We start from the raw sequence: 59,911 nt of genomic DNA, 5'->3' as shown, positions 1-59,911 counted from the left end.
TTCTTTCTTTCTTTCTTTCTTTCTTTCACTCTTTCTTTCTTTCTTTTGCGCGTTCACTCTTTCTTTTGCTCTTTCACTTTTTCTTTTTCTTTTGCTCTTTTTCTTTTTTCCCTTTCACTCTTATAAGATTCAAGATTCAAATAACTTTATTTCATGGTGAAATAAATATTTACATAATAAGCATTATAACACTAGGCTATACAATGAAAATAAATAAATAAAATAATAATAATGATGAAAAGAAAAATCTTTATAAAGGTGTCTCTAGGCATAGTGAGTGTGGTGGTAGTTCATTCTTTTGCTCTTTCAATTTTTCTTTCGCTCTCTTTAGTTTTTTTCTTTAGCTTTTTCATTCTTTCTTTTGCTCCTTTCTTTTGCTTTCACAATTTTTTCTTTAGCTCTTTTACTCTTTCTGTCGCTCTTTTTTTCCTTTGCTCTTTCACTTTTTCTTTTGCTCTCTTTCACTCTTTTCTTTCAATTTGCACATTTACTAACTCTTTTCAAAACTTTTAGTCCCCCTGTGGTGAAAATCAAGCTTTAAGACAAACCATGTGTAAATTCATAAGTCAACACCATTGCTGAGTATTTTCTCTTTAAAACTGCAGTGAACTTTATAAAGACAGTCTCAAAAATGCGGTTTGAAATCGCTGGTGTTTCTGACGTCACAAACTACCTTGTAACCAATAACGCCAACGTGTGATCATCAACAAGTGGATCTCTGAGCTGGTGTGAGTGAGTGCAGGCAGGGCTAATTTGCATATTCATAGAACCGCGTATACGAAATGAGGCAAGTGCATGTGTAGAGTTACATCCAATCTATTTTAAGGCATGAAGAATTTTTTTTTTTCAAGGAAAACTGTTTAAATATGTCATTTTATGTTTCCCAACCCGTTTTTCCTCTTGTGCCAGTCTGAAGTGTTAAACCAAATCAGAAATGTGTTCCCATCCACTGATCCACATAAATTCTTCTTATCGATCACAAGTTCAGTATGGAGTACCACACGGCTCAGTACTAGGACAGTACTAGGTTCTCTATGTACATGATACCCTTGGGAGATATAATTTGGAAGCAACTTAACAATTCACAAAATTAACGGAATGCATAGCTGATATAAAAAACTGGATGTAGTAATTTCCTACTACATAATTCTGAAAATACAGAGATTCTAATTATTGGACAAGAAACGTACTCATGTAATAACCTAGAGTACTGTCTAACACTTGATGGCTGCTCTGTCAAGTTGTTGGTTAGGAACCTGGGTGTGCTCTTTGATACCAATCTTTCATTTGAAAGCCACGTTTCTAGTATCTGTAAAACCACAATCTTCCATCTTAAAAACATCTCTCAATGACAAATGCGGAACAATTAATTCACATGTTCATGACATAAAGGCTGGATTATTGTAATGCTCTTAATGGTTGTGTCTCTGCATGCTTAATAAACAAACATCAGCGTTTTAACAGGTTTGCATTTTTTAAGTTTTCGCAGAGATAACAAAGTTTTTTCCTCACAAAGAGAAAAAGTTAATAATTAATAATCTCTGCAACGGAAGTGAATCAATCCAAACTAACTTTAGCTGGACAATAACTTTATCCTAGAGCTGCTGTAAAGCCAAAACAATCTCTGTTACTGTAATTTCCTATTATCACTGTAAAGCTGCTTTGAAACAATCTTGTTAAAAGCGTTATATAAATGAAGGTAACCCATTTTTGGTAACACTTTTGCTTAGCATGCATATTACTAGGATATTGGCTGTTTACTAGTCCTTATAAAGCACATAATAATGCTTCATTCTGCATAACCATATTCTACATCCCTTAATCCTTCCCAATATCTAAACTTAACAACCTTACTAACTATTAATAAGCAGAAATTAGGAGTTTATTGAGGCTAAAGTCATATCAAATCATGAGATCATTTACTAAATGTATCACATTAATTTTTATTTTTGCCCTCATATTTGTATTTGAATTCCATCAGTTTTGTTTTATAGGTGTCAGAGCAGTTCAAATCTTTAAAAGTACCGCTTGGAGTCTGCTTAAGGATCCCCTGGGGTTGGGAATCGCTGCTTTAAACCATCCTTTGGACATTACATTTAATGTGGCACATCTTTTTATTTTTTTATTTCACATCCACAAAATCTGGATGGCTATGGAAGTGTCCCTCTCTTTTGCTCGCTTTTCCAGCATGGAGCCTGGTGTCAGACACAATAACATATACTGGAGACAACTTAACCTTTGACCCCTCGCACTCTTTGAAATCAGTAGACAATCACAGCATAGCTGACAGGGCAAGAGTTTCTCCCCTCTCCCCCACGTCATTCTGAGACAGACGGCTGAAAGAGGAGAGAAACGGTGGAAGAAGAAGAAAAAACAACAGGGAAAAAAACATGAAAGACATGAGACTGTTTCTCGCAGTAACAAATGACGTGGAATTTGGTCAGTTGAACCTTTCGGCTCATGCACAAACACGCAGGGCAGAATGTGAGAGCAAATAATTCAGGAGTTCAACAACTTTTTGAATGTTTTTCAATGTCCTGAATCAGTCCTACAGAATTAATCTTTACTGAAATATTTACAGCAGTCGTTCTGAACTGGACCAGAACGGCTTGCATGTCTGTTCCGATTGGTCACGGACAGCTTGGAAAAAGATAATGCTGCTAAATGCTGCTAAGTGATAACATGCAACTAATTATATAATTGTGTATAGTTACAATGGCAAATAATAAGGCTCAGTTACTAAAGAGAGAAAAAACATGTCCAGTCAAACGCTAATGTGTTTATCTGTCACTTGAAAGGGACTACGGCCAAATTAGACAAATGCAATGTATGAGTTGCATCACATTTCATTTTTCATTTTTTCATTTTATTGAAGGATAATCCCTTGAGATGAAGCATCTCATTTTCGAGGGGGTCCTCAAGGTAACACCAAACACTTACATACACACTTACACATACTAAAGATCTCCCTCATCACCAACCATCCCAACCTGTCCCATCTTTGTCCAAAGCGTATTCACATACACAGTATAGTATGATATTAAGATATTACAGAAGAAAACCATATTTGACTAAGCCACCAAAAAACAAACAAATATATAACCTACATATACATAACAATACAAAAATACATCAATATACACATACATACACACAAGTCAAACACCAGGGAAACATTTACATTGGTCACAGTATTGCAAGTAAAAAAATGTTATAGTAACTCTACACACAAACCATTAAATGATTAGCCACATACACGTCAAACTACACACAGACGTGAAAAATGTAAAACTATCTTGTGTCTTTTGCTTGTTCAGTGTGCAACGGAGTGTACAGGAGTTTGTCACATGTATGTGCATAAATGCACACTGTACAGTTGATGCGCTTTACAGTTATTGAACTGAACTGAATCAACACTGCTCTACAACTTCATTTGAATATGTTACTATTGTGAGGCCGCTTTGAAACTATTTGTATTAAATAAAGCGCTTGTAACTAGGCTAACCCTCAACCAAATCCTATCCTAACCCTAAAGTAAGTACATGTTGTGGCTTAATATTACTCAGCACTTGAATATATATTACACTGTAACAACAACAACACCTCAAAATAAAGTGTAACCGTGATCAATTTATGTGTAAGTGTTTTCACACATGATCGCTGTGAAGGTAATCGGGAAATGATTGTGGCATTGGCAATATTTTCTACATGTAACAAGTTGTTAGTTTTGAATGATTGTCTAATGTTAGAGAACTCTGTTTAGAGTTTTGCAAAAGGTTTGTTTTACAAATTCAATGCACCACGACCTGAAGGTGGACATTTATATATATATATATATATATATATATATATATAAAAGTAAATACTATTAATTAGACGACAGAAGGCGTGTTGTAGATTGTGTTCAACAGCTTTATCAGCAAAGATTATACTGTACATATTTGGTAATTATAGTATTGATTTAGAATTGAATTGCATCCAGCTCAGTGTGTAGGCCTAGAAGACCTTTAGCTTGTCAGATAATAAAGGAAATAAATAGTGAAGTTCTGTTGTCAGCTTTAGAAGAGCATGTAGCCTACTGTATGTTCAGTAGAAGTGAAGGTGCAGGGCCTTTATCACAGCATGAATGATAAAGAGTGTTTATCATGGCAGGGAGAGAACAGACAGCATTCCTTTCCATAAGTGTCTCGCTATCGTTTCTCTCTCTCACTCTCTCTCTCTCTCTCTTTGGTCATGGCTATGGTGTTCATGCAATAGACCGAAACCCTCACAATCATCAGAGCAGCTCCAGTGGATGAACTTCAGCAGAATCATATTAAAGTCTCTCTGACATTAGGTTTAAGGAGCAACACAAGCTGCTTTCGATAAGTGAGTGACTCCAGCACGTCCAGGACCGAAGTTGAGTGACAAAAGAAATCAGAAGCCTTTTTAAAATGTCTTACTGAAGAAAAAGAACTTCAATCGCACATTGACATTCTGGAGTAAACGCCTCCATCAGAGCGGCACGGATAATCTATCCCATACTTCTCCAGCAGCTCCATATCTACTCTTTACATCAGTATCAGCAAGTCTTAGTGCAAATATCAGCGATGTTCATGGACAAACAGTGTACGCTCTGAACTATTGTTTTCAACACAGCTCAAGGTGAAGTCTTTTTGACCTTCTAGAGAACTACAAACAGATGATTTCTTGAGATTCAGTGAAGTTACAGCATCTGTTTCCTCTTGAGAGATTGAAACCTTGAATCTTACCGCATCATTAGTATCAATATGCCTCTAGGTGGCGCTACAACGAACCAAACTGTGCTCCTCGCTCTGCTGGACAGGTGCAGACAAGCCATTCTGAAGGAAATCGAGACGAATCTTCAGGTTTCCCAAGATAATGCGAACACAACAGCCCCGACATCCACGGCTCCCGTCACAACAAACAGACGTTCCTATGACAACGCCTACTTCTACATCCTGTTTGTGATGTTCTTCTACTCTTTCCTGGCTCTGACTCTGTTTAAAGGTTTTGTTCAATATGATAAAGGCAAGAAGGATTCCTACGAAGAGTTTATGACCCCCACTGACTCCTCAAAGCAGAAACACAACGCAGGCCCAGTCACTGACAAAATCGATTTTGAGGAGGAGAACAGCATCTGAGTAGCCTATATAGGCCTATATATTTATCATGCATCGACTGAGATTCTAACAAGAACGCTACCGTTCAAAGTTTGGGGTCAGTGAGTTTTTTTTTTTTTTTTTTTTCTGCACAGAAATTTAATTCAGCATGTATTAAATTGATCAAAAGTTACAGTAAAGTCTTTTAAATTGTAAAAAAAAATAAAAAAAATAAAAAACTTTCACATAAATGCGGTTTGAACTTTCTATTCATAAAGAGATCCTGAAAAAAAGGGATCACGGTTTCCATAAAAATATTAAGCAGCACAACCATTTTAACTCATTGAGCATTGTTTCTTGAGCAGCCAATCAGAATATTAGAATGATTTCTGAAGGATCATGTGACTGGAGTTTAAAATGTATAAAAATAGAAAAGAGTTCATTGTAATATTTTACAATATTAGCCTATATATAAGCTTATTATATATTATATAAGTTGAACTGTAACAAAAAAATATCCTAGCTACATTCTATAAACAAGCTTTGCTTGATAATATTGACATTTTAATATGCCAAAAGAAACGCCTATATGGCAATTTCCATCTTGTCTTCACTGCTCTTTAAATCAAATAAAACCAGTCAATGTATGTTTTTTGTGGTTATTTGGCAACACACATTATTTGACAGTGTAAAAAAGTTTATGATTTGAAAAAATACATTTTTAATAGCAAGACCAGCAGTTTCTCTCTCAGTGACCCCTGTGCGCAAACTTACCAGCAATTGCAAGGTGAATTTACAAATTAACAAACGCAGCCCTGTAATTACATTTGTTTTGACAAAATCAGTATTAGGAAGTAAGGTTATACTACGTTTTTTGATGTGGAGAGGTTCGATTTAATCAAGCAGAAGGCAGGAGGCAGGGATGCGGAGCAGGGGACGGTCATGTACGGGATCTGATCCGTGCAGAAAGCGGCGCAGAGAGCGCTCGTCTAATTTCAACCTCCCGCTGACCCCGTGTGATCTTACATCTTCGACCCAGAGCGGCGAGGACGCATGGAACCTTAGACTTTATCGGTTCTGTGAATTAACGTCAATTGCATCTTGCAAGGATGGCGGGGATGCCTTTAATGAGAACATACGCTTTTCATTTTGACGACATTCTCTCGGCCAGATCATGAAAGCCAGATTGAGAGAGAGAGAGAGAGAGAGAGAGAGAGAGAGACCTTTAAAATCTGATTTATTTTACATTAAATTATTCAAAGCTTAAACAAAAAAATGTAAATATATTCCAACACCTTAAAACAATGTTCAAATACATTAAAATACTGAGAAAAGAAAGAGAGAAAAAAAGAAAAGACGAGAAAAAAAAGGAAAGAAAAAAAGAGCAAAAAACAATAATAATAAATTACAACACAACTTCCCTTTTATAACACTCCAAAACTTATCTGATATCCTTGCCCTTCACTGGGCTTACACAACACACCTTCTGTTCGAGAGAGAGAGAGAGAGAGAGAGAGAGAGAGAGAGAGAGATCGCGCGCGCAAGCGGTGTAATCTTCAGTAACGCACCAACAACAACTTGCGCAGTTTTGAGTTTCCTCGATTTTCCAAAAGCAAATCAAGGGCGCATCATGATGGTGGCCGGAGCTGGAGATGTCGGACTCGGAGGGACCTGAGCATCAAACTGAACCTGAAGCAAAGACGGATTGGTGTTATGAGACCCTCTGCCTCTGGTTTGATGTTTTGTCAAAAAAACAAAACAAACAAAAAAACAAAACAGAGAAGGGACCAAGACAGGTTAGGAGGTTTTAAATCTTTTAGATGTCATGGTCCGGACCCCCAAATATGACCATCCTCGTGTGAGGTGTGGTGGAGAAGGGGTGGTGGAGAAGGTGTGGTGGAGAAGGTGTGGTGGAGAAGGGGTGGTGGAGAAGGTGTGGTGGAGAAGGGGTGGTGGAGAAGGGGTGGTGGAGAAGGGGTGGTGGAGAAGGGGTGGTGGAGAAGGGGTGGTGGAGAAGGGGTGGTGGAGAAGGGGTGGTGGAGAAGGTGTGGTGGAGAAGGGGTGGTGGAGAAGGTGTGGTGGAGAAGGGGTGGTGGAGAAGGTGTGGTGGAGAAGGGGTGGTGGAGAAGGTGTGGTGGAGAAGGGGTGGTGGAGAAGGTGTGGTGGAGAAGGGGTGGTGGATAAGGTGTGGTGGAGAACGGGTGGTGGAGAAGGTGTGGTGGAGAACGGGTGGTAGAGAAGGTGTGGTGGAGAAGGTGTGGTGGAGAAGGGGTGGTGGAGAACGGGTGGTGGAGAAGGTGTGGTGGAGAAGGTGTGGTGGAGAAGGGGTGGTGGAGAAGGGGTGGTGGAGAAGGTGTGGTGGAGAACGGGTGGTGGAGAACGGGTGGTGGAGAACGGGTGGTGGAGAAGGTGTGGTGGAGAAGGGGTGGTGGAGAAGGGGTGGTGGAGAAGGGGTGATGGAGAAGGTGTGGTGGAGAAGGTGTGGTGGAGAACGGGTGGTGGAGAACGGGTGGTGGAGAACGGGTGGTGGAGAAGGGGTGGTGGAGAAGGGGTGGTGGAGAAGGGGTGGTGGAGAAGGGGTGATGGAGAAGGTGTGGTGGAGAAGGTGTGGTGGAGAACGGGTGGTGGAGAAGGTGTGGTGGAGAAGGGGTGGTGGAGAAGGGGTGGTGGAGAAGGTGTGGTGGAGAACGGGTGGTGGAGAAGGTGTGGTGGAGAACGGGTGGTGGAGAAGGGGTGGTGGAGAAGGGGTGGTGGAGAAGGTGTGGTGGAGAACGGGTGGTGGAGAAGGTGTGGTGGAGAACGGGTGGTGGAGAAGGTGTGGTGGAGAAGGGGTGGTGGAGAAGGTGTGGTGGAGAAGGGGTGGTGGAGAAGGGGTGGTGGAGAAGGTGTGGTGGAGAACGGGTGGTGGAGAAGGTGTGGTGGAGAAGGGGTGGTGGAGAAGGGGTGGTGGAGAAGGTGTGGTGGAGAACGGGTGGTGGAGAACGGGTGGTGGAGAAGGTGTGGTGGAGAAGGGGTGGTGGAGAAGGGGTGGTGGAGAAGGGGTGATGGAGAAGGTGTGGTGGAGAAGGTGTGGTGGAGAACGGGTGGTGGAGAACGGGTGGTGGAGAACGGGTGGTGGAGAAGGGGTGGTGGAGAAGGGGTGGTGGAGAAGGGGTGGTGGAGAAGGGGTGATGGAGAAGGTGTGGTGGAGAAGGTGTGGTGGAGAACGGGTGGTGGAGAAGGTGTGGTGGAGAAGGGGTGGTGGAGAAGGGGTGGTGGAGAAGGTGTGGTGGAGAACGGGTGGTGGAGAAGGTGTGGTGGAGAACGGGTGGTGGAGAAGGGGTGGTGGAGAAGGGGTGGTGGAGAAGGTGTGGTGGAGAACGGGTGGTGGAGAAGGTGTGGTGGAGAACGGGTGGTGGAGAAGGTGTGGTGGAGAAGGGGTGGTGGAGAAGGTGTGGTGGAGAACGGGTGGTGGAGAAGGTGTGGTGGAGAACGGGTGGTGGAGAAGGTGTGGTGGAGAACGGGTGGTGGAAGGATTCTGCTAAACTATCAATGGATTGAGGTGAGACTGCTGAGTCTATATATACACCTCTTATCATTGATTGCTGAGTGCTCTCCACTTATGGTAATTATCTGAACGTGCTCCTCCCGAACTTTGTTAATAAAACATCATTTTTTTTAATCTGTTTATTTATTTATTATTATTTTATTGTTTTTACAGTTTTTCTCTAGACATTTTCAGAGACTCCCCAGGCCCCAGGTTTAAAACCCTGTAGAAGGTGTTAAGGAGGAATATTTATTTGTATGTATTTTACATTGTGGCTGATGCCACTGGCACACATCCAAGCACTTTGTTTATTTATTTGACATCCTGTTCCCCATGCACATAGGCTACATACTTATTATATTACTATAACTGGGTTGTAACTAGTAACCCTGAACCTACCCTTAAACGTAACCTTAACCAATGTAGTTATCTCATATTAACCACTTTCTTAGCTAAGTATACACTGAAAGTTCACGTAGGTACATGCACTGTGAAATAAACTGCAACCCATTCAAGTGCTGTTTTTTTGGCGATCAAATGTTTATTGAAAAAAATAAAAGGCCAACAACAATACAAACAACTATACAAGGCATCTAATTACAACAAATCAATACACATATATTTAAATACAAAACAAAACAAAAACAAGAGGGAATTACTCAAGTTCAGGAGCTCAAATTAATGAGTAAGAAGCTAGTCTTTCAGTGACTACAAAGTGTTTTCTCATTTGCATCATTAACTCAGCAGTAGATAGCTCTAAAAGAATCACATCAAGAATTGTAAGAATCCAATGTTTAACAGAAAGTGAATGATCAGGGTTTAATAGCCTACAATAATCTTTTTGAGACCCGGTACAAGTGCCTATGCAAATTATTAATATTCAAGCTTGTCAGTTTGGTTAATAACAAGGCGGGCATAGTTACAGGCACCGTTACCGAAACCAAATCAGAGAATCTGGAGACGATACCAGTCCATAACTGAGCAACAGGTGGACACTCCAACATCATGTAAAGGTCCCTCAGAGCACAGGCTGGACCGGTTACTCTTTTCATCAAATAAAGCTTGCGAGGGGTTAAATACGTTCTATGTACAAAATTAAAATGTATTTGTTGGATTATGAGAGGCCTCTTTAATATTTACTCAAACATCTTCCCAAGTAAAGCCTGCATTCAAATTCGGGTAATCCCATCTCCACAGCCTGTCCAATGGCAGTTTATCATAGGAGGCCTCCAGAATAAAATGATATAATATGGACCAAGCCTCTATTATTCCTTTTATTATTTATTATTCCAACGGGTGCACAGGCAAAGGTGGTTGCCAAGGTCACCGTGTGCTTTGAGGGTCGATCTGAGCTGTAAATAGAAGCTGGTAAACTGAAGGAAGTGCTGTTTGTCTGTCTATATCAGTTGCACATCTGCAGTGTGTTGTTTCCAGCTGTTGGGTCACGGTGGGCTTCTCAGTTTGAGGCCTCAAGGCAAAGGCTCATTTGGCCCGGTTCATAATCCATCATAATCCATTCAGCATCTTCATATCAATACGTGTTTGATATGATAAGATGCTGCCTTGAATTTCAGGTAAAAAACAAACAACTCATTATAGTTCTTTGCAACCATATCAAATAATTTTTCAAATGAAATGAAATTGAAACTCTGAAAACTCTGGTTTAAGTTTAATTTAATGATGATTTTTTGTACACTGTTCTTCTTGCCAGCAAAGGTTTTTGCACAGTAACCACAGGAATTCATTCTCTGACGTTTAGAAAATAAACTTGAACCGAGTGTTTTTAGATTGCAAGAAATTTTTATATATATATAATGAATAAATGAATTATTTTTATATATATATATATATATATATATATATATATATATATATATATATATATATATATATATATATATATATAATGAATAAATTAATTATTGAGTGGGTTTAATCACTGATTAGATTTACACACTATGTCTACAAAAAGCAAAAAGTTAACAAATGAAAATGAGAAAATTTATAAATGATTTAACAATCTACGTAATAAATTATAACAAAAACATAGACTAAAATCTTGCTGAAAAAAGTTTAATCCAGCCAAACCTGGGGTGCGTTTCCCGAAAGCATCGTTAGCCAACTATGGTCGCAAGTTCCGTCATTATCAGCATTGTTCAACGATTTGGTGTTTCCCGAAACCATCGTTCTGACGAACGTTCGCAAACAGCATCGCAAACTTGTGTGGTTGGAACGACTGCTCTCGAGCTGTGGTTAGAAGCATAGTTTCTAGTTTACATGAGATATAGACTGAATAAATCCTTATCTTTAGCAAAATAAGCAAGCTGACATTCAGTACAACCCGTGTTATTTATTTAGAATACATACAAATGTAATTTACGTCTTTTAGTTTGTCAAGAGATTTAAAACACCGTTTTTGAAGACTGCGCATGTGCGAACGTGCTCTACTATGTAAGAACGAGCCAAATATTGAGTCTGGTAATAAAGCAAAATAACTGAGAAAAATTAGAAATGATCTTCAGATGACATGTCTGTAACTTATATGACAAAATCTAGCGTTAATTCGATCTCAAAAAGATGAATTAAAATAATTTATTAGTCCACCACGCGCGAGACGTCATAAACCAACGTGGTTGAACGATACTTTACGACATACGGTTTCGGGAAACAGTCGTGACGAGCTAGTTGATTTCTCCAACGATGCATCGTACTATGGTAGTTAAAGCAGTGAGCGATATAGTTGTACGGGAAACACACCCCTGGTCAGTTTGCTGGTTTTAGAGGGGTTTGGGCATTTTTCAGATAGTTTAACTTGCTTTTTCTATAGATGATGGTAAAATCAATGAAAGGAGGGACTTTGAGTGGCTTATAGTAAAATAGCTGCAACAATAATGTAATTGAAGACATTCCAAGTATTATTTTTGTAATAGCCTACATTGTAGACATATTGTTTCAAAGCAGATTTACAAAAAAAGTGCCTAAAATCACAAATCCCCAATGTATATAACAAATATATACACGTACATATATATATTATTACATTTATATATATAATTTATAGCCTGTCAGTCAATCTCTCACGCAGGTACGCACGCACGCACGCACGCACGCACACACACACACACACACACACACACACACACACAATAATTACGCCTAATGACTTGAGTCTGATGGGATATTAGTGGCTGGATATTTGACTAGAACCCAGAAACTGTTTCTCTGAGGGCAGCTGATATCCTGGGTCAAGAGAGGAGCATCCTGACCCGAGGAAAGGCCCGACCTGTCTTAATTTAATCTATCCGCCCGCTGTTCTTTGAAGACACATTGAAGCCTGGGGGTAGATCTGAGCTGACCATTCTCACTTCTGTGACCTGATCATACCTCCACAACTTCAGAGAAGAGCCAAGACAAGCTAACAAAACAAGACATGTTTTCAGGCGGCAAAAAACTGCTTGACTAAACAGATTATTTTACAGAGAGTGACCATTTTTATTTGACTTCAAGATTGAAAATAATAATGACCACTTTACATTGTGTTCGCATAATTAATAATTCATGGTAACACAGGTTTCATTAGGTAACATTATAGTTAACTACATTAGTTAACATGAAGTTAAAAACAACAATAGGCCTATACTTCTACTACTACAATATTAAACAAAACAAGCAGTCTATTGAATAGTAGCCTATAGGTTACGTGACAATATCGTCTTATTTGATTTAAAATGTTAACAAATGTATTTTGTATTGCTTTTATGTAATGATAATAAAATCCGATTAGTTGAAAAGATAAATAGAAAATATATTAAACTTATATAACTCAAACTTTACTTAGTAAATGATGTTCTAATACAGGTTTCGTTCTCTAGTGCCATCTAGCGCCATTATTTACACATCGCGCGCGGTCCGCGCGGAGTATTAACCAAACAAACCAAACACGTGGAGGAAGAGCAGATGCTGCTGGAGGTCAGGTAGCCTAATAATGAACTACTAAAAAAATACAGAAGTATTGCTATTCTTATGTAGTAAAAATGATCTGATGGTATGGTCAGTGTTATTTTATACTAATGTTTCGCGCTCGTGCTGCATTCACATTGCTGTTTTGTTTCCTCATCAAACCCTCAGGAGAGAGTGACCTAAAGCCAGAAAGGAAGTTATAGATATTCCGGACAGTAGGCTAGCTATTAATGTTCACCAGCACTTCAAATAAGTTCTCTCTAAAATATCAATGATCAAAAAACAATTAGGCTACTAGCATAATTGCTGCCGACTCTTATAGGCTACTCGTTTTTTGTTTTGGGAAAATTTTACACCATGGAAATAAAATTTGAATAGAACTGAACGGTTAAGACCACACTTAAGAGGTTTAAGAGTTATTTGTGATTAGGCAATTCATGATGTTTCCTTAGTGCCATCTAGTGCCATCATTCACACACCGCAGAGAATTAAACACCTGGAAGAAGACCAGATGCTGAAGGTCAGTTAATGATTAACTAGCCTACTAAAAAACAGTGCATTATCACTCAAGTTTTGCTTCTCTAATATAGTAAATATGATTTGATGTTATGGTCAGTGACAAAAATATGGGACCCACCACATTCAGCATTGGTAAACAACGCAATATAACACTGGACTTTGTACTTAAAAGGACAATAATTAGGCCTATTATAAGGACAATACAATTATTATTTAACAACCATTTGTTAAATAATTTTACACTTTGTAATAAAATAAAGATGAATTTAAATATCATAATTATTACATGATGCAGCCTACCTTTTGAAACAGGTTTTTATTTAATTAATTATGATATATTATCATGTATAGCCTTTGCTGAAAATGCCATTCCAGAATGCACTGCAATGAGCTTAGTAAAACAAATTAATTTAAGATGGAAGACAGGAGAACAATTATAAATATTTTATTTTAATTATATAATTCTAATTAAAAATAGAATACTTTGCCAGTATTTTATGTGCTATGTATTTTTGGTCATGATAGTATGTATTCTGTATTCTAACATCAAACTCTATTTGATGGCAATATTTTAAACTTAATCAAAAATACAGTAAAAGTAACCCTACAGCATGCAGGCTTAAATCTGTTCCACTGATGTTCTGTTTACTGGTGTTTTATGCTCTAGTGCCACCTACTGACAAACCACTTGAACTTGCAGCAACATGGGAATAGCTGTAGTTCAGGAAATGAGTTTATGTATAGAACAGTGAATATCCACAAAGGTACTGCTGCTCTAATAGCAGATATTATATGATGTGCATGTCACGGTCAGTGATGTGTTATTGCTGTGTCATCCAAAAGTCGTAGCCTGCAGTCTTCAGCCTGCTGTCTCCTCATGACGGCCTCCATGTGAAGAACAAACTAAACCCAAAGAAGAAGAATATTACTTGCAATACTCTCTAATCTAAGTGTACTGTTGCCAATGTTGTTTTTAATGCTAGTCATTGTTAATGTATTTGAAAACAAATGCTCAATGCCTTTTTTTTGTTTTATAAACCCTTGAATTTTGGTACTGTAAAATTCTCATCAAGGAGCAGTTTTTAGTTGACATAGCAATAAAGTAAATTCATGCAGGCAGTGATGCACTATTAAAAGTAATTTTAGGAATGAGTCTGACTTACACCCCGCACAGCCTTTAGCGTTGCTTTCTTATTAGTCCTGGAACGCACATACACACGCATGCCTGTGGTCACTCTCTTCTTATCCGCGAATGATGTCGAGGGTGAGGATGATCTAAATGAGGGGGAGGTCGGTGATGATGGCAGTAACGATAACGATAATGATGATGATGATGATCCTGAGGATGATGAGAATGATTGAGAGTTTGGTGATGATGAAGCTGGCGGTGTAGTTGAAGTCATAAAGGGTGGTGGTAAAAAAGGGGATGATGGTGTTGCTGGTGGTGAGGTTATTGATGAAGACAATAGTGGGGATGGTGAATGTGGTGAGGAAGATGGTGATGTGGATTGTGAAGTCAATAAGGATGCTGGAGAAAAAGAGGATGGTGATGTAGTTGGTGGTGATAATGGTGGTGATGTTATTAATGAAGACAACAGTGGGGATGGTGAATTTGATGCTGAGGTCAGTGATGATGGTGGTATCGTTGGTGTTGCTGAAAGTAAGGATGATGAAGATGGTGGTGTAGTTGAAGTCAATGAGGATTGTGGATAAAAAGGAAAAGATGGTGTTTTTGTTGTAGGTGGTGAGATTATTGATGATGATGATGATGGTAAGGATGATGAAGTAGGTTGTGACGTTGGTGATGATAATGCTGAGGATGATGAATCCGAGGTTGTTGTTGATGAAGAGGATTCTGATGATGACAGTGCTGGAGACGATGGAAATGATGCTTGAGTTAGCAGTGATGAAGATGGTGGAATAATTTCTGGTGTTGATGGTGAAGATGAGGGTAGCAGTGAGGATTGAGTTGGTGTTGAAGATGGTGTGAATGATGATGAAGCCTGCAAGATTGCTGATGATGGTAAGAATAAGGAAGTTGATAAGGAAGTAGCTGATAGTGAGGACTGTGCTGCCGGGGTTGTTGATGATGATGTTGAAAATCGTGAAACTGATGAAGATGGTGCTGAAGATGGTGTGGATGATGGTGTTGAAGACGAAGAAGATGATGATGACAATGGTGGGACTGATGAAGATGGTGCTGATGATGGTGGAGATGATATTATTGAAGATGTTGTTGAGGATGATAATGCTAATGTTGTTAATGAAGATGGTGGGGATGATGATGGAAGTTGTGAGTTTGCTGATGATGGTAATAATGATGAAGGTGATGTAGAAGTTGCTGACAGTAAGGGCTTTGTTGCTGTTGAAGATGATGATGAAAATAGTGTGACTGATGAAAGTGATGCTGAAGATAAAGAAGATGGTGTGGATGATAATGTTGAAGACAAAGAAGATGTTGTTGAGGATGATGATGCCAATGTTGGTGATGAAGATGGCGTGGATGGAGGTGAAGGCTGTGAGTTTGCTGATGATGGTAAGGATGAGGAAGGTGATGTAAAGCTTGCTGATAGTAAAGGCTGTGCTGGTGGGGTTGATGATCTTACTGGTACTGATGAAGATGGTGCTATGGATGGGGAAGATGGTGGAGATGATAGTATTGAAGATATTGTTGATGATGTTGGTGAGACTGATGAAGATGCTGAGGATAGTGTAAATGGAATTGTTGAAGATGTTAATGTTGGTGATGAAGGCTGTGAGTTTTTTGATGATGGCAAGGATGAGGAAGATGATGTAGAGGTTGCTGATAGTAAGGGCTGTGCTTGTTGGGTTGACGATGATGAAGATTGTGGGACTAATGAAGATGGTGCTATGAATGGTGAAGATACTGGAGATGATAGTATTGAAGATGTTGTTGATGATGATGATGCTAATGATGGTGATGAAGATGGTGCTGCTGACAATGGTGAAGATGATGAAGATGGTGCTGTTGATGGTATTGAAGATGTTGATGATAACGATGTTAATGTTGGTGATGAAGTGGGTGTGAATGATGATGAAGGCTGCAAGATTGATGATGATGTTAAGGATGAGGAAGATGATGTAGAGGTTGCTGCTACTGAGGGCTGTACTTCCGGGGTTGATGATGATGGTGATGTTAGTGAGACTGATGAAGATGATACTGAGAATAGTGTAGATGGTATTATTGTAGATGTTGATGATAATGTTGGTGCTGAAGATAGTGGGGATGTTGATGTAGGCTGTGAGTTTGATGAAGATGGTGTGGATGATAATGTTGAAGAAGACAATAGTGTGACTGATGAAGATGGTGCTGAGGATGGTGGAGATGATGTTATTGAAGAGGTTGTTACCAATGTACAAGAGGTTGATGCCAATGTTGTTAATGAAGATGTTGGGGATGATGATGGAATTTGTGAGTTTGCTGATGATGGTAAGAATGATGAAGGTGATGTAGAAGTTGCTGATAGTAAGGGCTTTGTTGCTGTTGATGATGAAGATAATGGGACTGATGAAAGTGATGCTGAAGATAAAGAAGATGGTGTGGATGATAAAGTTGAAGACAAAGAAGAAGATGATGATGACAAAAGTGGGGCTGGTGAAGATGGGGCTGAGGATGGTGAAGGTGATGTTATTGAAGAGGTTGTTACCAATGTACAAGAGTTTGATGCCAATGTTGTTAATGAAGATGGTAATGTTGAAGACAAAGAAGAAGATGATGATGACAAAAGTGGGGCTGATGAAGATGGGGCTGAGGATGGTGAAGGTGAGGATGGTGTAGATGATGTTAATATTGGTGATGAAGAAGGTGGTAATGGTGATGAAGGTTTTAAGTTTGCTGATGATAGAAAGGATGAGGAAGACGATATAGAGGTTGCTGATAGTGAGGACTGTGCTGCTGGGGTTGATGATGATGATACTGGTACCAGTGAATATGGTGTAAATAATGGTGTTGAGGATGGTGAAGATGATGAGGATGGTGGAGATGATATTATTGAAGATGTTGTTGAGGATGATGATGCCAATGTTGGTGATGAAGATGGTGTGGATGGAGGTGAAGGCTGTGAGTTTGCTGATGATGGTAAGGATGAGGAAGGTGATGTAAAGCTTGCTGATAGTAAAGGCGGTGCTGGTGGGGTTGATGATCTTACTGGTACTGATGAAGATGGTGCTATGGATAGTGAAAATGGTGGAGATGATAGTATTGAAGATATTGTTGATGATGTTGGTGAGACTGATGAAGATGCTGAGGATAGTGTAAATGGAATTATTGAAGATGATGATGTTAATGTTGGTGATGGTGATGCAGGCTGTGAGTTTGTTGATGATGGCAAGGATGAGGAAGATGATGTAGAGGTTGCTGGTAGTAAGGGCTGTGCTTGTTGGGTTGACGATGATGAAAATAGTGGGACTAATGAAGATGGTGCTATGGATGGTGAAGATGATGAAGACGATAGTGCTGATGATGTTGTTGTTGATGATGATGATGATGCTAAAGATGGTGATGAAAAAGGTGCAGATGATAGTGTTGAAGAAGATGATGATGACAATAGTGTGACTGATGAAGATGGTGCTGCTGACAATGGTGAAGATGATGAAGATGGAGCTGTTGATGGTATTGAAGATGTTGATGATAATGATGTTAATGTTGGTGATGAAGTGGGTGTGAATGATGATGGTGACGATAGTGCTGAAGATGACGATGATAATGAAGACAACAGTGGGATTGATGAAGATGGTCCTAAGGATGGTGAAGATGATGAGAATGGCGTGGAAGATAGTATTGAAGACGTTGTTGATGATGATAATGATGTTTGTGCTGTGGATGGCTGTGAATGCTGTGAGTTCGATGATGATGGAAAGGATGAGGAAGATGATGTGGAGGTTGCTGCTACTGAGGGCTGTGCTGCTGGGGTTGATGATGATGGTGATGATGAAGAAAATGTTGAAATTGATACAAATTTTGTTGTTAATAGTATTGACGATGGTGATGACAATAGTGGGTCTGATGAAGATGGCGTGGATGATAACATTGAAGAAGACAATAGTGGGTCTGATGAAGATGGTGCTGAGGATGGTGGAGATGATGATAGTGTTGTTGATAGTATTAAAGATGGTGGTGATGGTGAAGATGAGGACGGTGTAAATGATGGCGCTGAAGATGGTGTTGATGATGATAATGATAGTGACAAAGTTGGTGTTGAGGATGATAGAGATGATGACAGTGTAAATGATGGTATTGAATGTGGTGCAGATGATAGTGTTGAAGAAGATGATGATGACAATAGTGTGACTGATGAAGATGGTGCTGCTGACAATGGTGAAGATGATGAAGATGGTGCTGATGACGATGTTAATGTTGGTGATGAAGATGGTGTGGATAGTGATGAAGAATGCAAAATTGAGGATAGTGAAGGTTGGATTGAAGTTGGTGGTATCGAGGAGGAGGATGATGATGATGATGGGGGTGAGGATGAAGAAGGTTGTGACAATGGTGATGATGGTGAGGATGCTGATGACAGTCTTGTGGTTGGTAATGATGATGATGGCTGTACAGTTGGTGATATTAAAGATGGTAAGTGTGATATAAGTTGTGTGGAGTTTGATGAAGATGGTGACATTGGTGATGATGATGGTGTGGATGATAATGCTGATTCTTCTGAGCTTGGTGAAGATGAAGAGGATCTGGTTGGTGACATAGATGGTGAAGATGGGATCATGCTTAGTGAGGATGATGACTGTGGTGAGGTCTGTGATGATGGTCGGGTTAGTGCTGAAGACCATTGGGATGTTGGAAATAGTGGCAAGGCTGTTGAGGCTGTTAGTGAAGATGATGGTCAATTTGAGAATGGTGGTGTGAAAACAAAACAAAATATGTATGAGTCTAATGCTGTCTAATTTATAATAAAACAAGTTAAATTAATTTAAGAAGTTTTGGAATAACAATTCTGTAATTATTTCTTCATGGATTCCCATTTTAACACCAGTGCCTTTGTACATTTTGCCACACATTTTGTTTTGCACAAAAATCACCCAGTTTCAATGTTTTTCTGTTTCTTAATCTAGAATATCTGAACTCACATACAAAAATGATGCAGAATGTTTTTGTAAATTATACTAATAATTGCATTAAATTAGTTTCACAATTATATTCAAACAGTTAAAATAGTCACCTGATAATGAGGTTATTGATGATGATGATGTTGTAATTGGTGCTGGTGACAATGTTGTTGAGATTGATGATAAAGATTGTGGGGTTGAAAATGATAGTGTGGATGATGATGTGGATAACATTGGTGTGGATGATGGTGTTGAAGAAGAAGAAGAAGATGATGATGATGATAGTGGGACTGATGAAGATGGTTCTGAGGAATGTGAAGATAATGAAGATGGTGTAGATGATAGCTTTGAGGATGTTGATAATGATGTTAATATTGGTGATGAAGATGGTGGGGATGATGATGTGGATAACATTGGTGTGGATGATGGTGTTGAAGAAGAAGAAGAAGATGATGATGATGATAGTGGGACTGATGAAGATGGTTCTGAGGAATGTGAAGATAATGAAGATGGTGTAGATGATAGCTTTGAGGATGTTGATGATGATGATGATGTTGTTAATATTGGTGATGAAGATGGTGGGGATGATGATGTGGATAACATTGGTGTGGATGATGGTGTTGAAGAAGAAGATGATGATGATAGTGGGACTGATGAAGATGGTTCTGAGGAATGTGAAGATAATGAAGATGGTGTAGATGATAGCTTTGAGGATGTTGATGATGATGATGATGTTAATATTGGTGATGAAGATGGTGTGGATGATGATGTGGATAACATTGGTGTAGATGATGGTGTTGAAGAAGAAGAAGAAGATGATGATAGTGGGACTGATGAAGATGGTTCTGAGGAATGTGAAGATAATGAAGATGGTGTAGATGATAACTTAGAGGATGTTGATGATGATGATGATGTTAATATTGGTGATGAAGATGGTGGGGATGATGATGTGGATAACATTGGTGTGGATGATGGTGTTGAAGAAGAAGAAGAAGATGATGATGATAGTGGGACTGATGAAGATGGTTCTGAGGAATGTGAAGATAATGAAGATGGTGTAGATGATAGCTTTGAGGATGTTGATGATGATGATGATGATGATGTTAATATTGGTGATGAAGATGGTGGGGATGATGATGAAGGCTGTAAATTAGCTGATGATGGTAAAGATGAGGAAGATGATGTAGAGGTTGCTATTGGTGTGGGCTGTGCTGCTGGGGTTTTTGATGATGACATTAGTGGGACTGATGAAGATGGTGCCGAGGATGGTGGAGATGATAGTGTTGATGATGATAACAATGATGTTAATGTTGGTGAAGAATGCTGTGAATTTGTTGATGATGGTAAGGATGAGGAAGATAATGATAAAGAAAATGAGGAAGATGATGAGAGTGTTGCGGTTGGTGGTGAAGATGGTGCTGAGGATGGTGATGGAGTTTGTGGTAATGATGTTGATGATACTGATGAAGATGGTGAGGATGATAAAGGTTGTGTTGAGATTGATGATAATGCTGATTCTGCTGAGGATGTTGAAGATGGTGGCATGGATGGTGAAGATGTCTGTGATGATGGTGAAGCTGGTGTTGAAGATTGTTGGGATTGTGAAAATAGTGGCATGGCTGTTGATTCTGTTGGTAAAGATAATGATTGTTTAGACGTTGAGATTGATGGTGAATTGGGACAGATGTGAATAATAACATTATGTATTAATCTGATGCATTCTGATTCATAATAAAAAAAAGAGTAAACTATTTCAAGCAGGTTTTTAGTTTGGATTTATTATGAATCACAAAAAAACTACCACCGAACTAAACACGTGCCTTTGTACATTTTGCTTTGTACATCGTGAACTGCTCGCTAGTGGTTAAATAGCAGTACTTCTGTTACATTAAAGAGTTGTGACACCAGGTTATTTTTAAACAAGCAGTGTAAGAAAACCAAAAGGCAAGTTTTAATTGTTTACCTAGAGTACCTTATCTCAAATCAAAACTACACAGCAACAGGGTTGCATACAAAACCTAGAGTATTTTTTTGACTATCATGATTTTCTTGATCAGTGTGTTGTGTTGAGTGTATTTAGTCTTACGCTGAATGCATGTCTGATAGTAGTCAGCACAGCAGTCTCCGTTTGTGACGCAGAAATCGTCACAGTAACAACCCTGTATGCAACTGTCATTCCTGCCAGCACAGCAGAGCACTGTGGATCCTGAACACTGGGCTGAAAGATACAAGACCCGAGACAGGGCAGAGTTGTGTGCAGCTCTTACAAAGATCAAGACATGACAACATATACTTGGGGATCCAAATGCAATGGATATATCAAGAGAAAACATCTTTGCAGTTTTCAAATCAACACTTCTGGCAAGTTTTTTACCCAATGCTGCTTTGGGGCTCTCTGAAATTATACCAAAATATCTTCTCATTGCAGAGAAGAAAGAATTCAAATTAGTGGCTCTATTTTAAAGTTTCTGGTGCTTAAACTATTTATACTATTTATATTTAAATGATACATGTATTAATTATATATATATACAATACAATATAATATACACTACCAGTCAAAAGTTTTGGATCGGTAAGATTTCATTTTTTTTAAAAGAAGTCTCTTCTGCTCACCAAGGCTGCATTTATTTGATTAAAAATACAAAAACAACAACAACTGTAATATTGTTAAATATTATGACAATTTTAAATAACTGTTTTCTATTTTAGGCAATTGTGTGCTAACTGAGCTAAAGCTGTGCTGACTTGAATGAACAATACTGAATACTAGTGCTTTCTAAATGACCACATGGTGTAGGCAATGAGAAATGAAGGGATTTGTGTTTATAGTTTAGTGAAATGGGTGTGCTTTTTGATAAATGGCATTATGGTTTTGAAATTTTAGTTCAAAAGCCTGGTTATAGTGTTTAAGCAATCGAGAAAAACTGTAATATATTTTTAAATGTAATTTATTCCTAATCAAAGCTGAATGTTCAGCATCATTACTCCAGTCTTCAGTGTCACATGATCCTTCAGAAATCATTCTAATATGCAGATTTGATGCTAAAAAAACATTAATTATTGTTATTAATGTTGAAAACTATTTTTTTCAGCATTCTATGGTGAATAGAAAGTTAAAAACAACAGCATTCATTTGAAATAAAAAGTTTTGTAACATTATAAATGTCATAAATGACCAACATCATTGATGAATTAAATGTATTGATTTCTTTTATTTCTTTCCCCCAAAAAATTAAAAAAAAAATTCTTACTGACTCCAAACTTTCGAATGGTAGTGTTTAATGTTACAAAAGCTTTCTATTTCAGATAAATGCTGTTCTTTTGAACTTTCTATTCATCTAAGAATCCTAAAAAAAAACAAAAAAACATCTGTTTTCAATAATAATGAGAAATGTTTCTTGAGCATCAAATCATAATATTAGAATAATTTCTGAAGAACCATGTGACACTGAAGACTGGAGTAATGATGCTGAAAATTCAGCTTTGATCCCAGGAATAAATTACACTATATATTCACATAGAAAACAGATGTTTTAAATTCTAATAATATTTCAGTTTTTGTAAAAAAAATCATAACTTTTGTATTTTTAATCAAATAAAATGTCAACATATTACCAGTTAAAGTTTTTACAGAGTGGAGTTTTGGATTCTCTTTTATCATTCCATAAATCAAAGTAAAATGTTATATAAATCAGGCGAATGATATACAAAACTTTCAGAAGAATAGATATGAATAAAACTGGTAAGTCTGGTGAATGTAAGTGCTTCTGAAGTAGAGAGAAAATGCCTTCTAAAGATATGCAATGAAATCTTCAGGCGCTAATAGTGTTATTAAAGAAACACTTAAATGTAGGCTATACTTTTGGATGTTTTCTTTCCACTAGTAAAGAAAGCAAAATAGACCAAAATCTCAAAATTGGCCAATACGTGACAGTTTCTTTTTACCTGTAGTTTCTCACAGCACATGTGTACACACATGGCAGTGTCGTGTCGCCTGACTTACCTGATGCCAGGTTCATGTTTCTTTGGTACAGGAGTAGAAAGAGAAGCCAGAAGTGGACAACTAAAACCTTCATCCTCTTCAGGTACGCGTGTCCAATTCAACTGATTTTCTTGCCATTTAACTGTGTTTTCTACTTGATCTGCTAGTTTTCTTGAGGCTACATACTGATTGCATCTTGCTCAGCAGGTTTTGCGGTATATCACTGTCATTATGAAACTATGACAGGAATGCTGTTAAAAAGAGTTAAATAAGCAACAGGACCATCACAAGGTTTGATTGAATGAAATTTAAATGTTTATTAAATGCAAGTCAAAAACATGTTTGTCTCACATATTACGTGCAAACACACACAAACAAAAAACTTTTGACAAAAATAAGTTTACTAGTTTTCAAATGGAACATGTTCATAGTTAAAGTAATGGAGGAACTAGGAGACCTTGTGAACTTGAGAAGAAATTCACTGTGACATTAGGGGTTAACACCTTATCTATAAAAAGCTGATAAGCATTTTGTTGTACATCATATAATGAAATAACTATGTTAGAGGCTGTTATATATAACCGATACTTCCTTGGTAAACAGCAACAGATCTTGCTCAAACTAGTGTGAGTGATTGATGAGTTATGATGTAGAGGAGGTCCATATTGACAGGTGTTGTCAGCTGATTGTTTGCCAAGTATGTTTCAGCTCAAGCCTGAGAATGTTTTTTTAACAGCAAGGACCGCCTGCATATCAAAGATGAAAGAAGAACAATTATACAGATGTCAATTATTTTTGCAAAAAACAAAACAAAAAAACAATAACATTGGCCAACATCACTGGTTCATAAACAGTCTAAAATTGTGAATCATAAAGGCTACTTTAACCTAAAACCTCTCTTAACCAATTAAAATGTGATGAAAAAAATAAAATGCATACTAATATTTTTTTATTACAGGTGACATACAATATTATAATCAAAAAACATTTTTAGTTAAATTTCTTTTTTGCAAACAGTTTGCATAATTTCACCTCATGTCCTATTCCTATATGAACTGATTAATAAACCAAAACATGTAATACAGCAAATGTCTTTCATAAATGTGCAACTGATTAACATGATCACATTTGAGTTTTCTGTCATATACAAGAAGATAGAATTATATTAGGTTTTCTTTGCCTGTACAGAGGCATCTGGAATGGAAGCTTGTTTTCACACAAAAAAAAGGCACGCAATTGTGCAACTGCGTTGTTAAAGTTTTTTTTTCTCAGAATTGCATGATATAAGTCACAATTGTGTTTTATAAATTCAGAATTTAAGGGAAAAATGTCAGAATTGCTGAATATCTCCTTATTCAGGATATGAAATATCCTTATTCAGGATCTGAATATTCTCCTTATATATTTTCTGCAATTCTGACTTTTTTTCCCTTGCAATTCTGACTTTATAAAAGTCTCAACTATCTTTGAATTTTTTTTTTCATGGCAGAAACAAGCTTCCATAATCTGGTGTTCAGATTTTGATGTTGATAAAGTATTTAAGAATTACTCTGACAACTTATGATTAACTTATTTGCCATTAATCAATTAATAATCATATTAAATAAATTGCACAATTTGGTTACTAAATTAATCACTCTCACTCTCACACAGCATAAGATTGCAACAATGTTGCGCATTTTCACATTTTGGTATGTTGCAGCCTTATGCTAAAATGCTTTTAAAATATTTTTTTCACATCAAACTACACTCCATACCCCATAATGACAAAGCAAAAAAGAGATTTGGTAAGGCTGATGTGAAGAAAAAAAAGATTAAGAAAGGCTCTCTACCTTCTTGCTGTGCTTTTGTCATCTGTTGCTTTCCAGTTGTCTCCGAACTCTTTCTTATTTTGTACCTCCTCCCCGTTTGACATTATCTCTGCAGAGTCAGAGAAAGATTTCACTGCGATGCTTAAGAACTGAAGTTACATAATCCGGCTAAATCAATGTATTACTCTTAACATATTAGGTTGATTTTACAGAGTTAGGAACATACCGCTACAGGCTCCTCTGTGCAGTGACACGTCATCAATGGCAACATCTGACCGGGCTGAGCTTCCTCTACGCCCCTCAAAGATCACCTGATAGACCAATTACAAAGTTTACTGTAGATAATTTTTTAGAGTTTAGTATGTTCTCTTTAACATGTGTATTGTTCAAAGAAGAATAAGTAGTTAGTTTTTACTTTTACTGACCTGGAACTTAACATCTGGTCTCAGGTCCACCTGTGCAAGATTCCACATGTTCCCTTGGTCTTCTCTCTTCCTCCACACCTCTTTGGCCACATTGCCATATTGCAGCAGGTAGACGCTCAGTCCCATGGTCCAGCTGGAACCATGCATGTGGTACCAGAACTGAAGACACTGAGGTTGAGGGTCAGCACATTGTGCACTGAGGAGACGGGCAGTGTCTCCATGGACAGCACTGTCACCCTCGATGTACATATAAAAACCACCTGGAAATGTGGATCAGGAGACACTTGAGCAGAGACATTGTCATAGAATATGTGCAACACAAATATTTATTTATTGATGTGAAATATCTGTTATTTTAATGGTGGAATGACCTCAGGATCTAGAAAACCAAACCTACTTCCTGTTGTGTGGTCAGAGGAAGGACCAGTCATTGAAGTAGGGGTGGAGCCTATGTGTCTTGTCCAATCAAAAACATCAGTTGCCAACTGAGTCCAAGCACAAATGTCCTTTTCAAAATCACAGTTGATGCCACAAGCTGGAGGAAATAAGCACATTTAATTTATTATTTCATTACTTTCTTTCTGAAAACAATAGAAGATGCAGAAAATTAATCATGGGAGTGTTATTTTCTGGTACCATCAATCATAACATAATGTGATCAATCACACTGATAGTGAACTTACACGCTGAGGGGTTTGGTATTTCTCTACGTTGGATGGGTGCTGATTGTGGCAATGGGACTGAAGGTGGAGCCACCTGGTTTGGTAGTTCTGAAAGATATTTACAGTTCTTAAATCATTAAGTTAAGAACCCCTTTGAAAAATGTAAAAAAATAAATAATTCTAATGAATTTGACATATTTTAAAGCTGAATGCTTTTTACACACAGTTAGGAACATACCGCTACAGGCTCCTCTGTGCAGTGAGACATCATCAATGGCAACATCTGACCGGGCTGAACTTCCTATACGCCCCTCAAAGATCACCTGATAGAACAATAACATAGATTAGATTAGTTATTATAGTGTTGTATGTTTACTTTACCATGTAAAGCATTTCAAGAACACTAGGTAGTTCTTAAATATTTACTGACCTGGAACTTAACATCTGGTCTCAGGTCCACCTGTGCAAGATGCCACATGTTCCCTTGGTCTTCTCTCTTCCTCCACACCTCTTTGGCCACATTGCCATATTGCAGCAGGTAGACGCTCAGTCCCATGGTCCAGCTGGAACCATGCATGTGGTACCAGAACTGAAGACACTGAGGTTGAGGGTCAGCACATTGTGCACTGAGGAGACGGGCAGTGTCTCCATGGACCGCACTGTCACCCTCAATGTACATATAAAAACCACCTGGAAAAGAAGTTGTGCAACACAGCTTTTGATTTGATGTTGAATATGGTGGATTGACCTCAAGATCTAAAAAACAAGACTTACTTCCTGTTGTGTGGTCAGAGGAGGGACCAGTCATTGATGTAGGGGTGGAGCCTCTGTGTCTTGTCCAATCAAAAACATCAGTTGCCAACTGAGTCCAAGCACAAATGTCCCTTTCAAAATCACAGTTGATGCCACAAGCTGGAAGAAAAGAAGCACATTTTATTAATGATTTCATTAGTCTCTTTCTGAAAACACTGGAAGATGCAGATAATGAATCATGGGAGTGTTATTTTCTGGTATCATCAGTCACAACAGAATGTGCTCACACTGCAGTGGTGGATAGTGAACTTACACTCTGATGAGGTGTTTGGTATTTCTGCAGTTTGGATGGGTGTCGGTTGTGGCATTGTTGCAGCTGGTGGCAATGGGAATGAAGGTGGAGCCACCTGGTTTGGTATTTCTGAAAGATGTGTACAACTCTAACATTAAGTTAAAAGCCTTTATTATGCAAAACGTAATAGTATTTCTACTGAATAAGTTGACTTAAAATTTTAAATCTGAATGTTTTCACTAAGGTCCGCCACAGAGTAGGAACATACCGCTACAGGCTCCTCTGTGCAGTAAGACATCATCAATGGCAACATCTGACCGGGCTGAGCTTCCTCTACGCCCCTCAAAGATCACCTGATAGACCAATTACAAAGATTACTGTAGATGATTTTTTAGAGTTTAGTATGTTCTCTTTAACATGTGTATTGTTCAAAGAAGAATAAGTAGTTAGTTTTTACTTTTACTGACCTGGAACTTAACATCTGGTCTCAGGTCCACCTGTGCAAGATTCCACATGTTCCCTTGGTCTTCTCTCTTCCTCCACACCTCTTTGGCCACATTGCCATATTGCAGCAGGTAGACGCTCAGTCCCATGGTCCAGCTGGAACCATGCATGTGGTACCAGAACTGAAGACACTGAGGTTGAGGGTCAGCACATTGTGCACTGAGGAGACGGGCAGTGTCTCCATGGACAGCACTGTCACCCTCGATGTACATATAAAAACCACCTGGAAATGTGGATCAAGAGACTCTTGAGCAGAGACATTGTCATAGAATATGTGCAACACAAATATTTATTTATTGATGTGAAATATCTGTTTATTTTAATGGTGGAATGACCTCAGGATCTAGAAAACCAAACCTACTTCCTGTTGTGTGGTCAGAGGAAGGACCAGTCATTGAAGTAGGGGTGGAGCCTCTGTGTCTTGTCCAATCAAAAACATCAGTTGCCAACTGAGTCCAAGCACAAATGTCCTTTTCAAAATCACAGTTGATGCCACAAGCTGGAGGAAATAAGCACATTTAATTTATTATTTCATTAGTCTTTTCCTTAAAACAATGGAAGATGCAGATAATTAATCATGGGAGTGTTATTTTCTGGCATCATCAGTCACAACAGAATGTGCTCACACTGCAGTGGTGGATAGTGAACTTACACGCTGAGGTCTTTGGTATTTCTGCAGTTTGGATGGGTGCAGGTTGTGTCATTGTTGCAGCTGGTGGCAATGGGACTGAAGGTGGAGCCACCTGGTTTGGTAATTCTGAAAGATGTGTACAACTCTTAACAAATTAATTACGAATCTTTTTGCAAAACGTAGTAGTCGTTCTACTGAATAGGCTGACTTGTTATTTTTAAATCTGAATGTTTTTACTAAGGTCCGTCACAGAGTTGGAACATACCGCTACAGGCTCCTCTGTGCAGTGAGACATCATCAATGGCAACATCTGACCGGGCTGAGCTTCCTCTACGCCCCTCAAAGATCACCTGATAGAACAATAACATGTCAATAGATTAGCTCTAATAATTTAGTTTATTTTGAAGAAGATTATGTAGTTCTCAAACTTTTCCTGACCTTGAACTTAACATCTGATTTAAGGTCCACCTGAGCAAGATGCCACATATCTCCATGGTCTTCATTCATCTTCCAGACCTCCTTGGCCACATTGCCTTCCAGTATGTGGACGCTCAGTCCCATGGTCCAGCTGGAACCATGCATGTGGTACCAGAACTGAAGACACTGAGGTTGAGGGTCAGCACATTCTGCACTGAGGAGACGGGCCATGTCGCCATAAGTTGCGCTGTCACCCTCGATGTACATATAAAAACCACCTGGACCAAGAAAAGGAGACATCAAAGTAAGGAAATGGTCAAAAATGGTAAATTACAAGATGTAAATATGTACCTACTTCCTGTTGTGTGGTCAGAGGAAGGACCAGTCATTGATGTAGGGGTGGAGCCTGTGTGTCTTGTCCAATCAAAAACGTCAGTCACCATCTGAGTCCAACTGCAGATGTCCTTTTCAAAATCACAGTTCATTCTACAATCTGTCAAAACAAAGCAACCAAATAATTATCATGCCAAGCAGTTAACCACAGTCTGATCCACCAATATTATGCAGCATATGGAAGCCTTTTTAAACATTAAAACTTGCCTCACCTATAAAGTGATGTCTGATTTCTCACAAATCCCTCTTACTTTTCAACCTCTCACTTTTTGGTTGTGTAACGCCCACTTTTCTCAGTTGATTCATTTCACAAGACACTTTTATGTTTTTATTGTGCATTCCCTGAAATAATACCCATGTTCTCTGCCGTTTAAACAACAAAAATGTGTACCGGAACATTTACTTATGAATAATGTTTAGTCCTGCCCAACTTTTTTTCTTATTGAATATCCCATTTTACTTGAAAAATCAACAACAACAGCGTTACAAAAGTATACAGGGTTGTGCATTACTTTTACATAAACATTATTATAGAAAGTCTTACTTGGTTGGGGGTTGATTGAGTTTGTAGTAGTTAGATGGGGTGCCAGAGTTGTCGAGTCTTCTGTGGATGAATCTGCCAATGAGATCAAATCAAATTAACTGAAGTTTGCTTTAATCATGTAATATAAACAATTCAAAAGGATTATACCTTAAGTAAATAAATTAATATCCAGTTAACAACAGCATTTCCAAAGTAGAGTTAGTTTAAGACTGTTCTTAAGAAGTAAAGCTAAAAAAAAAGAGACTAAGTGGACACGGATCATGCCACACAATCAGATTCAACATATTTATAGATCAGTCTGTAATAGATTTATATCTACAACACTTACAATCACATGCACCATACATTATGGCCACATCATCTATGGCCACATCTGAGCTTTGATCTGAGCCCCTGATGCCTTCTATGATGACCTGAAACAGTCCATAAGAGTATTAACAAACAGTCTTTCATCCATCATGTTTGCTTACTTAATTGTGTCCTCTGAATTCATTAAAAAGTAGAATGTGTTGATGTCATATATCCACACACTGTAACTTACCTGGAATGGCTGTTGTGGTTGGATTTCAACCTGGCCTTGGTACCAGCTGTTGCCCTGTTTGTTGGTTCTGGACCATATTTTGATGGCACGGTTGTTCTCATATATGTAGAGGTTGAGAGACATAGCATTTGCCAGACCGTACATGTGGAACCAGAAACTCAAACACTGCCTGCCGGAAGTGTTGCAGACAGGACTCATCATTCGGGCTGAGTCGCCATGGACCACACTATCCCCCTCAATATACATGTAGAAGCCACCTATATATAACAGCCAGAGAAGTGAATGAGACAGTAAACCCAGTTTTCAGTTATTTTACCCAGGTATTGACTGGGACACGGACCCAATGTCTACATGAAATCTGCTCCACAGAATCCCATCGTCTACTTCATATTTTATGAACCAATTTTCCCAGCAAACTTACTTCCTGTGGTGTGGTCACTGGGTGGACCAGTGAAGTTTGATGGCGTTGTCCCTGACCATCTGGTCCAATCAAAACTGTCTTGGATAAGTTGTGCCCACCCACATTCATCCTGATCAAAGTTACAGCTCCACAGGCAACCTGTATGATGACAAAGGAATTAAAAAAAATTATATACACTGCTCGGCCAGAATTTTTTATAAATAAATCACTGTTTGGATTTAAATAGGCAAGAGCTTAAATTCATTGAAAGTCTTTATGATGTGCGGGAGTAGTGCAAGATCTTGACCAAAAATTGATGCACCTCTTGATGGAAATGTCATCACAACATTTATTTCCATCAAGAGGTGCATACATTTTTGGTCAAGATCTTGTATTGACAAGAGTCCAGCACTCTGTAAAGTCTCCTCCAGCACATCCCAAAGACTTTGAATTTAAGATCTGGACTCGGAGATGCTAATTCATGTGTGAAAATGATTCTTCATTCTCCCTCAGTCTCAACCCTTCTTTCGCAATTTGAGCTTGATTAATCTTGGCTATGTCATCCTGGAATATGGCCATGATGTTTCTTCCCACACTCCATCAATTAGGGTTAGAAGAAGGTGTTGCCAAACATGTAACATAGAAACATCCTAATCACTGCAAAAATTAAGCATTTTAAATCCAAACAGCATTTTTATTTTATTTTATTTTGGCTGGGCAGTATATACATAAAGAAAGAGATAAAAGACTGCTTACTTGCAGATGGTGGGGATGGTGTGGGGTTGTCTGTTGTTGGTGGTGAAGGATTGACAACTGTATGGAAGCAGAAAAAGTTCAGAGATTTAAGGTTTCATTTTAGTTGTTGCCTTACCGTTTTTTCATCTAATATACTGAAAGAAAGAAATGATTTAGCAAACTCCTATGTTAAGTCAAGGCAGGGTTATTTATGTAGTACATTTCATACAATGATAATTGTTTTACATAAGCAATAAATAAAATAAAAATATATAAAAAACATGTAAATGTTAAGTTGAAAATTATTTTAGAATATATTAAAGTGAATAAAAAGTTAAAATAAAATAAAAAGATACAGACACATATATATATATATATATATATATATATATATATATATATATATATATATATATATTTTTTTTTTTTTTTTTTTATAAATGTGCAGCACAATGAACAGCTAAAAAAATAAATAATAATATATATATATTTATATATATATATATATATATTTTTTTTTTTTTTCCAGATTTGAACAGGACAAATGTTTAATAAGACAAATATGATTTTAGAATTTGATAAAACGATATGTAGAATAAAAAACGATGCACTTACAACAGAAGGTGTGATTTCTCCAGTCTGGCAGAAACACCTCTGCTATCTCACAAGCAGACACATAGTCCTCCAAAGAGGTGCAGAGCAGAGCCATGTCCCCCTGGGAAATACAGTAATCAGAAACGCAGCTGCTGACGTAGATCTGTGGTGGAACGAACCAGTGGCACTCTTTGAAAGCATCTTCAAACAGTTCACTGCACTTTGTATATGCATCATCCTCCAGGTCTGGATGACAAGCAGGGGGGTCTGGAGAGCCATCACTGCAACTGGGAAAAAAAGTTAATATTACAACGTAGCTTTTGATAATAATAAATGGATACACAAATCATTAATTAATTAAAATATGTGGCAGACATTTTTATTCCCCTTTGTAATTGGCATATGATGAATCAATCACTGTCACATCCCCAGTTTAAAGGGATAGCTCACCCAAAAATGTTACATAGCCCATGATTTACTCACCCTCAAGTCATCCTAGGTGTAAATGACATTCTTCTTTCAGACAAATACAATCGGAGTTATATAAAAAATGTCCAGGCTCGTCCAAGCTTTATAATGGCAGTAATTGGATGTATATTTTTTTTTTAAGTCCATCAAAGTGGATCCATCCATGATAAAAGAGCTTCACATGGCTCTGGGGTGTTAAAGGCCTTCTGAAGTGAAGCGATGCGTTCGTGTAAGAAAAATATCCATTTTTAAAACTTTATCGACTAAAATAACTAGCTTCCGACTAAAATAACTAATATACACATGACTTAAGGGTGAGTAAATCATGGGCTAATTAAAATTTTTGGGTGAACTATCCCTTTAAATTCGCTTGGTAAATGAAACGTGAACGATTCATTACTGAATCATTCAAAGCGGGTTTGTGAACAGGATCAGCCAATTCATTACATTACGATTCATTCACGAATCGGTCATTGCTACATCGCCAAAAAAAGCTTGAGTGAATGTAATTTGCAGAGAATAATAACTTAAATGTCGGTCTGTTTATCTCACTATCATATGGCTTAATATGAATTAGCCTATGTTGTTTTTTGCAACCTGAATGCCCCGTACTCATGATGAATTAACTATCCCTTTAAATAGTCAGGCGCCAATTTTTTTTTAAAGAGTTTAAAAAAAAAGATATTTTCCTTTTTTTGTTTGCTTGAGGGGGATAGTTTGTCATTTTTTAAGGATTCAGCTGAATATTTTAGGACTTATTACGAATTCTGCGAGGATTCAGTGAGCTCTTACGGCCAGTCACTGTCTTTGGTGTTCCAGCTGCTGGCGAACTCGTGCGAATCTGCTACTGTGTTGCCGTCGGGTGTCAGAAAATCGTCAAACTGAGTTCCGGAGTAGGTGCCGCACAGGCCGCACAACACTCCTCGGTAGCGTTCATCCACCTGGACGAACAGCCTGGCGTTTCCAAACAGCAGCCTCAGACCGAAGTTTGTATCAACTTGGGCGTAAGGTCCTGACTGAGACACAGACACAGAAGAACCAAACTCCACGGGGAGGCGGAGCTGACTACCGTTTACCTGGAGGGGGGGAAGGAAGAAAACAAGGTGAGGAATTTTTCAGTGCACTCATGAAGCCTACGAAGAACATGTCAAAAGTAAAAGATAGCTGTATTTAGGACCATTAAAATGTACGATTATTTTTATGACCAAAATGTAAAATTTGTATTAATTAGCATGATATATTTAGGTTACTGTAACTACAATTACTGTTAGGCCTTTTCCACATTACGATGGAATATGACGAGATATATATATTTTTTGCATTACAGTATTGAGGCAATGTACTTATCCCACGGTTTCACAGACAATGCTTAAACCAATTCCCAGACAAAAATGCATGTTTGAGGTACCTTAACTGAAAGCAACTTGCACTGACATATCTTGTCATATAATATTTCATTGTTTTGTCTGAAGATGCACACCAGAAATGTTGTTTTCTAAGACACATTATAAAAGATACTTAAATGTCCTAATTGAACTAAGGCCTAATCCTGACTTAATCTAAGCTTTATTTGTGAAACCAGGCCTTCATGTCTTAAATTGTCACCATGGGTAAAAAAATGGTCAATGGTGCTAAAGTAAGCTTCATTTTCTATGTGGAAAATATAATATATATATTTTTTCTTGTGATTTTGGATTAAAATGACAGGTGCATATTTTTAAAAGGATATTTGTGATGTTCAGCTTTTAAGACTGGGGCATTATACAAAATGTAATATGATAACATTGATTCTGCCAAAATACTGTTTATCTATTCTGCTATAAAATCATGATACATTTAATGTAGGATTTTCTTCAAACAGTCTAAGATGCTTTCATAATCTTATGTCATTAAAAAAAATGTATTTGTTACTGGCAGCTGATGCCAAGTTGGCACAGTTGTATTGTAGTAAACATAACTGGAGTAACTTTGGTAATTGCTGGGAACTATGTTAGAATAGTAAATGTTTGATAATGGATATTTTATAATAGTCCCAAATCATTGTCAGTCATAAAAATGTGCTTAGATTTGTTAAAACTGGGTCATGCATTTGCTAGCACATTGTTTTATCTTTAATTTAAGGGCCAGAGAGTGTTGTGTTCCTGATAAGATCAGTTAAAGTGTCTGGAGTCGCTAAAGCGCTTTGATTGAATACTTTTTTTTAAGTGACCGGCTTAAACCTGCATATCAGAAATCTGATTATGTCAAGCAGAAGTCACTATCAGGACACTCCTCAAATGTTATCATTTAAATTATGGCATATTATGTCATAAGCAAACATATTTCTTATCACTTGCCTTTAAAATATGAAAATTTTACTTACTGTAAACACTAATTATGAGTCATACATTCTAGATGGCAGCTCCTGGCAACAGTTTTTCCACGAACTGCCCATGTATATCATGAAGATTAGGGAAGTGCTACGTGGAGAACTATGTGGAGGCCTCATAAACTTCCCCTCACTGTACTCTACAATAGTTAGTTTACTTGTCTGGTTCTCTGATCATATCTTTCTTCCTCTAGTTTCTGATCACTTATCTAATCACCAGATAGGCATTGATGTGTAAATGTGTACCAGTGGCGATTTCTTTAAGACTGCAAGGGAAGCTCGGCTTCCCCTATAATGTCCACAATTAATGGTCAAATATATGTACTATTTTGTTAACATTTTATTGACTAAAAATGCTTTAGAACGCGTTCATCTCGAAGACGAGTTCGTTCAGAATCAGCTGCTGGTCAGCTGACTCGATTTCCTTCTCATTAATTCCCGTGGCGTCACAGTGCATTTCCCTGTTGAAGCCGAGCGTCCATTGACTTCAATGGGGCTGCTTTGAACAGTTTTTTTCAGTGCTCCGAAACTAGACGGTCATTGGATAAATGCTGCGATTATGTCCCGCCCACGGACGCTCAGCGTCTCTGGGGGGAATGGAGAAGTGGGCGGGCCCGGACTCCGGGCGTCTGCGTGGTGATTGGAGGGTCTGTCATCTCCTTTTGATTGACAGAATTTCTGCCAATAGCTGAAGCTATTCGAGCTCAGTGAAAAGTAAACCGAAAATTGCTTTTCTCACGCAGGGAAAAATCGCGAAGCAAAGAGGACACTGACACTGACAGACAACAAAGAGAAGGTTACTTTTGATAAGCAAATTCTCAGCTCTCCGATTCTGTAATTTGTATTACGAAATTCAAACAATAAATATCGCTTTAGCACTTGTAAATGTGACGTGACAGATCATCTCTCACTCTTTACAACCAGTAAATAATAAATAAACACGAACCAGCATGTTGAAAGATCCAGTACAACTTACCAAAATGTATATGCCTCATACTTAATATCGAGCAATCAGTGTTTTTCAACGCGGAAAGAGGTCAATAACACAGCTGGAGAAAAATGTCACAACGTTTAGGTTTAACGTACATTATCTCAGGATCAAGAAAGCCATTTAATAACCATTGCACGTTAGTTAGCTAGAAAAATTAGCTACAGAGAGGAGTATTTTGCTAAATATGTGCACTGTATGACATATTTATATTATATTTGTATTATATTTAATTTGAGTTGTTATTTAACCTTTAATAATAATACCAGCTGACAGGGCTCTCTGTATGTTTACAGCATTAGATGAGATTTTTTTTCTTGAAAAAAAAATGAATGTAGGTTAGGCTACCTAATATTTATCCAAATGAATCGATATTGAATCAAGATCCGAATAAAATCAAAAGAATAAAATTGAATTGAAATGAAATCGTGTGTCAAGCAATAAAATCAGTAGTCTACAGTCATTGTACCATGTAAACATTGTAACATGTTTTTACTAAACTTAATAAAATTCTGTTTAATTACCTAATGTTTTGACAATCACGATACACATATTTTGATGGAAGTTTTGGACCATTTTTATGATGTAGGCTGAAAATGAGCTTCCCCTCTTTGAAAGACCAGCAGCCGCCACTGATGTGTACAGTTGTCTGTATGATGTTACCAAAATACATTTCCTTACTCCGTACAAAATGACTTAAGATATTAAGTCTTGTTTTCTAAAAAACCCCAGAAAAGTGTAATTGAGTGAGTTCATGCTTATAATAAAAAAAACTATATCTGCCAATGCGGTCAAGTTCAAAGGAAAATAAGATTTTTTTTATTGTTGTTCTTTTTCTTTTTTTTTAAGCAAGACTTTAGATCTCAGGTCATTTTGCTTCTCAAGTACCGGTAAATGTTTTTTCTTGTTTAGATATTTATACTGGAAAGCAAGACAAAATGACTGAGTAAAAAATTACTGGAAGTTTCATTCAATCTTTTTGGACTGGGTAGTTTTGAGTTTGAAAGTTATTTTTAAGTTTTCACAGTAAGCTGGAACAACAAGATCTCATTCCTCATGAAATAATTCCTTTGGTGTGCATATGTGCTATGGACATTTGTTAATAATGATGAGACTTAAAATGGTTAAATGTGCATGGTCTATTTGTGGTGTAACGGAATAAATAGTTAAATAAATAAACGGTGATAATATGGCCAATTCCTAAAGAATGGCAAAAACAAAACACTCACATAAACCAGCTTGTTCTTCCCGATGACAATGTGCAGGCCTTCCATATCAAGAGCTACAGAGTTAAGAGAGGAAGTTGCAGAGTTGTTCCGTCCCTCATTTCGTGCGGTTATTGTGAACTGGGTGTCAGTAGGCCCACAGGTCTTTGCTATTGTGTAGTTGCAGGTGCCCCAGAAGGAGTAGGCCTTGCCATCGAAACTGATGTAATGGGGGTCACCGTAGACACTGCAGGTCACCGGACTGGACGGGAAGCAACCTTTGACACCGTCTTTAACCACGCACACTTCATCAGCCGTGCAGGAAGCTGATGTACAGTGAATGTTCCCATGGCCCAAACACTGGCACTGTTGCTCACATTCACCCTCCATAAATGTCTCACTGATCTGGATAGGACAAGATGAGAAAGATTTATGGACACATATACAAATTACTAATTTACAGACACCTATGAAAATGAATAGTAATAAAAAAGTATTATATATATATATATATATTTATATATACATGGCTAAGCTTATTTACCGAATAATGCTGTCCATTAGCCCAACATCCACAGTCTTTAGCTTGCACACATGCTCCTCCGCTGAGCATGAAGCCATCGTCACACTCGCAACGCTCCTCACATATCCCACAAGGCCCTGTGGTGTCCAGGCTGGAGCAGGTCTTGGGACAGCCACTGGCACAGGCGTTATGGTGGCTGTGTAGGCCACATGACACCGCTACAGCAGAAACCAGAAGAATCAAACATAATTCATCAAAAATAAATGTACAGTACGTTTCCCAGTGCCTTGTTAGATTTACAGGAATGTACGTTTCCCAGTCCGATTGATTTACAGTATGTTTCCCAGTCCATGTTATATTTACAGTACGTTTCCCAGTGCCTTGTTAGATTTACTGTATGTTTGCCAGTGCCTGATAGATTTACAGTATGTTTCCCAGTGCCTTGTTAGATATACAGTATGTTTCCCAGTGCCTTGTTAGATATACAGTATGTTTCCCAGTGCCTGATAGATTTACAGTATGTTTCCCAGTGCCTTGTTAGATATACAGTGTTTCCCAGTGCCTGATAGATTTACAGTATGTTTCCCAGTGCCTTGTTAGATATACAGTATGTTTCCCAGTGCCTGATAGATTTACAGTATGTTTCCCAGTGCCTTGTTAGATATACAGTATGTTTACCAGTGCCTGATAGATTTACAGTATGTTTCCCAGTGCCTGATAGATTTACAGTATACGTTTCCCAGGGCCTTTGTGGTTTGTAATGGAAAGTTACGGGTCAGCTGGTGAAGGTGTGGGAGAATATTAATTAATAACCAGTGAGTAAGTCTCGTACTTCTGTGTGCATTGTTAGGTGGAGACTGGACTGCTGATTACAGAGGTCTGAGATAGGCCTTTTGCTCAACAGTGGCTTAAATCAGGTAGTCTGATCTGACACGTCAAGCCTTAATTAATATTTATGATTTGCTTAACAATACTGGCAGTACTTGAATTGCTTGTCTGTATTCTTGTCCATTGTTTCTTAGCCTTGAGTGGAGATGAGATAATAAGGCTTTAAAGCAATATTCAAGGTTAAATGCATTTTGATAGAGCTCAAGGCCCGTTTCACACGTGCTGTGCGTGAGCAACAGTGTGTTCATTTTTTGTTGATATTTGATGCTTAATTTTTTCTGCCTATTTTAAGATGTGAACCTGAGAAGGTTAATTTGTTAAAAACTTAAAGCGATTGTGAGATATAAGTTAAATGCATCTGAGGCATTTTAATAGCAAAATTAAGAGCTCCATCCCCTTTTTTGTGACCAAATTTAACAGATAAACTTTTTAAAGTTGTGATTATCAGTCCGCATGACATTCACACCGATGTTTTTAATCAAGCAATTTGGATATTATTATTATCTCTATTAAATGAATAATGAATATTTCTAAAGTATTTTTTTTTTTATATAGTAACCAAAGATTGATTTTGCTGCATTCACACAGTGAACTAAGGTGTTGAAATCACTGGATACTTGCGTAAACAGTGCGGTGCTTCACTCTGAAAAGAGGAGCATGACATACTGGATACTTTTTTAGTTTAATTGAAGCCTTTTTATGATTTGAATATCACACTAAGCCATATCATAATTTTAGGTCATTTTACACATGCTTTGCCAAAGAAATGGCACAAATCATGCAATTTTTTATCTTATGAGAAGTGGAGATATCCTGGAATTTGATCATAATATTGGTTCTTGCTAGTGCACTTTTTACATGGACCAAAGTCCACCATCAATAATTATGTCAGTAAAGCATAATCAATGTGTATTCGCCTATAAAAGTCCATTTAAAAAGACAACTTTAGAGATCAAATAATAATAAACAGATTTAACTGATTTACTGATTTTACTAGTCAAGTTTGAGTTTTATTTATCCTAAAATGTTTTTTTTGTTGATAATTTTAGCTATTGTTAGCCACTTACGACAGAATGTTGAGTTCCTCCAGTCCGCAACAGAGATCCCAACTTTGTCGCAGGTGGCACTGAACGCCTCAATTGCATTGCAGAGTTCAGCAGGATCTCCGTGAGTTGTACACATATCGAACATGCAGTTTTGGAAGAAACTATCTGTATTGAGAACAGATGAGCATGCTGAGAATGGTCCCCGTCTGGATGTCAGCAGACCGCAGTAAACCTCGCTGGCGTACTGCTGCTCCTCTACACCTGTACAGACCCTAGGCAGGGTCGGCTCATCACACGCGTTCTGCCCTAAAACATGAGCATCCTGCACAAGTGACCCGTCTAGGACCATCAAGTCGTCTTCTGTCTCCTGGTTGAAGTTGCCGCACATGCCACAGATTCTGTTCGAGTAATGGCTGGGAATGATCACTTGAACGGCACCGGAATGCATGTAGAAGATAGACAGTTTGAAATCTGTTCGAAGGACCAAAGCATCTCCCTGGACATTAACCGTAACTCTATTTCCATTCATGCGTAGAGGGAGATACTTCCAGATCCCATTAACCTGATTTGAACAACAACAATAGAATGTGGTTAAGACAAAAATTTTAATCATAAAATGTGGTTAGCCGATGTATTTCTAAGGCAGATATATCGGCTGATATTTGGTATTTTTCAATTGCCGGCATAGACTCTTTCTCTGGACACGCACAACTGACAAACATTCAATCCTTGATTTCAAAGTTGTGCTATATATCCAGTTGGCCACTATGTCGTATTCATGTCATATTCAATATAAAATTAGCGTTACCTTGTCTTTACTTGAGAAAATATGATTCCCAGTGCACACAGACTTACCAGATTACTGAGTGCACTGGTTAGGAGCATTGTTTACTTCCGTTTTATGTATTTATATGTGGAAAATGATATTGTAGGATAAGGATTACAGAATCAAGACCTTTAAATCTAAAGATTAAAAGTTAATTTTTCAGATTTTTCATAAGTTCAAAATCATTTTCGATTTCTTTCTTTCTAATTCAATAAATATTTCAAATAAATATAGATTCAATTCCAGAAATTGTTATTCATGTTTTTTTTATTATCTTTAAATTAAACAAACCCAATTTCCCCACCATTGACATAATTTACCGCCATTTATGAGACAACGCTTCCCCGCCATTGATCGAATTTTCTGTCTTTCTGTTTTTTCGCTATTATGTAAGAGTAAGTTCTTCTGAAAGAGTAGATATTATTAGCCAAAACACAGGCAAAAGGAGCAGAAACAAACAATAAAAGCATAGCTTATGCTTGTTTTAGTCTTTGAAAAAAAAGTTTTATCAGGTTTTTGTTAAAAATATTGCTTTTTTTATGAAGCTTAAAGGTACACTGTGTTGGAATTTCTCCCATCTAGCGGTGAAATTGTATTTAGCATTCAAACGAATAGTGCTCTCTAGCGCCTTGCTTTTTCAAATGCGTGTTGATGCCAATGAGCTATGAAAACATGTCTTCCAATAGCACTTCCTCGAGTTTTCTTTTGGGTGATGAGGTTCGTTATTTCAAACAAACTGCAACTTGACACACAATGAACAAACGAATGTTACCGTATGAATCACAGACTGTAAAAAGCATCTCCTGTAGGTCGACATAAGTATGATGTAGGATCCTGCATTATGAAGTACCGTCCAGTGTAGCCTTTCAATTTTTCCGGGACCGTGACAAGCGCCTCTCACTGATCTCCTTGTCCGGTTCAGCTGGTTTCAGTCACGTGATGCTGGCTCTGAACGAAAACACGTTGTGGAAACGCGCTGAGGTAGGCTAGTGCTTTTTGTCCCTCTCTGCTATTATAGTTTTTCAAAATGGCGGAACGACATGAAAGCCTTCTTGGACTTACCCGTGCAATGTAAATAAAGATAAGAAATCCTTTGCTTATGAGGATAAGTCAGATAATTGGCAAAGGTAATTTGACACAAATGAGGACATATTTATGAATAAAGACATTGATTTCAGCTAATAAAATACTTAAACTACACAGTGTACCTTTAACATTCAAGTATTGTTAAAAACAATGCAAAAAACTACAATGAAACTTTTTTTTTGAAAAGCAGAGGCTCTGTTCTTTCTTTTGACATAATGCATGTTCAGATATTCATGTATCAAAATATTCTGGGGGCCATTAGATTTTTGTGACTGGCAACTTTTAAAAAAAAACGCTGACGGGGAAAGAGTTAAATGTGATATATCGGCTTTATATCTCTAAATATCTCTCTAAGATATCGGCATCGCTATTGGCATTGGTCATTAAAAAGCAAGAAATCAATATCACTCAACGACTAATTGTGGTTGATCGCTCACCATGACTCTGCTCCTCTCTGTCCTCAGCATGGCCACTCTCAGACCACGGATGTTGACATTCACCTGCTGAATGGAGGAGACGTGCAAGTCCCCTTTTCTCTCATTCTGCACCTCTACCGCAAACTCCGTAAGCAACCCTGAAGCATCGCACACCTTTGACAAAACGTAGGTACAAGGACTCTCAAACTGGAAGCTGACCCCATCAAAAGTAGTGTAATGTGGGTCAGAGGCCACATGGCAGGTGCCAAAGGTGTCGTTGGACCAGGGGATGTGAGAACAGACGAGTTGCTCATCAGTGCAGGTGCAATGAGTGCTTTCATAAGTCCAAAATGTGCCTCTTCGCTGACATTGTGGCCCTGTGGATGGGAGTGGCGTACTGCACTTTACTATTTCACAAAGGCTAATGTGGTGATGATATATCTCAGTGTTAGCCTGAAGATGTTTTTATGTTGCTAAATGACATAATTCTAGGTCAGAATAATAATGACCCTACCGCATTGTCCCCTCCGGACTCCCATTCTGTCAAAGGCAGTTTCCTCACCCTCATGCCGTCCTTGTGATAGCTCAAAAATAACCTGCCAGAAGCACAATTACAGTTGCAGTGAGTAACAGTGATTCTTCAGTGCTTGCAAAAGGCCAAAATGTACCTATTTGTGCACATTACGTTCACAGATGCTCATGCTTTCTTATCAAACAAATTAAGAAATTCTTGCAGTGCTTTAAGACGGCAGACAGCTTATCATAGTGCTAAAAGAGAACTCTTGGAGGTTTTTCCGAAGGGATCCCACTTAATCAGTCTTCATTGGTGAATTGTGTTATTTTTTTTTATACTTTTTTTGCAGGACCACCAATTATTTATTTATTTACGTTTTGCACTCAAAACTATGGAGCCCCTAAAGGGACATGGTGATGGGGGAAAAAATTATTAAGCCAATGCTTTTGCGTTCTCACAAATTATTTTTGCGTTCCCCCGAGAAGCTTTGCGTTTGCTCGCAAAACCTCTGCGAGGGAATGGAAAGGTTTTTGCAAGCGAATGCAAACGTTTTGAAATTAAATATATTTTTTCCTCCCATCTCAAATTCTTTCCACCACATAGCCTTTTAGGGGCTCTGTACATTTGTGCACAGATGCTTTCTTATCGAACAACTTACAGAAATGTTATAGTACTTTAAGATGGCAGACAGCTTATCATACAATTCTCCTAGAAATCCAAGACTCCTAGAAAACTCTTGGTGGTTTTTCAAAGGGATCGTACTTTATTATTAATCATTGGTATTTGTATGTTTTTTTTGTATCTTTATTGTATATCTCCAAAAATGCTCATTGGACACCAGCCATTGATGAATGTTGGATTAATTTCTATTGTTCGGTTTCCACTGGCATTACCGTGATTTTTCATTGTTTAATTGATTAAGTTTGGTGGTTTTGGTTGCAAAACTTTTAAACATATGCACATTTGCATTGTTCTCTAAAATGTTTCAAACAAACCCTTACCTTTTACCATGATCTGCTATCTCTCACCATAAAGATCCCAACACCTAAATCTGAATCTTTAAGTTGCTCTACCTGGATGTTGTCGGATTGCTTTGTCAGAGGGATGAAAACTTGTCTCCAGTCTCCACTGCTAGAAGTCTCTGAGGTCCAAATCAGTGTCTGCAGAATGTCCTTCACTACCAAAACTTTGAGTTCAGAACTCTTCTGGTTGGGTTTATGGTACCAGAACTCCAGGCAAGAGTCTTCTGAGATATCAAGAAATCCACTCTTGTGACGAAACACACCAGTTGGACTCACGGGTTGGAGAGCGGTTTCCTCTGTAGCACATAGACAAAAAGAAAAAACATGCATACATTTAAGTGATTTAAAAGAGAGCTGATAGGTTTTTTTTTCAGTGAAGAGTTTCACCGCTTTTCAAAGTTTGTGATTTTCCCCTAAGTATGCTAATACTTTAGTTTTACTGCTTGGTTTGTGGGTTTCACAGGTATCCTGATACATTGAGCTGCTTATGTGAGCTGTACAAGTTCGAATACGGCTTGCGTTGTTACCTCCCCGTGCCTATAGGTGGGACAAACGCCCAGAAAACCCAGCCGTTTCATTGTCAGTTTTTCATTAAACATTGAGTTGGTCATGCTTTCATTGCATTGTGGCAAGCACAGGCTGTATTAGTTACATGCATTTCGTTTATAGATTGGAAAAGCATGCTGTCATAAAAATGATCATCACCCGCTTGCATACTAAAAGCTTACATGTGCCACAGGTTAGACTCTGATCTGAACTTTGTGTTTTGTGAATTCTAGCAGTGTAGCAACAGCGTCACGATCAAGTGGTTGAATGCGGTGCCTTGCATACTTGAAAGTCAAGTTGAAGAACATAATTTGAGGAATAAAGAAGTTTAAAGAAGCGTGCTGTTAGAAACCTATTAACTGCTGTTGTTGTTGCCGCCGCAGGTGAATGGATTGGCAGTAAACACCAGCGAATAACACAAACTATAGCAACTGTCTCTGCAGCAATTTCATCTCAGCAGTATAATTACCTGTTGCCGTCTGAACGCTGATGGGTCCCTTAGAGGTCCAATCACAGGATGCTGGCAAATCACTGCCAAAATCACACTTTGCGAAATAATCTACAGCACAGGAGGGAAAAGTGATTAAATGACGATAAAAAAAAGAGTGAGAATAAGAACCTAATCGAAAACAAGAAACAAACCAACAATATATTTCTGTTTGGCTTGTTATAACAAATGTTCATGTCCTAAGTCTCTCTTGCGAGAAATTGGTCACACCAGTCGGTGTGAGTGCTTTTATTTGGAAGGCCTAAAAAGTTCACAACTCATCAGAGTTTAATAGCATGGTTTCTAACAGGTTCTTTTTTCAGTACTCCAGAAGATTTTTAGTACTCCAGAAGATATGTTTTAATGCATTATATCTTTTCTTTTAATTGTAATCAAGTTAAAATACATTATAATATTTGCAGATTTCTCGATATATCTAAAATTGCTTGGTAACTTTTGCATTATTTTACTTGGGTTTTAATGCATCATACTTTCTAAAAGTGTAATAGTGAATACGTAAGTAATGTATTTTAGTTTAGTTTTATAACTGTGGTTACAGATTGCAATTCATGAGATCATTACAAGGCATAATAAAATAAATACTTTGTATTTAAAGGTTTCAAGTAGTGTTACCGCCAATGCCTTAAAATGTTAACCTTATAAAAGTGATGCATAAAATTTGTACCTGCATTTGACCTCCAGTCAGGAAGAGTGAGTGGGGAACTTCTGCAGATGATGAATGGAGAAAATGTGATATAATAAAATGTTAAATGGAGAAACAGCTTTGTTAAACATAATATAAAAGTGACAGAAAGACAACCTACCCTGAATGAGCCTCAGTGTTCAGAACACATAAATAGGCTACCGCATAGAGCAGCCTCTGGTACGTGTCCCCTGGCATAGTGTCTGTCCCAGTGACTTGCTAATATGTCCTCGGGTGTTAACCGCTGAGGTGAGTCTAGATTGTACCTCCTTTCTCGGGACAATGAGTGGTTTGAATGTGCTGGCTGTTATAAAGGTGATGGAAATTGCACCATTGACCCTGAGAAGGTGTGGTTTTGTTGATGATGCTCCACCAAAAGGGGAGGGGTTTTAATGTATACAGTAACAATGAGAAATTGATGAGGTAAACTGTAGTTTCATTTGTTTAAGTTCCAGTCACCACCATATCAAAGTCCAGTTATTGTGTTGCAGCAACTCTTTAATTACTACAATCTAATAGAAGATTGCTAATGCAATATTAGATAACATAATATCAAAGCAAGCTCCTTTTTTGAAGAAAAAAAACATGTTAAACTAACCAGAGCTGGTTTAAGCAGGTCTCTCAAACAGAAGATAAGATGGTCTATGGTTATGCTGGGTGGTGAGGTGGTCGCTGCACCTGACCAGCTAAGAAAAGTAACATTTGTCTTGAGTATGCCAGATAGATTTTCTTAACTAGACACCATTGTGATTGTTAAATGGATACACTTTTTAACGGTGTGTTTATTATTCAAGTACTGTATTGCAGTTCATGCGAATAGATTTGCAGTGTCCTCAGGTTAATTGAACCATGCCAGTCCATTAAACACACATTTGAGACCTATTTTATTTACTGTGCTTCACTAAACATTACATTTGCAAAGATCAAATAGGAGCAAAGCCACTGTTTAGATTGATGCTAGACGTTGACTCCTTGACCTTGTGATCTGTAGTCGTACCTCTGACCCGTTTAATGTGTCTTTTACTTCATTTTTCATGGGGTGACTATATTTGAGCTAGAGCTAATCAACTTTATTCCTGTAATTATGTCAGTCCTTGGATTTATTTGCAAAATAAGACGTAAGTTTCCAAATGCTTATCTTTTTTATAATTATTTTATTCCTCCTGTTCTTCTCTTCAACTTGTCCGACAGATAAGATAACACCAGCAACTCTGTATATGAGAGATTGATTGACTCAAATATCAGATAATAGCTTTCTTTAATGATGTCATCTCATCTCAGACATATGCAGGTGGTCTGATACTGACAGGATTTCCAGGATGTGGATGTCATACATCTGCTATCAACTAAACTCTTGGTTTGCAGCAAACAAAACTCCTCCTTCACAGTAAGCTGAGAAACAGACTGCAGTTGAAGAGATCATACTTTTTTTCAGATATGAAATAATATTTTCTAGTTGAATGACTGCAGAATACTCCCTGCTTTAAGAGATGAATGCATGCGTGTGTTTGAATATTGAGCCATTGTGTGAAACTTTTTTTTGATGCAGATACATTCCATAAATGTAGCAGAATAATGGCCCTTATGGGAAATGTACAGGTGTGTAATGTGTACACAAGAGCCCAGATAAAGGCTGGTGTCAATGTGAGTGTTTGTGTAGAGTGTATTTGCCTCCTGTCAGAGATAAGAGAAGCCTCTCAATGAGAGCTAAAGTCTGACAGCTCTGAATGGACATTCCCTCGCCCGTTCCCTGACACTTACTGTCATTTGTGTCAATACACACTAAACTTGAAAAGAATATTAATTCTCCGTTCTGTTCTCTCTTATTTTTTGTCTCATAAAGTCTCTCTGAGATTTGCACACAGGGAGAGTTTGGCTCTCTCATGAGACAAATGATCATCATTGTTTAATATTACATTTCAACTATTTAATTTGATAAAAAAATGTTTTAACAAATAAGTGATGTGTGTGTGTGTGTGTGTATATATATATATATATATATATATATATATACATATACATATATTATGTATGTATACGTGTGTGTGTGTGTGTGTGTGTGTGTATATATATATACATACAGGCCTACATGCATACATACATACATTTTTTTGACACATGTTGTTTTTTCCACATTTTTGTTGTGAGCCCTGTTAGATATATTTGATAAACCAACAAAATAAAATTAACATAACACATAGTTTTGAACACCTATAGGCCTAGTAGCTGTGTTTTTTCTGGTCAATGCAGTTTATAACTTGATACTTATAAAATGGATTATTTATTTTATTTTATTTTTAAATATATAAATTATATAAAGTGTAGACAATGTCTGAAATGTTATTTCTGAAATGTCAGAAATAATGTTCCATGATTTTACCTTGGCATCTCAGTAGTTTGGGCTCTGTGTGGGGTGGATTTCTTCAGATTTTTTTTACAAAAAAATATTTTGGGTGGAAAAGTTAGTTTATTTCTACTTGTCCTTAATTAGAGTTTCGGGAACTTTCCTGCAGAGACCTTTAAAGTGTGAGCGGTTTAGAAACTTGTGAGAGACGTGTTTGTGATTTGTTGCTCAGCGAGGGATTTGCTGCGGAAGCCCTGGTGAGTTAAGCTGAGAGCTGCTCTGTGTTTGAAGTGTAACGTTGGAGAGGTGATATATTGTGTGCTTTTCCAAACCATTTCCCCTGGACACAGACTGTACTCTTACAAAGTTCCATAGTGTTTCATTTCAGACGTCATCTGACCCATTTCAAAATGAGGCAGAGTCCAAAACTGAGGAGCAAGATGTTGTCAGATTGTTCATTTATTTTAAAGCATGTGTGTAATCATCCACATGTAGTTAAGACTCATTCTAAGGTCATCATTAATTTACACATTTAATTGTGGTTCTATACTTTGAAGGGTAGAGTGCTTATATTTAGAAAATTAAAACATTTATACAATATGCACTTTCTTACACCGAGAATATATGAGGACATGTATGCTAAATCAGTTACAATTAAAAGTAATAGAAACATTATAAATGCAAGTCAACATGCTTGCATATTGTCATGCATTAGCATGTCAAGTCCAGCAGAGAGCGCCCAACCCCAGTGTTTCTTCTCATTCTGCTTTTTATTTAAATGTTGTGCAAGAAGCACGAGGAGCAGGAGATACAATTTCAAATTCATGTCTTTATTGTAGAAAATAAAAAAGTAATCAGAGTATCAGTTTGAAGGATGCATTGTTCCCGTGGTTTCATGCAGTCTGAAATGTGTGAAGTTCATTCTTTCTTCTTTCTAGATATCAGTGCAGGCAGCAGAATAATAGTGTTAAAGGTTTAGGTGAGCGTTTTTAGAGAGTTTTAGGATTTATTTCTGTGTAAATGACATGCCATATCAGAGTCGGGTTGGGTCAGTCAGTCCAACGGCTCTCTAGTTCAAGGGGTTTTCAAACTGAGGTCTGGGGACCGCAAGGGTGGACAGGGGGTCCATGGAAAAGTCCAGAGTAAAACTGTAAACAATGTAAAAACAATAAATAAAATTCAAATAAATGAATGAATAAAAATTTGTTAACATAAAAAGTTAAATTAGATTAATATGTTATTAATATAATTAAGTCAAAATAATAAAAATGTAACAAATTTATAAATATTACATTTAACAGCACATTATGTGAAATACACATACATACCCGCCAACACCCAATACCCTCAATAACACATAGGTATGGACTTAAATGACACATTCACAAATTGAAGATTTTCAGATCAAAGAGTGTTAAAAAAACATAACATAAGGAGATTGCTGTTCAGGTCATACTTTCAGCTGATTTCACAAAAAACAAGACAAAACAACAACAATCCAACAAGCAATTGGTGTGTGTGCGTGTGTAGTGAGCGTGTATGTGTGTGTCAAACAGGCTGTGTAGCGGCCACACCACTGAACATTCAGGCCTGGAAACGAGTTTGGCGTGGGTTAAAAGATGATGTATCTCAATGCTAGTACCTGTGGCAGGAGAAACAGACTGGAGTTATGTTGCACCAGGCAGGCAAACTGTGAAGAGCTCAATTCCTCCGTCACATTGCGATCGCATCCTGTTAGTGCGCAATGAGCCCCCCCCCAAAGTAACATATATATATATATATATATATATATATAAATATATATATTAATGCAACTTATTAGAAACTATTTATATTTATAATATTAAATTTTCAGTGTATAAATTGGATGATACAATTACAATTCTGTATGCAGTTATTACAGTGATATCATCACTATTGTTTCTACTTTAAATTGTGAAACTTTAAGTTAAATTTAACTTAAAGGGACATTTTACTTAGTTCTTACAATTTTCCTTATAAAATGATGTTTCTAGCAGAATTGTTAGAACTGAAGATGTTTTCTGAAGTCTTGTGTATATATTTGCCTGTTCAGACCTCTACTTTGCATCTTTACATTTAAAACTTGTCACCCAAAATGGATGTTAGTTTAAATGGGCTATTATTGTGCTTGTCTCTCAGAGATTGTATGTGTTTTTGTGTGTGTTTATCAGACTGTGTTTGTGTCCAGACCTTGACAGGGACACACAGTTCTGCTCTCAAAGTCATTTCCACGCCCTGCATGCCACCTCAGCATCACGCTAACCCATCAAAACTGAGAACAAATGCAAGGAAGTATTAAAAAAAGACAAAAAAGAGAAAAAAAAGGGATGAAGAACTAACTCCCCTTCGTGCCTCGCTTGGTCTCATCGATCCGACGAACTTCAGAGAGGACACGATCTTATGCTTGTGCCTTTCTGGATGGCCAAAGCAGAGGGGGGGACTAAGATCAAAGAGCTGTTCCTGTCTTTCTAGCCCTCTATCTCTGGCTGCGAGTGGAGGAGAGGAGGGAGTGAGAAAGAGGAGAAGAGGAGGAAGATCAGGGCATGAAAGGAGGAAAGATCTTGGTGGATTTAGTGGATCTGAAGAGATGGCACCCCGCTGTGTTCACCTTGCATATATATACGCAAAACACACACACACACACACACACACACACACACACACACACACACACACACACACACACACACACACACACACACACACACACACACACACACACACACACAAACTGAGTTTGACCGCATTGAGGAGCAGGGCCGTCGCTATAGGGGAGAAAGGTGGTGTTGATTCACCGATTTTTTTTTTTTAACGTCAAAACCTCCACCGCCGACCACAATTTCAATCAAGGGGGACACCCCCTCAAACAACAACAACAACAACAACAACAACAACACGATTTCAACCGAGGAGGGCCCACAGCAAGAACCTGCACCTGGACCCCGGACACCCTAGCTACGGCCCTGTTGAAGAGTCATGTAGTATGAAGGCATTTGAGATGGTAGCATGGATTCCTTTACAAGATATACACTGTATAATGTACATTTACAATGTTACAAAAGATTTCTATTTTAAAATGTATCACAGTTTCCAGAAAAATATTAAGCAGCAACATTGATGATAATAAAAATTGTGTCTTGTGCAACAAATCAGCATATATGAATGATTTCTGAATCATGAGACACTGAAGACTGGAGTAATGATGCTGTTGCCATCATGGAAATAAAGTACATTTTAAAATACATTACAATGGAAAACTCTTATTTATAATTTCAATAGCTGGTTTTACTGTTTTGATCAAATAAATGCAGGCTTGGTGAGCATAAGAGACTTTCTTAAACTTTTAAATTAAAATAGCCCCTTATCATCACATACCCTTCACCATACCTTGAGATCGGCATGGTTTTATTTCATTTAGCATAATAGCTGGTTTGATTTGCATTGAGAGATGATCTTATGGAAAGTACCCCATGCCAATCTCTATGGTGAAGGGTGTGTGATGATGTGCGGCTATTTTAATTCCAAAGGCCAAGGGAACTTTATCAGGATGCATAGTATCCTGGATCCATGAAAAAACTGGACTTTAAAAATAAAAATCTGCCCGCCTCTATGGGAATTTAACATAGGGGTGTCCTGACTTATGCACCCTGTATTTTAAGAAAGAACATTGATTTATTTACGATACATTATTCATTCACAAAGAAAATTGGTGCCCTTAAAGGTTGGATTTAAAAAAATAAAAATAATTAAGGCATTAAGATCAATTTACAAAAGATGATTTTTTTATTCTTCTTTTTAGGCAACTTTAGCATGGGTGTGTTCACTTATGCATAGCACTGTGTATATATACATATATTTAATAGGTAAGTGACCCTAGATGCGTTCAAATTGTTTCTGGGGATAAATCTTGCTTTTCTAGTTAAAAATTGTATATGAATTCTTTGAATTTCAATTCATTCTGATTCTGCATCCTTGCATTCCAATTTGAATCACAGTTCTGTATCTTATTTGCTGCTGTACCTCAATTCAAATTCAGGAATTAAATTGGAATTTTAAGTGCACTCTTACTTAATTTCTGAATTGCTCACAGACCTGCTGGTAAAAAAAAAAACAGTCTACTAAATTGGCCCCAAACAAAGACAATATAAAACAAAACTCAAGAGAAAGCGTCTCAAAAGAAGTCACTCCTTAAATAAACACAGCCCCGCTTCTCAAAGCAGAAATGAGTGAATTATAGGATTAATTGAATACATTAGCTGTGTGCACCTGTGACCTGACTGCATGACGAACTGCGGGGAATGGAGGGGAATGTCAAATGAGAGCATGATGTAGAGAGATGAAAGAGGGAAGGCTTTCTGTAGCACTGTGTGTTACACAATTCCCAAGCTACACACCCTCAGTTTTGTTCCAGTTTTGTGCATTTTTTTGTTACAGGGGAGTTATTTTCACCTAAACAACTTACCCAGATGGGTCCAATCTTGTGCCGGTGAAATCAGAGAGTCCACTAGGTTTCACTTTGCTCCTGCTTGTATGTTTTTCAACATCTTATCTGTGCATTGTGGTAGCTTTTCATTCAAAGTTTGTCATTTACTTGTTTAAATTCATTTCAAAAGTTATACATTCATTCCTGCAACTCCCCAAAGCACTTATTGAAGTGTTCATTACAGTTTGCACTATAATTAGTTGTTCCTGTCATGTTTTTAATGACTGATGAAGTTTGTTAATGAGACTGTTGCATAACTTAAAAAAATGCTGTGGTTTGATAAATTTAGCATTGCTGTAAATGCTATTTTTCGAAGCAGAGCCAGAATCGCTTCTTCGTACCATTGGATGATACCTGTAAATCTGCATGATACTTTATTTTTATTTTTATTATGTCCCTCTGAATATTACAGATTTGCACCTCACCCATTCAGACAAGATGGATAGAGGGGAAGAAAGCTAAACATGTAGTCTCCAATGTAGACAACTTAGACCAACTCTCTGAAAGCAACCAGGGCCCGGTTCCCCGATAACGCTCACTCTTAGCGCGCTAAGACTCTTGAAAGATATATCTTACCAAAGTTGTTTATGTTCCTAAGTGTGTTCCCCGAAGTGTCCCTTAGGAAGCTTCTTAACACGCTGCCTCTTACGTTCGACGTTACAAAGGCGCTGTCCAAAGTGAAGGTGCTGAATTAGTTGGCATCGATTGCTCAGGAATCGATTTTCCGCTTCTCGCGAAGGTGCATTACGGCGTTAAGAAAGACAACACGTTCTATGCAAATGAAACATTCCTCATGTTTTTCCTCAAATTATTCCAGTAACATTTATTTTAACATAGTTTAAGTTATCAGTAAAATATAGACTATTAATTAAATTATCAAATTATCAGTAATATGTTCACATGATATGTTGTGACGGGTAGACAAACCGGGTATCCCTCGCTAATCATCCACCCTCCTTATCCCGTTGTGCCACTTGTGCCGCTTCTTGACATGGGTTTAACGACTTCTACAAATCATGTAATACACTTTTATATTAATGGTAAGGTACTTTACAATCAGAATTGATTGGCAAGCAGCTGCAGTTACTTCTGTTTAATACGGTATTGATTGCCATTGGTTAATGTTTTCAATAAAACATTTGATTCAATACAAGGACACGTTGGACCGCTGCCATAGTTGATCGCTTACTGGACACCACCATGCTTACCCATTTATAGATCTTAGCCATTTAGAGCCAAATTGTTTGCCAGATTTTAATTATCAAAAGTGATTGCCAATTTAAACGCTTTAATGACATTATGAAATAGCCTAGGCTAATTACCACCATATTAGTTCTGATACCAAATATAGTCAACTTCAGAAATAGGCCTGTATCCATTGCAAACATATTTTATTATTAGTCTTAAAATGTCCATAACATAAAATCATTGTTGAGCCACAACATTGTCAACATACCATAGTTTGACTTGTACTGCGCTGCGCTGTTTTCTAAAGACTGCTGCACAGTGGCGGCGACTAGCGTCTTGAGCTCAAACAACGCTAAGAGAGAGCTTACGAATGGTCCAGACCAACCTTACGAAAGTGTGACTTACAGAAGATATACTTAGCGTACGAATGTGTCGGGAAACGTGCCATAACGTTAAGAGAGAGGTTAAGGAATAGGTTAAGAACTACTTAGCGATAAGAACGTTTTGGGGAACCGGGCCCAGGACCTTTAGATGTTCTTTATAAATTCTGGTATTTAGGGTCGAATTTTTTTTTTTTCCAACGTGTATTGAGTTTAACCATGTCATTTAAATGTTCCCAACCTCCGTCTTTCACGTCACAGCTCAGGTTAGTCACCAGTGAAGGGTTTAGGGCAGGTTTAGGAAGAGTTTGTTCTTGTGGTGCCCTCATCCAATCTATGCTGCCATGATGTCATTTTCTGCCAGTTTCAGTGTGATTAGTCATGTGTTTTTTTTTTCTGTTCAGGTGATTGGCTCAGAAAGTTCTGAATGGTAGATTTCAAAACATGTGCTTTCACAGGGTGAGGCTGCAGTTGAGCGATTGCCATTAAGATGAATGCTAACAGCTTTATTCAGGTGTCTTCTTGTGAAATTCTTGTATTTGTCCTCTGATATCCAGTCGCCATTGGATGGGTTGCTGGTTTTAGATCAGCTTGGGCCTTTAGAACAGCTCAGGCCATTTTTGCAAAAAAGTCAAAATGTGCCAAGCTGATAGACTTCTTTCCAAACTGGCTGAGCACTGTAAAAAAAAAAAAAAAAAAAAAAAAAATCAAAGTGTGCCACAACTAAGAAGTTCAGAGGTGTGCATGCTTATGCAGTTAGTTGTTATTCCAAGTAAAAAAATAAATAAAAATCAGTTTGGTTTTCTTGCATCGGTTGTAATTCTTACATTAAAAGTGCAAAAGTTCAGCCATGATTCATCTTTCATTTTTCACATTACAAAAACTTGCTGTTTTGACAGAAGTGTGTAGACTTTTTATATCCACTGTACACCAGGTTGGAGGACTAGCTAGACCAGATTAAACATTCAAACCATCTTACAACTACTACTTTCTTTGTTGCTTCATTTGTTATCTATGAAATACCCCCGCGCACACACACACACACACACACACTAACTGTTTCTTTCTCTCTATCTCTCTCCTTCTCTTTGTTTGTCTAATCAGCAGGCCATATCAGATCCGGTCCTAAAGGTCAGCAGGTGGGGAGAATCAATCTACACCTTGCCCTTTTTAACAGAGGTACAGGTCACACCGTGCAGTAGAGGAGAGGATGTGTACTGCATCATCTTCCTGCTGCTCACACACGCACACACACGCACACACAGATTATCAGGTCAAGGTCATTGCTTTTGTTCCAATCTGTTGCTCTCGCTGACCTTTCTTGTTTTCGTCTGCAGTCTCTGCAGTATCTGTCTGTAATCAGGATTCCTCTCTCACACTGAGTCTTATTTCATCTTCAGACCTTCTAAAAGCTTTTAAAAGTCAGGATAGAAATTCACTGTTTGTGCGGCATTTAGGAGGATATTGAGAACGAGGGTCACCTTTGATAGCTCAACTCTTTTGGTTTCTTATCAGGACCCAAAGCATGTAACGAATGGGTAAATCTCCCACCCACAAAAAATAATAATATATATGTATATATATGTGTGTGTGTGTGTATTCCTTTTTTGGTGGGGGGAGATTTACCCATTTGTTACATGCTTTGGGTCCTGATAAGAAACCAAAAGAGTCGACCTATCAAAGGTTTCTTCATATCTCTTTCTCAATATGCTCCCATATATATATATATATATATATATATGGGAGCATATTCATATATATGGATCATATATATGAAAATGTATATAAAAATATCACTCCTTCTATGTATATAATATAATATAATATAAATGATATAATTATACATTATAATTATTTACATTATGTATGATTTAGCCTACAGTATATGTGTTTTGTTAGGTATGTTTTGTTACCTTTAATTTAGACTAAAAAATGTATTGTTTTTTTTTGTCATTTTTTTACCAATTTTGAAAATTACTGTTTTAAGTCATGAAAATCTCCATGATAAATGATAAGAATTACAAGAAAAGGCTTAGAAGTGAAACTTCCCGACACAGTAATGGCTATTCAAGGGCAAATGTGCTTCATTTAAAAAAAAAATTATGTTACAATGCAAAACTTAATGGCTTTCTTCATGCAAAATACAGTTAATTCTTTTAATTTGGGGGGTAAAATGTGATGTTTTGTGAGATTCACGAGAACAAGTGTTAAATGAGCAGCAGATATGCATCTCTAGATGGGCGTCCGTCTTGCCGAGGGTGGATGGAGGCAGGGGATTTCTGGCTGAATATGGCTCCTGTTGTTCTACATTGGCAGAGCAGTGCATTGTGTAAAGATATGATCAATAGATGTGAGCAGCCAGCGTTTAATTGCCTTTTGTTAACATGGAGGTGTTTGACAGAAGGAAAAGAGAGTCCCCTAGGGCTGAGCAAAGGTGTGAGTGCATGTTGGAGAGTGTGTGTGTGTGTGTGTGTGTGGCTTTTTACATGCAGGACACGCTTGTACCTTTGTTCCTGCTGATGCCACATTAATTGCAAATTCAACTCAACATCTCTGCTAACGTTGCCTGTTTTCATTTCAAGGCCCGAAGCGTAGCCTATGCAAGTATGCTAACAGAAACGCTTCTAGCTACACAAACCTGCGTCATTGCATTATAAAACGTGTCAGTCTGCAGTTCATCACGCAAGACAAGGACCTATTGCACAGTCCCACCGGGCCTGTTTTGGGGTGAATATTCTCTTTCAGGCCAACAGTTTGAAGAGAATATTGGAAAAACATAGAAAAATGATGATGTTTATATCAGCTACCTGAATAACATGGTTTAATATCATAGACATTTGAAGAGATTTTTTTAGCACCACAAAAAAGCAATTTTAGTATGGACATCCAGTGGCAGGGCCTGTGATGTAATTCTGTGGAGAGGAGCTCATGAAAATTAATGAGCTTAAGCTGACCTTAGGGTTATCTTCCTAGACCATCCAGTCACATTGCCCAATTAATATTCTTGAGCCACAGAAGTTCCATGCTGCTTTAGCATTGAGATGCAATATCAACCATTTTATGCTCAGTTACTTTTACTTTTATATATATATATATATACATAGGCCATAATGTAGCGTGTGCACAACGCGCATACACTTTGCTTCTCTCATCTACACAGACGGACCAGGTCATATTTTTGCAAACCATACATAATTACAAGTACAAATATTACCACACGAGGGAAATCAGTGAAAAAATAGGCATACATCTAGCTTACACATTTACCCAAATTATTAAGGCTAATTGTAGTAATGACGGATCAAACCTGTTTGATCAATAGTGGCAAGACACATCGGTATACTGTATAAGGACATATGACAAAGTGGGTTGTCCATCAAGAACCAGGAAACAAAATTCTGAAGACTGTGAAATCACCTTTACAATCATGTAAGTTACGTTCGCCTGGCAAATCTGCCGTTATAATAGCAATCCGCCATGGAACAAGCGCGCCTGCTCTTAAAGGGAATGTGAGAGGACGCTCTGATTGGTTTATTTCACGTTACGCCCAAACCACACCTATGAATAATGAAGCTACTTCAGACCAACCCATTTTAGATTTGTGTCGGGCGCAAGAGTCGTTTTTCCCACCGGTATAATGTAATAGCAACAGCGCCCGAGATACGCCCACAAAGTTACTTGCGTTTCACGTTTGATACGTTTCAGATCGTTAAAATAGGGCTCTGAAGGTGCAAACGTTTTGATATGATTTATCTTAGTTAAACTTACACAGACATTTAGGTTCTGTGTTCTGAATTGTGATTTGGGTGCTGCTAAGTTCATGAATGCAACTGCGTAACAATAATAGGAAATTATCTGATAACTTGTTACACCTGCCAAAATACACACTTGAATAAGGTTTGCTTTGGCTATGTTAGATGTGTTTTATCAGTGCGTGTTTTCAGACTTTTCCAACAGTTTGAGATTGTTATTGTCTCTCTCTGGACAAGCCTGGCAGTCCGACAAACACGTTGCATGCTCTGGAATGTTGTAGATGTGTTCATAGATGCTTTGATCTGCCTTTTTTTCTTAGTGCAAGGCTAAAAGGTCACATGTGCATGTTTGAAATTGCATCAAGTGCTCAAACTATCAGAATCATAATAAATGTGCTTTTAATGCAAGCCAAATATATATGAACAATCAGTATGCAACAAACAAAACACAGTTTGAGCCAACACACTGAGATAAAAAGATGGTGCTTCTTCACAGGAGGGGGAGGGAACGGAAATATAGAGGTCCAGCCAAGACTAGTTCAAATTGTTTGTGCCTGTGTGTGTGAGTGTGTGAGATCTTACTGTGTCTAAATGAGGATACACACATACAGGGACTTTTGTGTGCGTATGTGTGATACTTTTTGGCGTTGCAGTCATCATGTGATGTGTGTGTGTGTGTGTACTTGTATAAATGAGGAAGCTTGCATGCAGGGGCAGAGAGGACACATAGCTTTGAAGTGTAAATTACTGGCACAGGAAGTGTGTGTTTGTGGTGCTGGGACACATTTCATTATGCTCCAGCCTTTCTGTTTAGCTTTTAGGTAGAGATAAAATCACAAAGTGTGTTTTGGTCACATAGTCTATTAATGACACTGTATACCCATGAAACAGCATAATTTACTGTATAGCCATTCAAATATGGGGAGCAATGTATGAACTTTGACAGCTTCAGTTAAATTATGACGACTCTTATTTTTAATGGACTTTATCATGTTGGTGTTATGCTGGGATGAAAGGATTATCCTTGTGGGAAAAAAGTACACTTTAGCATAATATTACAAAATGCTGGGTTGTTACAACCCAATTTTGGGTCAAATATGGACAAACCCAGCCGTTGGGTTACATTTTTAAATTACATTTTTAACCCAACGTTTGGGTTTGTACATATTTGAACCAAAATTGGGTTGAAACAACCCAGTATTTTTTAGAGTGTACTTATTACAGAAATACTATACCTTCAGTTCTCACTTAAGTATATTCTTTTAAGGTCCCTGTAAAGTCAAAATTAAGTATGTGTTCTGAGTTTGTCATATCACAGAAAAATGTGTTATTAGCCATCCAGCCAAATTTGAATGATAAAAAAAGCCGGCAAGTACATAAAATAAGCTATTAAAATCTTGAAAAAATGAGCAGTGGTCTCTGCTCTCAAACGCTGGGGGCGTGTCCGCCGGCTGCGCTGAAACCTGTCTGACTGACATCCAACTTCTCGAGTGACTTTATGCATGAAAGACTCGGTCTCTTTTGTGGTCGGAAGGGACTGCTTTCTGAACAGATAATAGTTTAAATTACTTGGCTAAGGAATCATATTGATCATATAAATAAACAAAAAAAATCACGTTAGAGGGTTGCAGAATTTAGTACGTAGGCTACTGTGGACTAGGCTACCTACTATAATTATAACATAAGCACACAAGGCAGCCTACCCTCATTGGTGGGCACGCACTGCCGAGGAAGGCACCAGGTGTCGGCACGACGGGAGGATGAAGGCCGAGGCGGGAGATAGTCGGTTCGGCCCCATTCACCAGTAACAGCGGATTATCAGAGCATCCCAGTTGTCTCCGACGCAAGTTTATAAAACTATCTTGTGTAAAATGATCACTACAGAGGCGGGTTTTGGTGGTGATCCTCAGCTCTCAGATCAAGGTGGCTCTTCACAAAATTAATCCACCTCTTCTTGATGTGATCGTTTTTAGGAAATTTAAATAAGGACACCGATCTGTTTCGTACATGATCGCATCCAGTTAGTAGGCTATGCATTTCCGTGACGAAGGCATAGCTAACTAGCAAACTAGGCTGTAGTAATAATAGTACTGACAGTAACTTGCGATTGAGTGCCAAACTGATGCGAATGTGCTCTATTTATATTGTTCGGGAGCGGCCAGCCTCAGGGGCTCCAGTGCGTCATCAAGTAGGGGCGTGTCCAGGAGCTCAGGGGCTCCAGTGCGTCATCGAGCCCCCGTTTTAGCCCCGCCCAAAAAATCCGGAAAATAGCAATGGTGAAAAACTGTTTAACGGTCTAACTCCACAATTCAGTATTTCGCAGTTCACAGTCTTTGTAATATGTTTTAGCAATACATTTCTAACATTTATAATGTGTTTAGAATTTTTTTTTAGAATTGCCTTTACAGGGACTTTAATGATTTTGGACACTTAATTGCATGTTAATTGCATGTAGTAGTTAGTAAGTAGTATTTAAGTGTATATCTTTATATATGGCATTTCATAATTACTTATGGCTTATTACTATTGCCTTTGAAAAATGGTTAAAGAGTACTGCCAAATGTACTGAAAAGCATTAAAATATACTTTATATATAAATTAAATGTAATTTTGAATAAAAAATGATAATCAACTAATTGTGCTTCAGCATGTTAGTCAACACAACAAAAATAAATGCATCTTTAAAGCATGACAAAAGATGATTAAAACAAAGATTTAAATTGTATTAAATTGAAACTTTATTTGACTTTATTATAAAGTGCAGCTTATAAGACATATGCTATCT

General features: G+C 37.9%; 1 protein-coding gene across 1 annotated transcript; it reads right to left on the bottom strand.

Annotated features, from left to right (window-relative positions):
• Positions 1 to 23,450: 23,450 nt before the first annotated feature.
• On the bottom strand, positions 23,451 to 33,437 carry LOC306998537 (MAM and LDL-receptor class A domain-containing protein 1). The gene is made up of 24 exons (XM_079612722.1): positions 33,133 to 33,437; positions 31,894 to 32,159; positions 31,300 to 31,356; positions 30,565 to 30,702; positions 30,144 to 30,400; positions 29,931 to 30,015; positions 29,603 to 29,674; positions 29,021 to 29,158; positions 28,687 to 28,943; positions 28,514 to 28,598; positions 28,270 to 28,374; positions 27,979 to 28,116; positions 27,581 to 27,840; positions 27,382 to 27,466; positions 27,135 to 27,242; positions 26,843 to 26,980; positions 26,499 to 26,758; positions 26,307 to 26,391; positions 26,090 to 26,176; positions 25,804 to 25,941; positions 25,407 to 25,666; positions 25,208 to 25,292; positions 25,003 to 25,090; positions 23,451 to 23,916 (listed from the first exon to the last, which is right to left on the bottom strand). Exons 2-24 carry the CDS (start codon positions 31,985 to 31,987, stop codon positions 23,880 to 23,882), a joined length of 3,057 nt encoding a protein of 1,018 aa, XP_079468848.1. The 5' UTR covers positions 31,988 to 32,159; positions 33,133 to 33,437; the 3' UTR covers positions 23,451 to 23,879.
• Between the last annotated feature and the right edge of the window lie 26,474 nt (positions 33,438 to 59,911).

This window comes from Phoxinus phoxinus, assembly GCF_949152265.1.
Source record: "Phoxinus phoxinus genome assembly, chromosome: 5".
In the NCBI taxonomy this organism is placed as follows: Eukaryota; Metazoa; Chordata; class Actinopteri; order Cypriniformes; family Leuciscidae; genus Phoxinus; species Phoxinus phoxinus.
The sequence above is the reverse complement of the archived record's forward strand: the minus strand, read 5'-3'. Positions and strand labels throughout refer to the sequence as shown.

Coding starts and splice junctions, on each gene's coding strand:
- LOC306998537 (XM_079612722.1), bottom strand. CDS start 31,987: ATGGCTCTGCTCTGCACCTCTTTGGAGGACTATGTGTCTGCTTGTGAG. Junction 30,016..30,143: donor AACCACAACAGCCATTCCAG/GTAAGTTACAGT, acceptor GGACTGTTTCAG/GTCATCATAGAAGGCATCAG. Junction 28,117..28,269: donor AATACCAAAGACCTCAGCGT/GTAAGTTCACTA, acceptor TATTTCCTCCAG/CTTGTGGCATCAACTGTGAT.